Source organism: Euphorbia lathyris, chromosome 3, assembly GCF_963576675.1.
Source record: "Euphorbia lathyris chromosome 3, ddEupLath1.1, whole genome shotgun sequence".
In the NCBI taxonomy this organism is placed as follows: Eukaryota; Viridiplantae; Streptophyta; class Magnoliopsida; order Malpighiales; family Euphorbiaceae; genus Euphorbia; species Euphorbia lathyris.
In genome coordinates, this window is record NC_088912.1 from 31,939,725 (window position 1) to 32,011,813 (window position 72,089).

The 72,089-nt window shown below is 38.4% G+C and overlaps 2 protein-coding genes across 2 annotated transcripts; one reads left to right on the top strand and one right to left on the bottom strand.

The window, feature by feature from the left end:
* Positions 1 to 7,583: 7,583 nt before the first annotated feature.
* LOC136222472 (heat shock cognate 70 kDa protein 2-like) lies at positions 7,584 to 10,188 on the bottom strand. The gene is made up of 2 exons (XM_066010250.1): positions 9,839 to 10,188; positions 7,584 to 9,500 (listed from the first exon to the last, which is right to left on the bottom strand). The coding sequence occupies exons 1-2, from the start codon at positions 10,050 to 10,052 to the stop codon at positions 7,771 to 7,773; spliced, it is 1,944 nt and encodes a 647-aa protein (XP_065866322.1). The 5' UTR covers positions 10,053 to 10,188; the 3' UTR covers positions 7,584 to 7,770.
* Positions 10,189 to 46,101: 35,913 nt separating this feature from the next.
* On the top strand, positions 46,102 to 52,138 carry LOC136222943 (inner membrane protein PPF-1, chloroplastic). Its single transcript, XM_066010639.1, has 12 exons — positions 46,102 to 46,564; positions 46,647 to 46,757; positions 46,888 to 46,962; positions 47,082 to 47,142; positions 47,512 to 47,585; positions 47,709 to 47,813; positions 48,483 to 48,590; positions 48,681 to 48,784; positions 49,427 to 49,576; positions 49,663 to 49,789; positions 50,871 to 51,007; positions 51,652 to 52,138. The coding sequence occupies exons 1-11, from the start codon at positions 46,229 to 46,231 to the stop codon at positions 50,976 to 50,978; spliced, it is 1,359 nt and encodes a 452-aa protein (XP_065866711.1). The 5' UTR covers positions 46,102 to 46,228; the 3' UTR covers positions 50,979 to 51,007; positions 51,652 to 52,138.
* The last annotated feature ends 19,951 nt before the right edge of the window (positions 52,139 to 72,089 follow it).

Here is a 72,089-nt window from a genome sequence, read left to right on the forward strand (position 1 = left end):
GTTAGGTTGTTGTTGCTTAGTCAATAAAATCCCTAGTTTTAAGAGATGTATTTCTATTGAAATTGTTTTAATTGTTTCCATGTGTTTAGACTTCTTCACACACGTGGTTGCTTATCCCTTATTAGAGTTTATTATCGTAAATGTGATATAAATTAGTTGTTATTTTGTTGTTTGGTAGATTTAATAAGACCGGTCGCTCTCCTCCCTTTTTTGTCTCATATTTAGTTCTTAGTTCTTAACATTAGTATCATTACTCCATCACATGACCTGATTAAAGGTTGAAGCATCAGTTTTTACACGTATGATGGTAGAAAGTTCATTTGTGCAACCAACGGTCCCATATTTTGATGGACATTATGATCATTGGGTCATGACATGCTCATGGAAAACTTACTAAGTTCAAAGGAGTATTGGGCTTAATAGAGTTTGGAATTCCGTTCAATCTTAAACATGATCATCAATAATGATTCAGCAGCACAGAGCATATGGGATTCTATGAAACAAAAATATCAAGAATCAACTCGAATCACGTGGTGCACAATTGCAAGCAGTTCGAAAAGAATTTGAAATTCTCCACATGAAGGAAGGAAAATCAATAAACGAGTATTTTGCACAAACTCTTACCATAACCAATAAGATGAAAGCAAGTTGAGAAAAAAAAAGATGGTGAAAATATTTTGAGATACATGACTCTAAAATTTAATTATGTTATATGTTTCGTTAAGGAGTCTAAAGATATTGACAGCTTAGCCATTGATGAGTTACAAAGTAGCTTGCTCGTGTATGATCAATGTATGAGCACTCTTGTTGAAGAAGAAAATGATATGCACTTTGAGAACATTCATGAGGAATGGTAAGAATATCTATGCAAGCATGGATTTTTCCGACCCTAATAATTAAATTAAATTGCCTTTGCTTCGCATGTGTGGAAAGAAAGAATATCTCGGTGAGCACGGAATTTTCCGACCCTAATAATTAAATTAAATTGCTTTTGCTGAGCATGTTGCAGGTGGACCTCGTGTCCCGTCGCACGGGATCATGTACCGAAATACGAACTTCTTTCTATAAATTTTAGAGTTTTTGTATCGAAACACGAACTTCTTTCTATAAATTTTAGAGTTTTTAGAGGTGGTCGATCTGCTACTTGCATGAGTGAGCATGCCACATCGCTAAGTGTGCTCGATAAATTGAATTGAACTTTCAGCAAGGGAAAAGAAAAAGAGGAAATTGAATTGAACTTTCACCAAGGGAAAAGAAAAAGAGGAAATTACAGGAGTTGAAAAGTGAGAAGAATAGAAAAGGTGACAAGAAATTACCTAAAACATTCACTAAAAAGTTAGAAGAAATGACCTACCAACCGTTAGGGTCTAAAAACGCCACGTTTGATGAAGAGTAACATATCATTTTGCCAACTACATGAGAAATATGAGATAGAATTTGTTCAGACATGATTATTTTCCTCTTTAAGAATTTGTTCAGACAACCGTTAGTTTTTCTGTGTTCAGACAATATTACTTTCCTTTTAAGAATTTGTTCTAACTTTCTTTCCTCTCAGAATTTGTTGATACAGGTTGAAAACGATAAATGAAGGTTTCAAATCGTAAACCAACAAAGAGTTTCTTCTCTAGCTAAACTAGAAGGAGTGAATCCCAATAACAAGGTATAAACTTTCGTTCTCAAAGAGAATAATGTTTGATTGATAAAAGTTAGTTTATCCTTACAAAAATGGGGGTTTAAATACTTCCCCTAAAGATAAGAGAAAGGACAAGGACTACCCCTACTATGGTTACAATAAGGCTAACACGCAAAGGGAAAAATAGGTAATACGCCCCGACAATCAGTACAATGGTACAGGTACGGATTGTCAGGGTTGTTAGGTGAATTACTTCGGAAGGAAGTAAACAGAGATCCGCCCAGGGGTAAATGTTGATTCGCCTCTTTGCGTACACCTAGATCCGCCCCGTTCGTTTATCCTGGGGATCCGCCCTCCTAGGTACAACCTCCGTGGGTCCGATGTCTGGGGATCCGCCAGAGCGCTTGTGATCCGCGATCCCAGTTAAGATGTCCGCATCATTCTATCCTTCCTTAAAAGAGTTCGGCACTGATTTGTCTGTGTTGAACTCCAAAGGACCATCCGGCTTCCATGGACTAAGGTCACGGATGTTGAACGCTGGTGAGATTTTACCAAGCTAATGCGGCAATGCTATATGATAGGCATTGGCATTGACCTTCTTGGTGACCTTGTATGGTCCGTATTTCCTAGGCCGAAGCTTGCTGCTTGTGGCGTTGGCGAGTCTTTCTTTGCCCAAATAGACCATAACCTCATCCCCAACCTCAAACTGTAGGTCCCTGCGGTGCTCATCCGCCTTAGCCTTTAACTTCTGATTTCTCTCCTCGAGAGTTGCTCTCACCTCGTGGTGCATCTGTACAAACTCTTTGGCCAGCTGAGTGGCAGTCACATTTCCTTTAGGAAGAGGGGCTATATCAAGGACGTGGTTCGGGGTCTTCGTGTATACCACCTCAAATGGGGATCTCCCGGTTCCCGAATGTACAGAGCCGTTGTAGGCGAACTCAGCTTGGGCTAAAACCACATCCCACATCCTGAGCTTATCCTTACATTTGCTGCGCAGTAAGTTTCCCAAAGTTCTATTGACCACCTCTGTCTGTCCGTCTGTTTGAGGGTGGGCGGTGGTACTGAACTTCAGAGACGTATCAAACAGAGCCCAAAGCGTCCGCCAGAAGTGACTGAGGAACTTCGTATCACGATCCGAGACAATGCTCTTAGGTACGCCATGTAGCCTGACAATCTCTTTGAAGAACAGCTTAGCAGTCGCTGAGGCATCATTAGTTTTACGACATGGTATGAAGTGGGCCATCTTTGAAAATCGATCAACCACAACAAAGATGGAATCCATGCCCCTCTAAGTTCTGGGTAACCCTAGGACGAAGTCCATGGACAGATCCTCCCATATGGTCTCTGGCACAGGCAAAGGTAACTGCAATCCAGCATTTGTAGTGCGTCCCTTGGCAGTTTGGCAAATATAGCATCGTTCTACTAAGTAGGCAACATCTCTCCTCATCTTAGGCCAGAAATAACGGGAACTCACTACTTCATATGTCTTGTCTCGCCCAAAATGTCCTCCAAGGGATCCGCCATGTAGATCACGAATAACCTTCTCGCGGATGGAAGTGCAGGGTAAGCAAAGTTGGTTGCCCCTCATGAGATACTCATCCATCAGGTGATACGCCCCATCCCCATGCTGGTGTTGACACTTCTCCCAGATATTGTCGAAGTCAGGATCCGCCAAGTATTCTCCTCTGATGTGTTCAAAACAATCGGTCTCCAGACTGACTGTTTTTATTAGTGCTACCCTTCGGCTCAAGGCGTCCGCCACTTTGTTCTGTTTTCCAGCCTTATGGATAAGCTTATAGGGGAACTTATCTATGAAGGCGGACCACCGGGCATGCATGGAGCTTCGAAGATGCTTCTGACTTCCCAGGTACTTGAGAGCTTGGTGGTCAGTGTAGAGGATGAATTCTTTCCCTACCAAATAATGTTCCCACACTTTCAACGCCCTCACTACGACATAGAACTCTTGATCGTATGTGGCCCACTTTTGTCGTGCCTCATAGAGCTTCTCACTGAAATATGCAATGGGCCTTTTTTCTTGCATCAAGACTCCACCAATCCCAACTCCGCTGGCATCACACTCAACTTCGAACAGTTTATCAAAATTAGGATACGCCAGCACGGGCGTTGTACTTAGTTTTTCCTTGACCAGGGCGAAGCTCTTCTCTTGGGCATCCGCCCACTCGAACCCCTTTCTCTTCTTCAAACATTCCGTCAATGGGGCCACTATGGAACTGAAGTTCTTGATGAATCGGCGATAAAATGTGGCTAGCCCATGAAAACTCCTGATATCCCCCACATTCCTCGGAGTGGGCCATTCTCGGATGTCCCTTACCTTCTCCCCATCAACTTGAACTCCATCGCCACTAACCACGAACTCCAACTTGAAAACCAGGCTTTCCATGACGAAATCACACTTCTTAGTGTTGGCGTATAACTGGTGTTTCCTTAACAGGTCAAACACTATCCGTAAATGCTCCACGTGCTCCATCAAGGTCTCGCTATGAATCAGGATGTCATCAAAATACACGACTACAAATTTTCCAATCACCGGACGAAGCACCTGATTCATCAGCCTCATGAAAGTACTGGGGGCGTTAGTCATCCCGAATGGCATAACTAACCACTCATACAATCCATCTCTGGTCTTGAAGGCAGTCTTCCACTCATCCTCAGATCGAATTCGTATCTGATGATAACCGCTCCTGAGATCAATCTTGGAGAAAACTCGGGATCCGCAAAGCTGATCTAGCATATCCTCCAGCCTTGGAATAGGGAACTTATACTTGATAGTGATCTTGTTGATAGCCCTGCTATCCACACACATCCTCCAAGATCCATCCTTCTTGGGCGTAAGTAGGGCTGGGACGACGCATGGACTCATACTTTCTCTAACGTATCCCATTTCAATGAGCTCTTCCACTTTCTGCCTCATGATGTCATTTTCCTTTGGGCTCATTCGATAATGGGGAAGGCTTGGCAAACTAGCCCCGGGCACAAGATCAATATGATGCTGGATGTCCCTCAAAGGTGGCAACCCACTCGGCAGTTCGTCAGGGAACAGATCTTGATATTCGCCAAGTAGGCGGGTCACTTCATTCGGCATCTCCCTTTCGTCACTTTGGGCGGATTCGTGATTTGCCTTAACCATTACCACATACACCGTTTGGCTCTCTTCACACTCATTGACAAATGATTTGTGTGTAGGGCAGACTACCAAGGTAGACTTCTCGTCGGCCTTTGGCTCTCTCATTATTGGCGTAAGGACGAACTTCACCCCATTCTTCACAAATCTGTAAGTGTTCTCTCTTCCTGCGTGGATGGCGTCGTTATCAAACTGCCAGGGTCGGCCCAACAATAGGTGGCAGGCATCCATATCGACCACATCACAACAGACTTCATCACTGTAATCACCAATCACAATAGGTACCCTGCATCTCTAGGTCACCCTAAGCTCACCCACGTTTTTTATCCATCCCACTCTATAAGGGTCGGGATGCGCCTCCGCCAACAATCCGAACTTCTGAACGGCGTTGCTGCTCACAATGTTCTCTTGGCTCCCACTATCTATTATCACATTGCATCGCCCACCTTTCACAAGACAGCGGGTCCTGAATAGTCGGTGCCTCTGATCTCCCTCTACCCGGCTAGAGACTAACAAACGTCGTACCACATGAACGGCGTATCTCTCTTCATCCGCCTCATCATCATCTTCTCCCAAGGGTTCACAGAATACTTCATCCCCTTCGTCATAGTCATCTTCATACCTCTCCACCATGTTGGCGCTCTTCCTCCTAGGACACTCGTTGGATCTATGGCCTGGTTCATTGCACCGAAAACATTTGAAAGGCACTGGCCTCGCATACGGATTGTTGCTCTTAGGTGGTATAGGTGCTTCCTTGTATGGCCTAGTATCTCCGACAGATCCCCTTCCCACACTGTTAACCTTGGCCCCACTGGCACTCGCCACCTGCTTACCTTTGTCATAAGACCTCACGTGATCTCTTCCTCCAGGCGTATACTCAGTAGTGGCGGATCTCCTGGATCTCCCGGTTAGTTGAGATTCAGCCTTGAGGGCTAAATTCCTGGCATCTTGTACCCGAACCACCATATGTGTGTCAATACGATCCTGGATGTTGTATCTCAACCCTTCTAAATACCTATAGGTCTTTTGGCTTTCAGTTTCTGACAAGTTGGCCCTTGCCGAAAGCCTCAAGAACTCGGAGGTATACTCATGAACACTTCGGGTCCCTTGAGAGCATCCCCTGTAGGAGCTGTAGATATACTGCTCATAATCCGGCAGTAGGAACCGCTCCCTCAACATCGCCTTCATCCGTAGCCAAGATCGAATCGGATCTCTGCCCCCTCTTCTTCTCTCTTCCCTCATCTGATCCCACCAAAATGATGCGCCACCCTTCAAGCGATACGCCACCAGCCTTACTTTCCTCTCATCAGGAATCCCAGCATACTCAAAGAAACGTTCCACTTCCGATAACCAGTCTAAGAATCCCTCTATATCTAGTTCGCCTCCAAAAGACGGTAAGTCTATTTTTAGCTTAAAGGCATCATCTCTATCAAAGTTTCCTAGACCTGGACATACTCTAGCAACCTCCACACGTCGGTTGTCAACAGGCCCAACATCCCTCATAGTTCTAACGGTATCATCATTCCCGATACCCTCAAAGTCATCACTATCACTATCAGCGTTATGCACAAGGACAAAGTAGGGTCTTCTTACCTCAGGGTCCCTAGGACCCATTTGTGGAAGTTGTGGTTCAAGGATTCCTTCCTTTCTCTGGGTTGATCCTCCCGCGGTTAGTCGGATTAACGCCAGAACCTCCAGCTTGAAGTTTTCTAGGGATGTGGCTAGCTCTAGGAACCGTTGGTCGGTTTGCCACTGCCGCTCATGGCTGGCCTAGATCTGCTCCACGAGGTGCTCCCTCAGCTCCTCATACCTCCGGTCACTGGTTTCCATGGAATCTTGCGGTTGTCGAGGTTGAACCATTGCCAAAAGAAGTTTCGGGTCAGGAAACGATCGACTCTGATACCAACTGATACAGATTGAAAACGATAAATGAAGGTTTTAATCGTAAACCAACAAAGAGTTTCTTCTCTAGCTAAACTAGAAGGAGTGAATCCCAATAACAAGGTATAAACCTTCGTTCTCAAAGAGAATAATGTTTGATTGATAAAAGTTAGTTTATCCTTACAAAAATGGGGGTTTAAATACTTCCCCTAAAGATAAGAGAAAAGACAAGGACTACCCCTACTAGGATTACAATAAGGCTAACATGCAAAGGGCAAAATAGGTAATACGCCCCGACAATCAATACAATGGTACAGATACGGATTGTCAGGGTTGTTAGGTGAATTACTTCGGAAGGAAGTAAACAGAGATCCGCCCAGGGGTAAATGTTGATTCGCCTCTTTGCGTACATCTAGATCCGCCCCGTTCGTTTGCCCTGGGATCCGCCCTCCTAGGTACAACCTCCGTGGGTCCGATGTCTGGGAATCCGCCAGAGCGCCTGTGATCCGCGGTCCCAGTTAAGATGTCCGCATCATTTGTTCTTATAATCTTCTTTCAGAATTAATTTGTTCAGCTTGTTCTTATAATCTTCTTTCCTCTCATAATTTGTTCTCAGAGATTGTTCTTTTAAAGGCTATTTATTGTTGCTGTGTTGCTTAATAGATTCAATAAGATCATCTTTAAACTGGTCTTCATTTTCAGTTCTTAACACTTCCTATTTTTTATTTTCACACCATCAATCCTTTTCGCCTCACCAGCTTTCTTTTTGTTTCATCCTCGCCCCTGTGTGCAAGTCCACAAAGGGATCTTGTCAAATATGGATCCATCTTTACCGCTGATATGCTTTGGCAATTCAGTAAAATCCATCTTTACCGCTGATATGCTTTGACAACAATTCAGTAAAATCAATGTAACTGAAGTAACAAATTTAACGAAAAAAAAGGAGAATTTTACATAGAAATAACTTAATTTTACATAGAAAGTTTAGCTACATAGTTTGTTATTATTTCTACGTATCTTGAAGCATATAGCAAGACAAAAGTAAAGGGCCACTCGCACACCAAAAAAAAAAAAAGGCAAAAACTAATTTAGTTTGAAGTATCCACTACATGGCTTAATCCACCTCCTCAATCTTGGGCCCGCCACCGGTTCCTGCACCGGCTGAAGGACCATCCTCATCCATGCCTCCACCCATATCACCGCCCTGGTACATCTTAGCAATGATTGGGTTGCAGATGTTTTCAAGCTCTTTCATCTTATGTTCAAACTCTTCCGCCTCCGCTAGCTGGTTCCCATCAAGCCAATGGATAGTTTCATCAATTGCATCTTCAATCTTCTTCTTATCTGCCCCAGAAAGCTTCCCACCAATCTTCTCATCCTTAATTGTATTTCTCATGTTGTAAGCATAGTTCTCAAGCGCGTTCTTCGCTTCAATTTTCTTCTTATGTTCCTCATCCTCCGCCTTAAACTTCTCTGCCTCCTGCACCAATTTCTCAATCTCCTCTTTCGAGAGCCTGCCCTTGTCATTAGTGATTGTAATCTTGTTCTTCTGTCCAGTAGTTTTGTCCTCGGCAGAGACATTGAGGATTCCGTTAGCATCAATGTCAAAGCAGACATTGATTTGGGGAACACCTCTCGGTGCAGGGGGGATTCCAGATAGCTCAAACTTCCCCAGCAAATTGTTATCCCTTGTTCTGGTTCTCTCACCTTCATACACCTGAATTAACACACCAGGCTGATTATCTGAGTAGGTGGAGAAAACTTGCTCCTTTTTGGTGGGGATGGTAGTGTTTCTCGGAATCAGAACAGTCATGACTCCACCAGCTGTCTCTAATCCAAGAGACAGAGGAGTCACATCAAGCAATAGAAGGTCCTGGACCCTCTCATTACCCTCTCCAGTTAGGATTGCAGCTTGAACTGCAGCACCATATGCAACAGCTTCATCAGGGTTGATGCTCTTGCATAGCTCTTTACCGTTGAAGAAATCCTGCAACAATTGTTGAACTTTTGGAATCCTTGTAGACCCGCCAACAAGGACCACATCATGAACTGTACTCTTATCCATTTTCGCATCCCTCAAACACTTCTCCACTGGCTCCATACACTTTCTGAACAAATCCATGTTCAGCTCTTCAAATCTAGCTCGTGTAATTGTTGAGTAAAAATCAATTCCCTCGTATAAAGAATCGATTTCTATAGTTGTTTGAGAAGTAGATGAGAGAGTCCTCTTTGCTCTCTCACAAGCAGTTCTCAATCTTCTCAATGCTCTGGGGTTTCCACTAATATCCTTCTTGTTCTTCCTCTTAAATTCCTGCACAAAGTGATTCACCATCCTATTATCAAAATCTTCACCTCCTAAATGCGTATCACCTGCTGTGGCTTTCACTTCAAAAATCCCCTCTTCAATGGTGAGCAGAGAGACATCGAAAGTTCCACCGCCAAGATCAAAGATGAGAACATTCTTTTCACCGGCACTTGTGGCTTTCTTGTCAAGTCCATAAGCTATAGCAGCAGCTGTGGGCTCGTTGATGATACGCATAACATTAAGGCCAGCAATTACACCGGCATCCTTTGTGGCCTGACGCTGTGAATCATTGAAGTAAGCAGGAACTGTAACGACAGCGTTGTTGATACTGCTACCGAGGAATGCTTCAGCAATCTCCCTCATCTTCACCAGGACCATTGAGGAGATTTCCTCAGCAGCGAATTGCTTCTCTTCTCCCTTGTAGTTTACAACTATCATCGGCTTGTCACCAGGGCCAGGGATGACCTTGAAGGGCCATAGTTTCATATCGCTTTGCACTGATGGATCGCTGTATCGCCTTCCAATCAATCTCTTAGCATCTGCATAAAGGAAATCAACAAATACAGTGAATAAAAATTCCAAATTCAGAACGGATTGCACAAATTTTAGGCTCTAATAACATCAATTCCCAACGATTATATTCCATTCAAAAATCAAACCCTAACCTACACTAGCATAAAATTTAAAACCTCATCAGCCACATAAAGAGCAATTCCGTAATCATAAAAACGAACATGATGTACATCTAAAATATTAATTCTCGGGGAAAGAACTAACTAATTCAAAAGCAGTACCATAAAAAAAAGGAAGAAAGCAATAACGATTTATAAAATTAACAATAGAGAATTGAACAAGCAATTCAAAATCGATAGCTTACCGAAAACAGTATTGGTGGGATTCATGGCGACCTGGTTCTTGGCGGCATCACCGATCAAACGTTCAGTATCAGTAAAAGCAACATAAGACGGTGTGGTTCTATTCCCCTGATCATTGGCTATGATCTCAACACGATCATGCTGCCAAACTCCGACACAAGAATAAGTAGTGCCAAGATCAATTCCAATAGCAGGACCTTCTCCTTTACCAGCCATAGCTACTTAGAAACAAGAAAATTCTCTACAAAGATTAAGACTAAACGAAGGAAGATTACACGGCGCGCAGAAATTTCAGTCTGTGTATCTGTTGAATTGTTGGATGGATTGAAGAGGTGGAGGTGCTGGGTATTTAAAAAAGAGGGAGTGTTCTCTCGAAGTTTCTGCGGTGGACTTTGAACCGTTAGATTGAGGTGTTAAAGGGCCAGGATGGTTTTGGTTTCAGTAGCGTTTAATAATTTCTCCCGCTTTTTCTTTGACGTGGAGGTTCGAGAGAGTTCGGGATTTACTACTGGTAATATCACAAGTCGGTCAGTACATATGGGTGACCTGTGATTTTTTGGCGCGAGTGGTGAGTTTTGTTACGAAAGATGCCAAACCCCACGAGAAAATTTGGGGGAATTCTAGAATGAACTGGGTCGGTCCATTACAAGTTACAACATCAAATTCTAACCACCGATTAACATATTATTAAAAGGTGTACATATTTCACTTATATTTATCAAAATGTTATAAATAATTACTATCAAGGTTAATTATCATTAATAAATGTCTACCGTATTAAATGCATAGCCACCAAATTAAATGCATGTACATCAACAACTAAACATGTATTAAATATATACATGTTATGCTTAAAAATAAGTGTAATTAGGACCACTCATTTTATAAGTCTATTACTATAAATAGATTTATACCCCCATTTGTAAGATACACCAAGATTAAGCTTTTACTATGTTATTATAATCTTTCTCTCAATCTAAGTTCTTCATTATATTATTATTAATCTCCATATATATTTACATATATTTATTAATCTATATATAAGTGTGGTTATAATCACACTATAATTTCGGTAATTTTATAACACGTTATTAGCACGAGTTTGCTCTATTAAAGAATTTCGACACAAATTTGTTCTTCCAATAATCTCAAGTAAGTGCTATTAATTTTATTTATTACATATTATTTTTTTTTGTTCTAACAAAATTGTTTGTATCATATTTTAGACATGTCAAACCTTACAAATGTTGAATTTATGGTACTTGACATCTCGGGGAATAATTATCTTACGTGGGTGCTAGATGCTGAAATTCATTTGGAGGCCAAGGGTCTTGGTAATACTATCAAAGAGAAAAATAATACTGATATGCAGAGCTGTGCAAAAGCAATGATTTTTCTCCGTCATCATCTTGATGAAGGATTGAAGTCAGAATATTTGACAATAAAAGACCCATATGTCTTATGGAAAAATTTAAAAGAAATGTATGACCACCAGAAGTTGGTCATGTTACCAAAGGCTCGTTCTGCCTGGGCAACAATAAGGTTGCAGGATTTTAAATCAGTATCAGAATATAATTCTACACTTTTTAGAATCACATCAAAATTAACATTGGGTGGAGATGTTGTTATAGATGAACTTATGTTCGAGAAAACTTTCTCTACTTTTCATGCATCTAATGTGATTCTGCAGCAACAATACAGAGAGAGGGGCTTTAAAAAATATTCTGATTTAATTTTTTGCCTACTAGTAGCGGAACAAAATAACGAGCTCTTAATGCAAAATCACGAGTCTCGTCCTACTGGATCGACCACATTCCCAGAAGTGAATGCAACTTTATACAATAATGAAAATAACCATGGACGTGGTCGTGGCCGTGGTCGCGGTCGTGGACGAGGTCGCGGATATGGTCGTGGTTATAATTATGGTGGTTATAATAATAAAAATACAAATTCCCACCAGAAGTGGAAAAATCAAATTGAAAAATTTGACAAAAGGAATAACCAGGGCAAGAGTTCAAATGAGAATCCAAATTGGAATGAAACTACGTGCTATCGTTGTGGCATGACTGGTCATTGGTCACGTACCTGTCCTACGGCAAAACATTTGGTTTTACTTTATCAAGCATCAATGAAGAAGCAAGGCAACAATATTGAAACTAATTGTGTCTTTGATAAAGATACCCTAATGGATATTTCTCATTTGGATATGACAGATTTCCTCCTTTCTGCACCCACCGAACCCATCGCACCCACTGAAGATGAAAATTAATGTCATGTATTTATTTGTAATTTTATTTTATTAATGTATTTTATTTTTATGTAATTTTCATTTTGAATAAATAATAATATGTCCTTGTTTTCTTCAATGAAGAAGATGAATACTTCCCCAGTATTAATTAACTTCAAGATAAATGAAGCAAATATATGCATTGTGGATAGTGCCACTACACATACTATTCTTAAAGATGCAAAATATTTTTCTTCATTAAGAAAGGGAGAAGCAGTTGTTACTATAATATCTGGTAACACAAAATTAATTGAAGGCTCCGGAAGAGCCAGTATAATCCTACCAAGAGGAACAAAGTTTATTATAAATAATGCATTATTTTCCCCAAAATCTCACAGAAATTTGCTAAGTTTCAAAGATATTCGCAGAAATGGATATCATATTGAAACTGTAAGTGAAGGAAATCAAGAATGTCTTTATCTTACGAATATAACTTCAGGAAAGAAATGTATGATGGAAAAATTTTAATACTTTATCCTCTGGTTTATATTTCACATTCATTAATGTGATTGAAGCAAATCTTACAGTAAACCAGACGTTTACAGATTCAAATACTTATAAGATTTGGCATGATAGACTGGGTCATCCTGGTTCTATAATGATGAGAAAAATTATAGAAAATGCACATGGGCATCCATTGAAGAGCCAGAAGATTCTTCAAAGCAATGAGTATTTTTGCGCTGCTTGTTCGCAAGGCAAATTAATTATAAGGCCCTCGAAGGGTAAGATTGGAATTGAATCACCGACATTTTTAGAACGCCTTCAAGGCGATATATGTGGACCAATTCATCCACCATGTGGACCATTTAGGTACTTTATGGTTCTAATTGATGCTTCTACTCGATGGTCACATGTATGTTTATTATCATCACGCAATATAGCTTTTGCGAGATTACTTGCTCAAATCATTAGATCAAGAGCACAATTTCCTGATTATCGAATTAAGACAATTCGTCTTGATAATGCCGGTGAATTCACATCTCAAACATTTAATGATTATTGTATGTCACTTGGGATACGTGTTGAACATCATGTAGCTTATGTTCATACACAAAATGGTCTAACAGAATCATTTATTAAACGTCTGCAATTAATCTCTAGACCATTACTCATGCGAACTAATCTTCTTACATCTGTGTGGGGATATGCAATTTTACATGCAGCATCACTTATATCTATTAGACCGACAAGTTATCATGAGTATTCCCCATTACAATTAGCTTTTGGTCATGAGCCTGATATTTCTCATTTGGGAATTTTTGGATGTGCAGTATATGTTCCTATTGCTCCACCACATCGCACTAAAATGGGTCCTCAAAGGAGATTAGGAATTTATGTTGGTTATGAATCTCTCTCAATAATTAAATATCTTGAGCCATTAACGGGAGATATGTTTACTGCATGTTTTGCAGATTGTCATTTTGATGAATCCACATTCCCTAAATTAGGGGGAGAAAATAAAGATGTGGAAAAGGCAATAACATGGAAAGCTTCATCACTCTCTCACATGGATCCTAAAACAAAGGATTGTGAACAAGAAGTTCAGAAAATAATTCATCTTCAAAATTTAGCAAATCAGTTGCCAGATGCACTTGCGGATCCAAAACGAGTAACAAAATCGCATATACCAGCAGCTAATGCACCAATTCGTATTGAAATTCCTGAAGAAAAACATGATAATCATTCTCAAGCACGCCTGAAGCGTGGACGACCTATTGGTTCAAAGGATAAAAATCCGAGAAAAAGAAAATCGGTCAATGATAAGAATGAATCTATTGAAGATGAAAATACTAACATAGACACACGTCCTGAAGAAGTGCAAACCCCTGAAATAGTGCAAACACCTGAAGTTGCACAAACACCTGGAGTTGTTACAAATGAAGAGATCTTAATAAATTATGTTAGTTCTGAAAAGAGATGTGATAGAAAGGAAATAGTTGTGGATCATATTTTTGCATATAATGTGGCAATGAACATTATAGATGACAATATGGATCATGAACCATAATCTGTTCAAGAATGTCAAAGTAGAAATGATTGGAAAAAATGGAAAGATGCAATCCAAGTAGAATTGAATTCTCTCAACAAACGCGAGGTTTTTGGACTAGTAGTCCAAACACCGAAAGGTGTTAAACCCATAGGATATAAATGGGTATTTGTTAGAAAGAGAAATGAGAAAAATGAAGTTACAATATATAAAGCAAGACTTGTTGCACAAGGTTTTTCCCAAAGACCTGGAATTGATTATGAGGAGACATATTCTCCTGTTGTGGATGCAATAACTTTCCGATATCTCATTGGCTTGGCAGTACAAGAAAGATTGAGCATGCGCTTAATGGATGTAGTTACATCTTATCTATATGGCTCACTTGATAATGATATCTATATGAAAATCCCTGAAGGATTTAAGCTGCAAGAAAAATGTGAAAACCGAGAACTTTATTCGATAAAGTTATAGAGGTCCTTGTATGGACTGAAACAATCTGGGCGCATGTGGTATAATCGTCTTAGTGAATATCTGTTGAAAGAGGGTTATAAGAATGATCAAATTTGTCCATGTGTTTTCATAAAAAGATCGGGAACTTGATTTTCCATCATTTCTATTTATGTAGATGATTTGAATATTATTGGAACTCCTGAAGAGATTTCAAAAGCAGTGGATTATCTGAAAAATGAATTTGAGATGAAAGACCTTGGAAAGACAAAATTTTGTCTTGGCTTACAAATTGATCACCTAGAAAAGGGGATTTTTCTTCACCAATCCACTTACACAGAAAAAGATCCTTAAAAGATTTTACATGGACAAAGCACATCCATTGAGTAGTCCAATGGTTGTTCGATCACTTGATGTAATCAAAGATCTTTTCCGACCTCGGGAAGATAAGGAAGAGATTCTTGGTCCTGAAGTACCATATCTTGGTGCAATAGGTGCACTAATGTATCTTGCTAACAATACGAGGCCCGATATTGCTTTTTCTGTCAATTTGTTATCTAGGTACAGCTCTGCACCTACACGAAGGCATTGGAATGGAATTAAGCATATATTCCGTTATCTTCAGGGAACTATTGATTTGGGTTTATTTTATGCATATGAAACTAAACCTAAATTAGTAGGCTATGCGGATGCGGGTTACTTATCTGATCCACACAAAACTCGATCACAAACATACTATTTATTCACATGTGGAAGTATAGCTATATCTTGGCGCTCTACGAAGCAAACTATTACAACTACTTCCTCAAATCATGCTGAGTTAATAGCTATTCATGAAGCAAGTGAGAATGTGTTTGGCTAAGATCATTAACCAAGCATATTCGAGAGTCATGTGGTAGATCATCAGATCAAGGAACACCGACTACAATATATGAAGATAATGAAGCTTGCATTGCTCAACTGAAGGAAGGTTACATTAAAGGAGACAGAATAAAGCACATTTCACCAAAAAATTTCTTTACACATGATCTTCAAAAGAATGGTGAAATCAGTGTTCAACAAATTCGATCAAGTAACAATCTGACAGATCTGTTCACAAAGGCATTACCTTCTACAACTTTTAAGAAGTTGGTTTACGGTATTGGAATGCGCCGTCTCAGAGATCTTCAGTAATACTGCGAATAGGGGGAGTAAACATTGTACTCTTTTTCCCTTGACCAATAGTTTTTTCCCACTGAGTTTTACTTGGTAAGGTTTTTAATGAGGCAGTGCCCTATTCGCATGGATGGACATCCAAAGGGGAGTGTTATAAATAATTATCATTACGGTTAATTATCATTAATGGATGTCCACCATATTAAATGCATAGCTACCAAATTAAATGCATGTACACCAACAACTAAACATGTATTAAATATACACATGTTATGCTTAAAGATAAGTGTAATTAGGACCACTCATTTTGTAAGTCTACTACTATAAATAGGTTTATACCCCCACTAGTTTTTGGCCCGTGCGATGCACGGATTCATCTTAATATATAAATATTAATAAAAATACAATCTAATAATTACAATTAATGACATAAATGTGTTATATAAATTAAATATTATTATTTGATTTTCACATTTACTTTAAATAATATTTTTATAGATAAATATAATAATAAAATAAAAACTAATATATTATATATTATATTATATTTTTTATCAGTAAAAAAGGAGGAAGTGACACCTCAGTTCCATCGTTACTGTTTTATATTATATATAGATATGTAGAGAATTAGAGAGATTTTAGGGATTAATTTAAATTTTGTAGTACTCTTAGATATATAGGATAAAATAATCTTTTTATAGATAAATATACATAATAAAATTAAAATTAATATAATAAATTTTTTATCACTAAAAAGGGAGGAAGTGACACCTCAGTTCCATCGTTACTGTTTTATATTATATATAGATGTGTAGAGAATTAGAGAGATTTTAGGGATTAATTTAAATTCTGTAGAACTCTTAGATATAGTATGGATAAAATAATCTTTTTTTATAGATAAATATAATAATAGAATTAAAATTAATATATTATATTATATATTATATTTTTTATCAGTAAAAAATGAGGAAGTTACACCTCAGTTCTATCGTTACTGTTTTATATTATATATAGATGTGTAGAGAATTAGAGAGATTTTAGGGATTAATTTAAATTCTGTAGAACTCTTAGATATAGTACGGATACAATAATCTTTTTATAGATAAATATATATAATTAAATTAAATTTAATATATTAAATTTTTTATCACTAAAAAAGAAGGAAGTGACACCTCAGTTCCATCGTTACTGTTTTATATTATATCTAGATCACTAAAAAAGGAGGAAGTGACACCTCAGTTCCATCGTTACTGTTTTATATTATATAATAATATAGATGTGTAGAGAATTAGAGAGATTTTAGGGATTAATTTAAATTCTGTAGAACTCTTAGATATAGTACGGATACAATAATCTTTTTATAGATAAATATATATAATAAAATTAAATTTAATATATTAAATTTTTTATCACTAAAAAAGGAGGAAGTGACACCTCAGTTCCATCGTTACTGTTTTATATTATATATAGATGTGTAGAGAATTAGAGAGATTTTAGGAATTAATTTAAATTCTCTAGAACTCTTAGATATAGTACGAATAAAATAATCTTTTTATAGATAAATATATATAATAAAATTAAAATTAATATATTAAATTTTTTATCACTAAAAAAGGAGGAAGTAACACCCCAGTTCCATCGTTACTGTTTTATATTATATATAGATATAGATGTGTAGAGAATTAGAGAGATTTTAGGGATTAATTTAAATTCTGTAGAACTCTTAGATATAGTATGGATAAAATAATCTTTTTTATAGATAAATATAATAATAGAATTAAAATTAATATATTATATTATATATTATATTTTTTATCAGTAAAAAATGAGGAAGTTACACCTCAGTTCTATCGTTACTGTTTTATATTATATATAGAGTTGTAAGATACACCAAGATTAAGCTTTTATGTTATTATAATCTTTCTCTCAATCTAAGTTCTTCATTATATTATTATTAATCTCTATATATATTTACATATATTTATTAATCTATATATAAGTGTGGTTATAATCACATTATAATTTCGGTAATTTTATAACACAAAAAAAGTTTTTCTAACAATGACCTTTTTTTCTTCTTCTTTGTTTCTTGGCTTAATATCTACTCAGCTCCTCTAACTTGTTCATGTTTGTCATTTAATCTCCTATATTTATTTAGTGCCTAATCTTTCAATCCAAACTCAACAATTGTAATATATTTAGTGTTAATGGTAAGTACCCACGGATAGTGTCAACCCCAAACTTGTACTTATTTAATTTTGTAATTATCCATCGCATTATCTGTATATTTTTTACATCACATATCTGTCTCATTTAATTTACTGGTACCTGCGGTACCTTTATCCGTTAAGAATCAATACATAAAATAAAAGATATTACAAATTTAATAAAGTATAAATTTAATAAATCGTCCATAAATCAACAATCTAAATATTGAACAAATTGAACTTAATCAATAAAAATAAATTAGTTTAATGATATTACTCAATGGTTAAGAAACAAAATGTTGGAGTTTGAATCTCACATCTTACATCTAAAAAAAACAATAATATTTTTTTAAGGGTAAATTCCAAAAAAAAACCCTTGTGGTTTGTTAATACAAAAAAAAAAAGGACTGTGGTTTGCGCCGTTACCCGAAAAATGAAAAATGGCTTAACGGTGTTAAAGTGCTGACGTGGCACAAGGGTAAAATTGAAAATTCGATTTTTTTTCCCTCTCTCTCCCCTCTTCTTCTTCTCCTTCCTCCTCCTCCTTCCTTCTTCTCTCCTCTTCTTCCTTCTTCTCTCCTCTTCTCATTCTTCCTCATTCTTCTTTCTTCTTCTCCTTCCTCCTTCTTCTTCCTTCTTCTTCTCCTTCTTCTCTCTTCTTCTTCCTTCTTCTTCTTCTTCTTCTTCTTCTTCTTCTTCTTCCTTCTTCTCTCATCTTCTTCCTTCTTTTTCTTCTCTCCTCCTCCTTTTTTTTTCTTTTTTTTTAAGTTTCGAAATTTTCCAGATTTCTGGAAAATTTTCAGAAATCTGGAAATCGGAAATCAGAAATAAAAAAAAAGAATAGAAGAAAAAAAGAGGAAGAAGAAGGAGAAGGAGAGAAGAAGAAGAAGAAGAAGAAGAAGAAGGAAGAAGAAGGAGGAGAAGAGAGGAAAAAAAATAAAAATAAAAAAAAAATTCGAATTTCCAACCTTACCCCTTGCCACGTCAGCACTTTTAACACCGTTAAGCCATTTCCCGTTTTTCGGGTAACGGCGCAAACCACAGTCATTTTTTTGTATTAACAAACCACAAGAGTTTTTTTGGAAATCGGTCAAACCACAGGGTTTTTTTTTTGGAATTTACCCTTTTTTAATATATAAAAGAGTTCTGACGGGTAATGGGTACCCTGTGAGATATGCTCATACCCATCACGGCTAATGGGTTTGATCACATACTCATCCTATACCCTTTTATACAGAGTACATATAGTGTCGGATATCCACAGATACAGTACCTGTTGTCATCCATATACATACAAATCTCCTAATAATGTTGGTAACACCAACATATGCCAGGTCACTGCCATATAAGCAAAAATGAACTAAATGTATTACAATTTTTGAGTTTAAGAGTATGTTGTCTCTAAACGGTAAAGCAACAATGTGTGCAACTTCATATATACATTTCTTTACTACTATCATCTAGGGATGACAACGGATATTGTACCCGTGAGTACCCGACGCTATCTGACCATAATAAAACTATCCATACATTGTATAAAATGGTATGGGATGTATGAGATCAAATATTACATGTGACGGATATGAGAATACCCCTAGGGTACCCGCTATATATTTGACGAATAATGGGTAATATATAACTTATTACTTTGTTTATTTTATTCTCTTGAAGGTTGATAAAACCGACATAAAATGGAGGAAAAATGAAGATTATCAAAATGAAATATTTATTTTTAGTGTATTTTAATTTGTTGATAAGGAATTTTCACATGCACCTTAATGAGCAAGTGAATTTGATCATTCACCGTTAGATATAGGCTTATTAAATCTAAGCCTCGGGATACTTTGAATCTCCACTTTAGGATTCTAATAAGTCCAGATCTAACGGTGAATGAGCAAATTCTACATGTTCATTAAGGTACATGTGATCAAGACTGATTTATTGATAATTGGAGTGATTTAGAATTTTAGAATTTAGGATATTTGTTCAATTTTTAGATGGATGATTTATTAAATTTAGGGATAAGGTAGCAAAATAGGTCTATGGTTTTTGGGAAAGTATAAATTTAGGCTCCACGTACGAAATAGCACCAATATAGGTTTAACGTTTAAAAGAGGGTACCAATTTAGGCATCGATAACGGAATGAGACACGTCATTGATATTACTCTGTTAAGTTCTATCAATTGTACATGGAGGGAGAAATCAGAACTTAACGTAGTAATATCAATGACGTGTCCAATCCGTTATCGATGCCTAAATTGGTACCATTTTTTAAACGTTGGGCATATATTGGTGCTATTTTGTACGTTGAGCCTAAATTGATACTTTTCCAAAAACCATTATTTTGGTACTTTATCCCTTAAATTTATGCTTTGTTAAAGGTATCCACGAATTGAAACGGGTATAGAATGCAAAAAAGATACTTGTTAGGGTAATGGGACGAGTATTGGTAGTTAAAAAAATAAACAGGTAAGAGTTTAGAATTGCACTAGCCGTTGTTACCCTACCCATGTCATCATTATTTTATCGGTTTCCTTTCAGAGCATCTCCAATGCAAGGTGTTTGGAAGGGTGCTCGATGAAGTGGAGGGTGGTTGAAAGAGTGTATTGCTTTGGAGTAATAACGGTTGGTTAAATGATTATGGCAATGTTGCCAATTTTTGGCACCCCTTTGGCATAGTTACTTTTTTTTAATATAAAAAAAAAGATTTAGTTGCTTACTATTTGTGAAATTTTATAAAAATATTTATGATTAAAATAAATTCTATATAAAATAATGATTTGTGGGATCATAGTAGCAACTTTTAGAGTTGTTTAGTATTGAAGCTTTTTTAAAGAAATTGTCAAAAGGTGAATAAGAGAGAAGATAAAATAATATATTTTATAATAATGTGTTAAATTTTTGATAACTTTTAAGGGTACTTGCACTATAAATGCTTTTAGTCCTGTTAGCGATATTTTGCGAATATGCTAATTTCAACCTTGTCACGTGTGGTTAGGGTGTGGGCGTGCCAGAGAAATTATTTCTCAAAATATTAAAGACGATTAAGTTTATGGAATTGCGCGCCAAAACTTGAAATCTTAAACGAAGCGATTGGCGAGGGACGCAAGGATTGAAAAAGTCCCTCTTGGGTCTCTAGCGCCGTTATAGAAACTTTGCTAGATAAACTATTTTATTTAAGCTAATGCGGGTAAATTGAAGACGAGAATATAAAGGAATTTAAAGTGCGAAATTGACACAAGATTTGGTGAAAAATCGGTATTTTATTGATTGAATAAGCGTTTGAAACATGAAATTGGAAATGAATTACAATTGAAGTACTTCTATACTAAACATATAGCTAATTCAATTGAATTGGAAAAATAAATCAAATACGAGGAATTGAAATGCAATTAAAATAAAAATTGGAATTCAACAACAAACTCGGAGCCACAATAGCTATCTCGGATTGATGTTGAATTTTGGCGTCGGCGTGAGGTCCTTGGAGAGCTGTAATCGGTCGGGCCCGTACGGTATGTGCTTGGTGTAATGGCAAAACGTTGGTAGGCAAATGGGACAGATTTAGACCTTAACTTCGGGAGGTTCGTTTGGTTGCTTAAGAACGCGAAATTGGACGAGTAAATAGTGTAAATTGAACTTCAGAATGTCAGGAACAACTTCGTATAAGGGATCAAAGGCTAAAACAGACTTTAAATAGATGTAATTGAGGATTAAAAATGACTGGATGAATCTGGAAAAATCTGGGCAGAATAGCTAAAAGAATTTGGGCTGGAAAGATCAGCTTGTAACTATAGTTCTGGGTACGGAATTGGGAAATTAAACCCACTAGATTGAAATTCAGGACGTTAGGAACAACTTTGTCGAAGGGATCGAAGGCAAAACATAACGTTAAATGGACGGAATTTGGCTTTGAAAACGGTTGGACGAATCTGGAAAATTAATTTGAAAACAGAGCTTTGGCTAGGAATTGAGCAAATTAAAGGCTTTGAATGCTAACTTGAATTGGGAAACTTGAAAAGAAACTTGAATTAAGGCTAAAGGAAGCTTAAAAGAGGGATTGAAGCTAAGAAAAAATGAAGAACAAAAGGAAGAACTAGGAAGAACTTAAAGAACTTAGGAGCTAAGAACTTGAAACTAAGAACTAGAAAAGAGAGAGAGCAAAGGGACCTTTAGAGAGGGGTTTGTGTTTGTGTTGAGTGTGATTTTTAATGAAGGGGAGGGGGTCTATTTATAGTTTTTTAGAGTGACATTTTGGTAAATAGTCAGTGGTATTTTGGTAAATAGTCACTAACTAACTTAACTTCCTCCAACTACCAATGCCACATCATCCCACCACCTCAACTTCCATTAACTTCCATCGACCAATTCAAACTGCTGCCGAGAGAGAGTTGACGCCCCGCGTATGTCCGACTACGCCCTGCGTGTTGGCGGACACTAGGCCTAGTGCGTTTCATTGATGGTTTCCACGCGTGGCGTCTCTGGTGTCGCGTCCCGCATGAAGGAATACGCCCTGCGTATTGGTGGATACGCCCCGCGTATTCAAGCCTCTGATCTTGGAATGCTCTGCGAATGCGTCTTACGCACGGCGTATTGACAGATACGTCCCGCGTGAGAAATTACGCCCCGCGTAAGGTGAAGGACGCGCTGCGTGTTTGCGTTTTGACGTTGATTTCTCCGGACGCCTTGTTTACGCGCTGCGTATTGGTGGATACGCCCCGCGTGGTGCCGGATTTTCTCACGGGTTGAAGCTTAGCTTACACGTGTATTATTTCTAGAAAATATAAACTATATCCTAAAAACATAACCTAAGCATTTATATACATAAAAAATAATTATTTTATTTTTTGGGCCAACAATTGCCCCCCTCTTTTGTGCATAAATGAATTAGTAATAATAAAATTTATGTACAAAAGAAGTTTTATTAAATATTTTTCTTTTTAAAGATAATAGATAAAAGAATCCTGCAGGATTTTAGAATTTTGAATTCCTTGGAACTCTCTATCTTAAACCATCTACAACTCTTCTTTTTTCTTTTTCTTTTTTTGTTATCTTTGTTTCTGCCATTTTCTTTTTTCCAAGCTCAAGAACACTCAGAATCAAGCTCTCAGTTTCTCAAGCATGGGTATGTAATCTATTTTTTCTTCTTTCTTTCTTTTTTTGATTTTTTTTTTTTGCTTTTTTATGAGAAAATAGATTGAATTGGAATAAAAAACATAAGGATTTTAGAATTATTACATGGAGATGGAATTGTATTGCTGAAATTTGCATCTGTCTGTCACAGCTGCGACCTCATATTCTGACACTATTCGCGCTGATTCTCGCCTAGGCATAACCCTTGGCTTGCAGGAGGTAATTTTCGTAATTTCATGATCATGTATTTGAAGGTAGCATCCCTAGGCTTTGATTGCTTGTGTCTGCCTTTCGTTTTCAGGACAGTGTCTTTACAATTAGTCCTGTTGCTATGAATAGCTCGCCTTTGCCCCCTTATCCCATGAGTAGCGCTACCGAATTAGCCCTTCATAGAGAAACTTATCAATTCCTTGCAAATAAGAAAGGTCTGGTATTCCCTCGTTGCTACACTGGGTGGAACGATCTTGTGGATCGCTTAGAACTGAGGTATGCAAGTGTTTGGGATCAGGTTGGCATCAGGGATTTCGTCCGTTTGACTCGTCATGAAATTACTCCTTGTGTGAATGTGCTTGAAGGAGTTTTGAATTATTGGTCACCGTCATGCAACTCATTGATTCTCCCACTGGGTCCGATGTCTATCACTTTACGTGATGTGGTTGCTTTGACGGGGTTGCCTATCATTGGAGAGGAAGTCCCAAGTTGTGTAGATACCCATGCATTCCCTGGAGTGCAAGCCATCTTATCTAAAGAGGCTGGGACGTATGCCAAGATAATTAAGAAGAAATTGGATAAGGCGGAGTTGGATGATGAGGACCATGTGCATTTCCTGTGGATGATGCTTAGCAATTACATTTTTGAGCCGTTGGGTCTTAGGCCTACCGCTGAAATATTGATTATTGCTAAGGCTTTGGCTTCAGGCCATCGTTTAGCTCTTGGCACCATGTTGCTAGCTTCGACCTTTCACCGTCTGGCTCTTACGGTTGAGGGCAGACCATTTGTAAAACCTCGGGGTGGCTTGTGGTTGTTACAACTGTGGGTCTTCGTCTACTTCCCTTATTTGGCTACTGTTTCATCAGTGGGGGTTTCGGATCATCTTGGTGTAGACCTTTGCTACAGCTCTTCGAGTTTGGCTGTTGGTGTGGTCGTGAGATTTCTTCGTACTTTAGTGCCATCTCCTCACAATGAGCTGTTTCTCTTTTGGAATAAGAGTAATTCATGTCTACCATCCTGGGCGCTTTCTTACTTGTCTGCTGCCCCCCATGAAGGTACTGAGTGGTGGATGACGGTGTGTGCAACACGTCGGTTACACCATGGGGTGAACCGAACTAGAACCTCAAGGTCATCGAATCCTGGTCTGACTTTGTATGCACCTTGCCTTTAGGCACGTCAATTAGGATTTTTTCAAGCTATTCCAGACCACTCACATTTCCTACCTCTTCTCAGCGGCACGGAGCTAGTGACGAAGATATAGCCGCTGCGGTTCTGGACGCGGGATATGATCAGGGACCACTTTTGCTTGGGTCGGATCGACCTTCGTTTGATGCTTGGTGGGATACCGTTTTTCAGCAGTGCGTTCCACCCGTTGGTAAGCTCTTTTTTTTATTTTGTATGTATATTTTGTATACATATACACTTATTCATTTTGTTTTTGTTTTTTTTTTTTTTAGATTCGAGCGGTAGCTCGGGGAAGGATAACAATCTGACTCTTCTGGTCCCGAATGCTCTTGAGACAAATGAAACGAGCAAAGGCAAAGGAAAGGCAATCATGTTGGATGGGGAAGGGCCGGTACCTACCACAGCAGGCCCTTCGGTGAGACCAGGAGAGAGAATTGATTCTGACGAAGACCTGTACTTTGGTTTTGAGGATGGAGCGCTGGATCAACTGGATCAACTAGGGGCACGTTGGAACGTGACTTCTTCGATTAGAACCCTATCTCTTGATGATAGCTCAGCTGAGGCGGACATGACTCCATTGCAACTTCCAGCACGAACACATCTTCCTTCTGCCTCTTCTTTAAACTGATTGATTACTGCACCATTATCTCGGGTTTGTATGATTTGTGACTCCGTTATTTTATGAACTATGCGTGGGATTCTTGAGTCATATTGATTGCTTGAAATATCCTTTGTGAAAATGACAGGAATCAGCTCTAGTGCGTCCTCCATTGGTTCCTGTTGGCCTTAAAGCTGATAATCCTTTTGCCGGTTTGGATTTTTCATTTTTAAAAGGACCGCCTAACACCGTAGCTGACTCATCCCTGCCTATCGACGATTCTTTGAGTGATGCTCGTGCCAATCTCAGTAAGCTTGTCGCCTCTCCTCTTGACTCTTGGACTCCGACCCGTGTTGAAAGAGCTATGATTGATTTTGACCTCATGATGGGTGTGTGTGCTCATCCCTTCAAGACTGAGCCGTTAAAATCCCCCAAGAACCACGTATTATTTTGCTATCAGTCCTATGTTACTGAGAAAAATGTGGCAGCAGGTCTCGCAGCTCGAGTTAGATCGAATATGGCAGAGTTAGAGGCCTACAGCAAGAAGTTTAATGCTTTTGTTGATGTTGAAGAAGCGGATAGGCAACGGTTAGTCAAAATTGCAGCTGTAGAGGAGCGGCTTTCAGCATTGGAGAAGGAGGTGGCTGAGGCTCGAGCGTTTAAGGAGGATATGGTTAGAGCTAGCTCCGGGTTTAGGGCTTGTTTCCCATGGATGGAGGAAGAGCTGGGACGTGAGAAAGATCGATTGGCCAATCATTACGATGAAATGTTGGCATGGCACCGGCAGAGTGAGCAACACAAAGAGGCTGCCTCCAAACTTTGCGAATCTTGGGCAAAATACCCAAAGCCTGACTTTTGTTTGTTTCCGTGAGGCATGTTCATGGGTTGCCCGTACTTTCCATCTTTGTTTTGATTCTTTCATTCATTTGTGTAGAATGAATGGGCATTGTTTTGTGAGTTGATTGCCATTTGAACATTTGCTAAGTCCTCCATATATTCTTTTTTGGTTATGGCATATTTATTCTTTTATTGACGACCCTTTATAGTACTTGAAAAGACAATGTACGAATGACCAGAAAAATTGTAAATGCCCAGAAAAAGAGTGCTTACGCCCTGCGTGTACCTGGTCACGCCCCGCATATTCATGTTCCTGGCTCTGGTGTGTATAGTCGTTGATGACTATGCGTGGCGTCTTTGGTGTTACGCCCCGCGTAGTCGAGCCCCTGGAGTGTATCTTCTATGTATGTCTTCGTACACGTCCTGCGTGTTTGGCATACGCCCCGTGTATAGGAGTACACGCCCCGCGTATGCATGCTCCTAGATCTGTCTTTTATACATGATTGGTTTACACCGCGCGTGAAGTAAGCACGCCCCGCGTATTTGTGTTCCTGACCCTGAAGCGTCTTATTGATGCGTTTCACGCGTGGCGTCTTTGGTGTCACGCCTTGCGTAGGGAGGTATGCCCCGCGTACTTTCGAATACGCCCCGCGTATTGGTGCTTCTGAACTTGAAATGTTTTATCGGTGTATTTCACGCGTGGCATCTTTGGTGTCACGCCCCGCGTAGTCGAGCCTCTTCTACGTCTTGCGGGCTGGTTGCTACATCAATTACGTCCCACATACTTTGGAAATATTTCTTCAAGTATTTGCCGTTGATGTATCTCATGTGTGGTTCTCCGCCCAAGCTCTTTAACCAATACGCGTTCCCGGGAAGCACTTTATGGATTTGGAATGGTCCTTCCCAGTTGGGCGACCACTTTCCAAGCTCACGGTCTTTCGTCCCAATTGGTAGGATTAACTTCCACACTAGTTCGCCTTCTCTGAAGCTTTTCTTTTTGACTTTCCTGTTGTACACGTCTTCCACTTTCTTCTTTTGGATTATCATACAATCGAGCGCTTTCTGCCTTTCGTAGTCCAAATCTTCTAGTTCCATGGTCATGGCTTGTACGTAATTGTCTAGCTCCAAGTCATTCTGACGCATTACTCGTAATGAAGGCACGATGACTGCTAATGGTATTACTGCATCATGACCAAATGTTAGAAAAAATGGACTAACTCCGGTCGCTCGTGTCTTAGACGTTCGCATGGCCCACAGTGTTTCTGAGAGAACTTTGTGCCATTCTCTAGGATTGTCTTCTAGCATCTTTTCCAAGATTTGGATCAGGATCTTGTTGGACGCCTCAGCTTGACCATTCGCTTGTGCATAAAATAGGGTAGAGTGAATCAACTTAATCCCGTACTCTTCTACGAACTCGTTCATATCTTCACCTGTGAACATGGTCCCCTGATCCGTGGTGATGGATTCTGGGATTCCGAATCTATGAATCAAGTTCTCTTTGATGAACCGTATCACTTGTGTTTGGCCGACTTGTTTCATTGGTGCTGCTTCCACCCATTTGGAAAAGTAATCTGTGGCAACTATGATGAAACAATGACCTTTTGATGAAGCTGGGAATATTTTCCCTATTAGATCAATTGCCCACCCTCTAAATGGCCACGGCTTCACTACTGAGTGTAATTCTTCTGACGGGACTCGTTGGATTTGGCCATACAATTGACACTTCTTGCAACCCTTCGCATATGTGATGCAATCGCGTAGGATCGTTGGCCAGAAGTATCCATGGCGATTGATAAGCCATCGCATTCTTCTTCCGGATTGGTGAGCTCCGCATATGCCTTCATGGACTTGCTTCATGACTTCCATTGCTTTTGGGAAGCCGAGACATTTGAGTAGCATTCCGTCGTAGCTCTTGCGGTATAAATCACATGCCATCAACATGTAATTTCGAGATTGAATGCTCAATGAATATTTTACTTTTTTGGATGGGTCGTTGAGGTAGTCGGTAAAGGGTTTCCTCCAATCCTGAGCTAAGTTGATGTCGATGTCGAACGATTCAAACTGGACACCTCTGTCTGCCACGGATGGATGACCTTGTCTTCTAATGATGACGACCTTGTACGCTGTTTCTTTGGAGATCTTCATTCCAGAAGTGATTTGGGCTAACTCGTCGGCTTCCCAATTGTCATTTCTTGGAATATGCTCCAAACTAACCTCATCAAACATTTCCAGAAGTTGAATTGCAAACGCGAAATAAGGTAGCAAGGATAAACTTGAGCATTTATATTCTCCTGTTAGGTGCCGTATGACCAACTGTGAATCGCCGAAAATTTTGACCTCTTTCGCTCCTAGGTCTCTCAAGATTTCTAAGCCGATGATTAGAGCTTCATACTCAGCCTGGTTGTTCGTGCACTCAAAATCCAAGTTTACCGCTAATATTGTCTTAGTTCCGGATGGGGCTGTGATGATTACTCCTGCTCCGTTGGAACTGTCTGTGCTTGAACCATCGAACTTCAACTGCCACGGTTCTTTGTGCGTGAGATAAATTGGAAGTTCAGTTTCCTCAGGATATTGAAAGTTGGTTGGGTGGTCGGCCACAAAATCTGCAATTGCTTTCCCTTTTATCGAGGATTGCGGGAGGTATACCAAAGTGAACTCGACCAATGCTAGTGACCATTTTCCTATTCTTCCTGAGAGGATATGCTGGTTTAGCATGTATTTGATCAAGTCGGTGCTAGCGATCACATAAACTCTCGCTTTGAGCAAGTAATGCCTCAACTTTATGCAAGCGAAGTAAAGGGCCAAGCATGTCTTCTCGACTGGGCTGTATCTTGTCTCCGTCGATAGCAAGGTTCGACTTAGATAGTAGATGGCTTGTTCATGACGGTTTGCATTGTCTTGGGCGAGCAAGCATCCAATTGACTCGTCGGTTGCTGATATATAGAGTTTGAGTGGAGTATCCTCCCTTGGTGGCATCAACACAGGTGGATTACTCAAGTAGGTTTTGATCTCTTCGAATGCCGTTTGATGCTTGTCGTCCCACTTGAAGCTTTCTTCGTCTTTGAGTCTTAACAGATCTGAGAATGCTCTGGACTTTCCAGCCAAGTTTGATATGAATCATCTCAAGTAGTTTACTTGGCCCAAGAACCGTTGCAACTCCTTCTTGTTCTTCGGAGTATGAGCTTCTTTGATTGCTTTCGCCTTATTGTCGTCAATCTCGATCCCTCTTTGATGGACCAAAAATCCGAGGAAGTTTCCTGCTTTGACCCCGAAGGCGCACTTTAGAGGATTGAGTTTCAAATTGTATTTACGCATCCGCTCGAAACTCTTCCTCAAATGGCCGACGTGTTCTGCCTCTCGCTTGGATTTGATAACGATGTCGTCCACGTATACCTCCATAGAGGTGCTGAGTAAATCGTGAAAGATGGCATTCATTGCTCTTTGGTATGTGGCACCGGCATTCTTTAAACCGAATGGCATGACGACCCATTCAAATGTGCCGATTGACCCTGGGCATCGAAACGCAGTTTTTGCAATGTCTTCTTCGGCGATGGGAATTTGGTTATACCCCGCATAGCAATCGCAAAGAGATATTAATTCATTTTTGGACACAGCGTCTACTAGCATATCGGCGATAGGCATCACATAGATGTCTTTTGGCGTAGCTAGATTTAGATCGCGGAAATCTACGCATACGCGTAATTTACCGTTCTTTTTTACTACGGGCACGACATTCGATAGCCACACCGCGTATTTTGCCGGTCTAATGAACTTGGCTTTGAACAGCTTTTCTATTTCTTCCTTCACCTTACCTTCAACCTCTTTTCTCATCCTTCTTGTTGGTTTCTTGAAGGGTTTGAACTCCGGTTTGATTGGCAACCTATGTTCCACCACGTCTTTACTTAATCCTGGCATTTCGTCGTAATTCCAAGCGAAACAGTCTTTGAACTCTCGTAGAAAAACGATGATAGCTTCTTTTAACGTTGGGCGTAGCAGGCTGCTGATAAATGTAACCTGCGGTTCCTCTTCTGTCCCTAGGTTCACTTCGTCCAAAGGATCGACTGCCATGGAACCTTCATCTTCTAACTTCGGGTTCGCCCTTTTCAGATCTTGTAACTGGATTTCTTCTCCCTGAGGATCTAGTTCTGCTACTCCTTCGAGTGCTTCGATTTCTGAGACCCTCATGTTGTTCTCCTGGTATAGTTTCTCCGCTAGTTGTTGTGCATTCAGTTTTGATATAGCGGCTGAAGCCACAGCTTCTTTTCCGGATGTTGTCTTGATCATGGAATTTCTTCAATTATTGGTTCATCACGGACTGGCCTTCGGCGGGGCACGATTGCCGTTGGCCTTATGATGTTCTTGATTTCTTCGCCACATGATTGCTCTTTGTACTTGGATCTCACTCGGATTGGGCCTATAGATTCCTCGTATAGTCTCGCCTCGACCACATCTGAGTAGGTTTCGAATGGCTTCTCGTTTGCCCGGATGACTTCCACCTCGTCTCCCTTCCAAAATAGAAGAAGTTGGTGCAAAGACGACGGGATGCATGAGTTGGAGTGAATCCAATCTCTCCCTAACAGTGCCTGATAACTCGCGGTTGAATTTACCACGAAGAAAGCGGCCATGGCGGTATAAGAGCCAACGGTGAGTTCCAATGGTAGGACGCCGTATGTCTTTGCAATTTCTCCCGTGAAGGCCGAAACTGACACCTCTAATGAGATTATGTCTTCCTCTGATTTCCCTAAGGCTAGGACCATCTTCATTGGCATGATGTTAACAGCTGATCCATTGTCGATGAGCACCCTGGAAATTGGTTTGCCATCCATATGAGCCTTGATGTATAGAGGTTTGATATGGTGAGTCATCCTCGGAGTGGGTTTGTCAAAGTAAACCCTCTTCATGCCCACTTCACCTGATTCTTTTGGTGTACTGTCTTCTTGTTCCTTGTACTTAGGCTTGGGGATTTCCTTCTTAATGCCGTCGCTTCTAAAGTCTGAAGGTAAGATTAAAGAGGTAGCTGCACAATCTATCCGTATGATGAAATCTCCAACCCGGATCTGGAGGTTCTTCTCTTGGTTTTTTCCTCCTCTTTTTGCATCGTTGGAGTTGACGCTGGATGACTCCTTTTGACTATTTCTCTTTTCTGCCTCTCTCTTCCTTAATCTTCTCTTTGCATTCCTGGAGAGAGGCCTTGGGAATTTCTTGTGGCAATTTAATTGCCATTGATTGAGGGGTGACGTGCTCGCAGGTGTCACGAAACGTGGCCGTTGTTGTTGCACGTCTCTTTTCTTCGCGTTTTGTGACTGCTTTGAGCTGTTCTCCGACTTAGATGGCATCGCTTTTGGTATCCATACTTGTCGGGTTTTCACGTCGCCCTGTTGCTTTCCTTTGCCCCCCCACACTAGTGAAGTGGCATTGACCATGTTGGCTACTGGGAATGGGTCCTCGTCGATCAGCATGCTTTCTTTCTTTTCCGAGAATTGGAGTATCCCGCGGTTAATCCTATCCTGCACGGCATTTCTAAAACCAAAACATGCTTGAGTGTTGTGGCTCCAGTTGTCACGATACTTATAGTAGTCTCGTCCGCGTATTTCCTCTTTGGATGGGATCACATGTCTAGGAGGCAGCGTGATGAATTGTTCCTTTAGCAGGTAGTCGAAGATCTCTTCTGTCTTCGAGACGTCAAACGTATATTGGGTGGTTGGGATCCTCTTGACCACCTCCGGTGCTTTGGGATTCTTTAACAACATAGGACACGTTCGAGACCCGGTGTTTGTTAAGTCGGCAATGGCTACCTCATGCGTTTGTACCTCCCCTTGGTAGCTTCCCACAGAGTTCTTCTTGCGTCGATGATCTTCCCTCATCAACTCCTCGTACTCGGAAACCTTGGCCACCAACTCGTAGTAATCGCGGAAATCTATCCCCTGAAACTTCTTCCGGTTTTCGAATTCCAACCCACGTTGGGCAATCTTCACGAACTCGACCTCGGGGATGTTGATTCGACAACGATGTCGCATCTTTTTGAATCGGTTGATAAAATTTTCAACCGGTTCTCCATGCCGCTGTGTCATTCGGGACAGCTCCGCAACACAGACCTCGGGCTCTGTCCGATAAAACTGGTTGTGGAACAGTCTTTCCATTTGCTGCCACCCAAGAATGGATCCGGATGGTAAGGTGGTGTACCAAGAGAAAGCTGGTCCCGTTAGTGAACCTGGGAATAACCGCAAGCGTAACATGTCGAAGTTCGTGTCCATGCTTAAACCACTGCACTGAAAGGTGAAGCGTGCCACATGCTCTATGGTGGATTGCCCTTCTTCCCCTGAAAATAAAGTGAAATCAGGCACTCTAAAATTGTGGGGAAATGGGTATAACTGATCATAGTGTCGTGGATAGGGTTTCTGGAATTCGGGTCGGTGTACTTCCCTCACGGCTGGCCCATAGATCTCTTGGACGATGTTTCTTATGCGTTGGGCCTCTCCCAAGTTGTTGGCGGTGGTGGGCTCCATGCGTGTATTCGTCGTCCGTTGTGGGTGAAAGTTGGCTTGTCTCACATTGCCCCCCACATTACGAGCATAGCTTTCCTCGTAATGTTCGGCATGGTTGTTAGGTCCTGTATGAGACCTAAATTGTTGTTGAGGTGGCGGGACTTGAGTAGGTTCTGGGCTGATCCTGTCACCGCGCTCATTGAACCTGAGATTCTCTTCTCGAGCTGGTGGCGGGGTATACCTTTCCCCAGCTCCTGATGTCAGTGTTTTCTTCCCGCAATCTCCCGGTCCTTGAGATGTCGACCTTTGTGTGAACAACTCGGCGCACTTTTCCGGGATTTTACTAATCTCTCCGGTTAAATCAACGATCCTTTCCTCGAGAGCCGATCCCTTATTGGAATTGTTTGCCACCTCGTTGTTGGCTTGCATTGCCTTGCATATGTCCTCATGACTTTCCTTCATGGATTGTGAAAATCCGCGTAGGAATTGGTCGATTTGGTTTTCTAGTTTCGTAAAAAAGGGTGTTAGGTCGAATGAGGGTGACCTTGAGGTGGTTGTTGGTTTGCACCTCCGCTATTGTTCGCGGTTTCCACCGCACAACCCTCAGGCATGGCGGGTTTGTTGCTCTGGTCCCGGTTCTGATTTTGACTCTCTTCGGAGTCCGATGGGATGGGATCTTTCCCCGTGTTCTTCCTAGGAGGCATTCTTCATGAATACTTATAGGAAAAAATGATGAAATCAAATTAGTAATCTAATATTGAACAAAGAAAGAACAAGAAAATAATTAAATAGTTATTAATGGGATAAAAGCAAAGCATGAAAAATAAGCGATAAAAAAAATGAGCGTGAAGAATATATACGTGGTATGAAAAACAAGTCTTAAAAAAAAATTTTGGCAGAAGCCTAAAACATTGGTCCCACTGGGCGTGCCAAAAATTGTTAGCGTTAGCTAATAAATTTTGGTAAGGTAAAGTGGGGCGAGAAAAAAAAATGAGCCGTGTTTATATAAAAAGGGTATTGAAATTTTTGGCAAAGCTTAAATAAAGGTCCCACTGGGCGTGCCAAAAATTGTTAGCTTTAGCTAATAAATTTTGGTAAGTGAAGTGGGGCGAAAAAACAAGTGAAAAACAGAGTGTTGTGAAAAATTTGGACGTGTTAGAAAAAAAGGTGTTGGAATTTTTGGCAAGAGCCTAAAACAAAGGTCCCACTGGGCGTGCCAAAAATTGTTAGCGATATTTTGCGAATATGCTAATTTCAACCTTGTCACGTGTGGTTAGGGTGCGGGCGTGCCAGAGAAATTATTTCTCAAAATATTAAAGACGATTAAGTTTATGGAATTGCGCGCCAAAACTTAAAATCTTAAACGAAGCGATTGGCGAAGGACGCAAGGATTGAAAAAGTCCCTCTTGGGTCTCTAGCGCCGTTATAGAAACTTTGCTAGATAAACTATTTTATTTAAGCTAATGCGGGTAAATTGAAGACGAGAAGATAAAGAAATTTAAAGTGCGAAATTGACACAAGATTTGGTGAAAATTCGGTATTTTATTGATTGAATAAGCGTTTGAAACATGAAATTGGAAATGAATTACAATTGAAGTACTTCTATACTAAACATATAGCTAATTCAATTGAATTGGAAAAATAAATCAAATACGAGGAATTGAAATGCAATTAAAATAAAAATTGGAATTCAACAACAAACTCGGAGCCACAATAGCTATCTCGGATTGATGTTGAATTTTGGCGTCGGCGTGAGGTCCTTGGAGAGCTGTAATCGGTCGGGCCCGTACGGTATGTGCTTGGTGTAATGGCAAAACGTTGGTAGGCAAATGGGGCAGATTTAGACCTTAACTTCGGGAGGTTCGTTTGGGTGCTTAAGAACGCGAAATTGGACGAGTAAATAGTGTAAATTGAACTTCAGAATGTCAGGAACAACTTCGTATAAGGGATCAAAGGCTAAAACAGAATTTAAATAGACGTAATTGAGGATTAAAAATGACTGGATGAATTTGGAAAAATTTGGGCAGAATAGCTAAAAGAATTTGGGCTGGAAAGATCAGCTTGTAACTATAGTTTCTGGGTACGGAATTGGGAAATTAAACCCACTAGATTGAAATTCATGACGTTAGGAACAACTTTGTCGAAGGGATCGAAGGCAAAAAATAACGTTAAATGGACGGAATTTGGCTTTGAAAACGGTTGGACGAATCTGGAAAATTAATTTGAAAACAGAGCTTTGGCTAGGAATTGAGCAAATTAAAGGCTTGGAATGCTAACTTGAATTGGGAAACTTGAAAAGAAACTTGAATTAAGGCTAAAGGAAGCTTAAAAGAGGGATTGAAGCTAAGAAAAAATGAAGAACAAAAGGAAGAACTAGGAAGAACTTAAAGAACTTAGGAGCTAAGAACTTGAAACTAAGAACTAGAAAAGAGAGAGCAAAGGGACCTTTAGAGAGGGGTTTGTGTTTGTGTTGAGTGTGATTTTTAATGAAGGGGAAGGGGTCTATTTATAGTTTTTTAGAGTGGCATTTTGGTAAATAGTCAGTGGTATTTTGGTAAATAGTCACTAACTAACTTAACTAATTCCTTAACTTCCTCCAACTACCAATGCCACATCATCCCACTACCTCAACTTCCATTAACTTCCATTGACCAATTCCAACTGCTGCCGAGAGAGAGTTGACGCCCCGCGTATGTCCGACTACGCCCTGCGTGTTGGCGGACACTAGGCCTAGTGCGTTTCATTGATGGTTTCCACGCGTGGCGTCTCTGGTGTCGCGTTCCGCGTGAAGGAATACGCCCTGCGTATTAGTGGATACGCCCCGCGTATTCAAGCCTCTGATCTTGGAATGCTCTGCGAATGCGTCTTACGCACGGCGTATTGACAGATACGTCCCGCGTGAGAAATTATGCCCCGTGTAAGGTGAAGGACGCGCTGCGTGTTTGCGTTTTGACGTTGATTTCTCCGGACGCCTTGTTTACGCGCTGCGTATTGGTGGATACGCCCCGCGTGGTGCCGGATTTTCTCACGGGTTGAAGCTTAGCTTACACGTGTATTATTTCTAGAAAATATAAACTATATCCTAAAAACATAACCTAAGCATTTATATACATAAAAAATAATTATTTTATTTTTTGGGCCAACAAGTCCCATGTAATGTTTTTCTTTCCCCAAGTCCAACTTAAAATCTTGATTATTTTTATTTTATTGGGTTAAACTATCTAACTTTTTATTTCAAATATATTACTTTTTTTAATTAATTTTTAATTAGATAATTAGTATTGGTGATGACTAAAGTTTGGGTAATTATTTCAAAAGGTTATAGAAATTTAATTTGTCTCAATAAAATCGTTTAAGTTTCCTTTTGTCCCAATAAAATTATTTTGAACGTTTTTGAGTCATCTAGTCATCTATTTGCTGAAATAACTGACATGCTCAACGTCACGTCAGCGTCACCTAACATATTAAAAAAATATAACTACACATTGTAATTGATAATTGAGATCTTCTTATCAAAATAAAAATAACAATAATGATAAATGAAAAATTGAGGAAGAATGTACTGCTATGGTTTTGAACTTAAAATTGGTGGTTTGAAATTTACATACATTTTATTATATTCTGGGAATTGTTTCAATGTAGAAATTAATTTTAGTTGAAGTTTTGTGTTTCTTTTAATTCTATAAATAACATCCTAGAGAATTACATATTGAGGAAAATAGAAAATCACTGAAAATAAAAGATTGTTATATTGTGAGAGAGAAAAAATACAATGTCATAAAGAAAAATATAACTTCTTGAGTGTTAAATCTTAATATAAAATATATGATTAAACTTTAACTATCAATTTGAGTTTTTAATTCAATTCATTTTATGATATGGTATCAGAATCTTTTGGACTAAAAGATCGAGGGTTCGAATCTTATACTGGAATATTGCTTCAATAAAGTAGATATAAATTAACTAAATATTTGTCACTAAAAACACTTTTTCAAATTAGCTATTATATTTTATATTATAATAGATATATAACAGGTTTTTTAACCAATTTATAATAGATTTCAAGCCAACATGGTTTTTTTTTTTGAATCAAAGAATGTTTTATTAAGAATAATCAAGAGAAAGAATATCGGTTAGGAACGGAGGTGGGCATTCCCACACTCCACACACAGACTTAGAAACTACAGCCCTTGCTAACATGTGAGCTGCAGAATTCGCTGAGCGTTTGACAAAAATAATTGAGACATTAACTAGATCTCGCAAAAGAAAAGAACAATCTGAAATAACATCACATAAATAGGATAATTGAAAGGTAGGCTTGTTTATCGCTTGAACCACAGATAGACAGTTTGATCTGATCTCCACATTTCTGTAATTTTCCTGTTTCAGCCAAGAGAGAGCCTCCCTAACCGCCATTGCTTCAGCCAGGATTGGTTCGTATAGCCCATCAAAAGCCGCATGTTTTGCAAAAGTGCAGCGTCCTGCCGAGTCACGTAACAAGAAGCCGTATGAGCAATAACCATCTTCGGAGAAGACCCCTGCATCTACTTCGCAGGCCAGAAAGTTCATATCTGGGCGCTACCATCTGGTTTGAACGCTCGAATTGTCATGAGCTTGTCTCGGACTGCAGTTTTATGCATCCGACCAACTCCCGAAGTCAATTTTGGCCTATTCCGACACACGGATTCCTCCATCGAACCTAGACTCCCATATAGCTTTGTTTTGGTTCCTCCAAAGTGCCCAAAGAACACTAATAAACTCAGGAAGCTGTGAGGTTCCCGTCCCCGCCAACTCTTGTAACAACCAATCCATGACATTTGCTACCTGATACATCCTATCATCGCCAAAAAAATTCCTCCACGTTGATGTTGCCACTGTGCATCTAAGAAACGCATGAGTCTCATCTTCGTCTGGGTTCCTGCATATAGGACAGAAATTCGCTAAGGTGTTGTGACGCCTTGCTAGATTTGACATTGTCGGCAAACAGCAGGACAACAATCTCCATAGGAAATTTTTAAGCTTCGGGGCTAGTTTTAAATTCCACACAGCTTTCCAATTGATCATGTTTTGTTCATTCAACCCTGCCTCCTCGCGGATGTAAACCCGATAACCACTCCGTACTGAATACATACCATTCCTTTCCAAACTCCAGAACCAGCCATCTTCCCTGTTCAGGTTCCTACGCGAAATTGAGAGGATTAGCTGCTGGTCTCTCGGTGTAAAGCTGCTCGTAATCACCTCTGTGTTCCAACTCCCATCACTTTGTAATAGTGACCTAACAGAGTCATCTCCAATAGTCATTCTAGACGAGCTCTCCGGGAAGGGCGAATCCACACTAGGCAGCCAGGGGTCGGTCCACAAGTGGTATTTACGCCGTTTCCAATCTTCTTTCGCGGACCTAGGACCAAAGTTTCTCGGCCCTTCACAATAATACGCCACGTGTAAGACGGGTTATTACCAACTTCAACCGAAAGAAATTGGGAGGAAGGGAAGTATTTGGCCTTTAGAACCCGAGCAACTAGTGAGTCCGGAAATTGGACCAGCCGCCACCCTTGTTTTGCTAGAAGAGCCAAATTGAAGCCCCTGATGTCCCGGAATCCCATTCCGCCCTGAGCTTTAGCGGTACACAATTGACTCCATCTGATCTAGAATATGCCTCAGCCGTTACTATTAGCGTTTTTCCACCAAAAATGACTAAGTAAACTATTGACATCCTTACAGAACTGGTCTGACATTAGGAATATACTCATTATGAAAGTGGGAATTGATTGTAGGACCGCTTTGATCAGTATTTCCTTCCCTGCACAGGATAGGAACTTTTCCTTCCAGTTTGTGATTCTCAGGCGGATTCTGTCTTTTAGATAGCCGAAAGTTTGTGTTCTGCTCCTGCCCACCTCAACTGGAGCCCCGAGGTAGAGCCCATGGCTATTCACTTCTTTAACCCCTAACACGCCGATTACCTGATTGCGGTCTGCACTAGATGTGTTTTTGCTGAACAACACTGCCGATTTCTGGAAATTCACCTGCTGTCCAGATGCAAGCTCGTAGGCTCTCAAGCACTCTTGAATCTTCAACGCTTCTCTACTATTAGCCCTGAAAAATAGTAAGCAGTCGTCAGCGAAGAAAAGGTGTGAGACGCACGGTGCCGTGCGCGCCACTTTACAGCCATGGATGCTTCCCGCCCTCTCTTTTTCAGATAATAGGATAGATAGCCCCTCAGCACAGATGATAAATAAGAACGGGGATAGCGGGTCTCCCTGACGTAAACCTCTCGTGGGGGTAATAGGCCCTAGCTCCTTACCTCCGTGTGTAATTGTATATTTAACTGACACCACACCCATCATCAGCCACTCCACTCAATTACTCAGAAAACCAAATGATAGGATCATTGCACGCAAAAAATCCCATTCGACTCGATCGTAAGCCTTGCTCATATCGAGTTTCAGCGCTGACAGGCCGTGTTTCCCGTGTCTTAAGCTTTTCAATTTGTGAATGGCTTCATAGGCAATAATAATATTATATGTGATAAGTCTGCCTGGGAGGAATGCGCTCTGGCTGTCCGAAATAACTAACGGAAGGACCCATTTAAGCCGACCGGTAAGCATCTTAGAGACAATTTTAAAGAGCACGTTGCACAATGAGATAGGTCGTAAATCAGTAACTGCTTCCACCTCTTTTTTCTTTGGGATAAGCACAATCAAGGTATCATTCAGATTGGGAGGAATGCTAGAGGACTTGAGCATATCAAGACAAGCGATCGTCACATCTGAACCAACGATGGCCCAGAAATGCTGAAAAAAGAACGGGTTAAATCCGTCAGGCCCGGGGCTTTTATCCGGGTGCATGGAGAAGCATGCTGATTTGACCTCTTCTCCATCAAACGGTTGCATGAGCAAAGCTTTGTCCTCTTCTGATAGTCTGGCTGAGACTTTTGACACATTATCAACCCCCTGGCTGCCTGATCTAGAAAAGATATCTCGAAAATAGTCTGTCAGGACTTCCTCAAGTCCACTACCCCATGTCCGCCACACCCCGTGCAAGTCTTTTAGGGCCGTGATAGTATTGTTGCGTCTCCTAGAGGACGCGTGAGCGTGGAAATATTTGGAATTGGAATCCCCGTCCCGCAACCATAGAAGTTTCACCCTTTGACCCCAGAAGTCTGCCTGTTGTTTAAAGATTTTGTTATACCTGTCAGAAAGTTGCCGAAATAAGGCCACACTGTATGCGTCGGTACCTCCTCTGATCTTATCCAAATCTCGTCGTAAACCATTTAGGCTTCTGCTAAAATTGGAGTCCAGGTCCGCGCTCCATCTGCCCAGCGCCTCAGAACAGCTAGTAAAACGCTCAGAAATGCCTCCTGAACCTGAATCTCCCCATGCTTGTTGGACAACTGACCCGCACCCCTCTTCCGATTGCCAAAATTTTTCAAATCTGAACCTCTTTATCACTGGACTGCGGATCCAAGCTTTCGTTTCAAGAAGAATTGCGGAGTGATTAGAGCCGATAGTGACTATATTTTGAAGAACAACTGAATGAAATAATGATTTCCATTCAGAATTAACTAAAGCCCTGTCAAGTCTTTCTTCGATCCATCCGACCTGCCCTCGCCTGGCTTCCCAAGTAAATTTATGGCCTTTCATTGCTATGCTGGAGAGATCACAATCTTCAGTAGCTAACTGAAATCCCTCCATAAGCCAATTAGGTTGACGAAGACCACCTCTCTTTTCCGAATGACACAGAATATCGTTGAAGTCCCCGATGCAGCACCAGGGTTCGTTTTCTTGCCCCCTCAGAGACCTAAGTAAATCCCATGGTTCCCTTCGCTTATGATGATCAGGGAAACCGTAAAAGCCTGTTAACCTCCATTGGGGTAAGGGGAGAACTGAGACAACTGAATCAATGTGATTTGGAGAAGATGACCGGATTGTCACTACTGCTGGACTCCTCCACATGAGAGCCAGTCCGCCCCCGTGCCCTTGCCGTTCCACAACTGCAAAACCTTCAAAACCTAGTTTCTTTCCAATTTCCACCACTTTCTCTTCCTTGGCCATTGTTTCAATTAGAAATAAAAATAATGGCCTGTAGGCCCGCACCAGGTCCCGAAGGACCCCCACTGTCCGGGGATTGGCCAAGCCCCGGCAGTTCCAACTTAAAGTACTCATTGGCCCTGGCGGGCCTGGAAACCAGGTCCCGCTTCTCCTCCAAGTTTAGACTGTCCGGTACAGTTTTTGTCTACTTCCATCTCGTTATCTTTTGTTCGCTATCTTTTTGGATCCAAAATAAGAACATCCTCCCCTGTCTCTTTTAATGCAGGTTTGTCTAACTGTGGCTGTCTGTTCTCTACCATTTGTAAATTATCCCCATCCTCTTGGAGCCCTGTCTCTATCGGATCCCTGAGCCATTCCCTGCCAATCTAAATCCCGACCCTTCGATTAACAGCTCACAGACTGCTGTCATACAATCTCTTTGTAGACTGTTCTTCTGGATTGTCGAATAGTAGTTCGCAGAATTTGTCGGCATGACTCAGGATACCACAATAAAAGCAAAATTGGGGCAATATTTCATAACGAAACGCCACCCAAATCCAATCTCCTCCGCTGCGTTTTAGCTTTTGACCTTTGCGGAGAGAGTTGCGAACATTGATAGTTTCCTTGATTCTCAAGTAACTTCGGCGAGGGCCTGTGAAGTTCTTCGGATCAATTTCGATAAAATTCCCAATTTGGTTGCCGATGGCTTGGCAAATAGCCTCAGTCTGAAAACCTATAGGTAAATCTGTAACCTGAACCCATATGATAATGTCGTGAAGGTCAACCATTGCTAGCTGTTCCCAAGCATGTAGTTGTCTGACGATTAGAGGGTTTTGATTAAATGTCCACGGGCCGTCGTTCAAGACACGAGCCATGTCCAGTTCATGGTAGAACTGGAAGAGATACATCCCTTCCACTTCTGTTTCTGTGATTGTTACTCCCTTGACTGGTCGCCAGATAGCCGCCAAGGTGTTTTTCATGGGCTCAAAGTGGGTGGATTTAACTGTGAGGAATCGTCCAATTACAAAGAGAAATTTTAGCTCAGGCGGCAGTAGCGCGTCCGTACCTATAATCAAGCCATCGACATCATCGTCTGTTAGGCTTAGTTTGCCTTAGGCTGTAGCCAGACCTTTTCCTTTGTTCATCACGAGGGATGGGGGGAGGCGATGGCGGCTGGCCGGAAAAGGAAGGAATATAAGAGTTAGGTTAGGGTAAAACTGTTCAGAAGAACATACGGGAGCACTCCATAGAGGAGAGACTAATAGTCAACATGGTTTGAACAGGTTAGAAATGGAATAGATAATCCTAGCGTATTTCTGTTTCCTATGAAAAAACTTTTAGCTTATTTTTACATTTGGTTGATTTTTTTTTAATAAAATAAGTATTGTGAAATTTGGATTGGAGTTGGTAGAATAAGGATTCTTTAATTTAATCTAAAAATATTATTCGATAACCAATATTTTCTTCAATTAAAAAATTTATCACTCATACTTATTGACTATTTGTTTCATTTTTCATTTGAAAAATACAAAAAGCAATAAAAACATGAAAAGAGGTAAAAACGAATAAAACGTGAAAACGGTGAAAATACGAAAAACGAAAACAGTGAATATGTGAAAAACGAAAAAAACATGAAAACAGTGAAAATTCAGAAAACGAAAAAAAAAACGTGAAAAACACAAAAAAAAAAAATAGTAAAAATGAGAAACTTTAATTTTAAAGCTTTTCATATTTCCATATTCGTTTTGCACACCAAAATTTTTGGAAACTTGTACAAAACATTTAGAATCATGTTTTTGTAATTTAAAAAAAATTGAGAACTTGTTTTTAGCATGTCTACATAGATAATGCCTTGAAAAGATCAAAATGTAATAGAATTTGTAATGTTTATTGTTTAATTAAGGTTAAGTTTGTTTCAATTGTTATTTTTACTTGAATCAGTCAATGATTTTGTAAACATTTACCTGAATTACTATTGTTTCATGTTTAAATGGTTTGGTTTTACATTTTGATTTGTGTAATATGTTTGTTTCTAGTTCTTGCTACAAATTGCATTAGTTGAAAATTTAATTTATCTCATTCAAAACTTATAAAATGTAGTTTTCTTATTTCCGTTTTGATCGTTTTTCATATTTTTATTGATTTTACCTTTTTACATTTTTTTCGTTTTTTGTTTTACACATTTTTAGCATTTTTTCTTAAATAAAATATATTGAATATTTAAGAAATTGATGGTAATAATTAAAAGGCAAAAAGCCCGTGAACTTTATTTGTTTTAAGGATAAAGCCTCTAATCAATTATTTTTTTACATTGAGTCATTGATCATTGATTTTGTTATAGATCCGGTCCTTATTTAATTTTTTCATCGAGTTTGGACGACGAGAGCCTTTGAAGGATTCAGCATATTGACGTACACATTTTCAATAGCTTTCTCGACTAGGTGAGAGAAAGTAAAAAATAAAAATATAGAAATTGATTTCCACTAGGTTCTTTTAAGCTGGAAATCGAGCTTGGAAGAACCTGCTAGAAATGAATTTTAGTATTAGGGGAGAAGATCGATTTGGTGATTCTAATGTTGGAAATTATGAAATAAGAGAGGAGAAGATAGAGTTTGGAAGAACCTATTGGAAATTAATTTCTGTAATTTATTTTTGCTTTTTACTCTAAAGTTATCCTAGAGAATAAACTCTTATTTTTATTTGTCCAAGTTAATAGACCGAATTGCCCTAACGATACATATTGTCCAAACTCAACGAAAAAGTTAAATAAGGGTCAAATCCATAACACAATCAATGATTAAGGATTCAATATAGAAAAATAATTGATTAAGGGTTTAATCCTTAAAACAGGTAAACTACAAGGCCTTAATTATATTTTTTATCTAATTAAAATTTTAAAACAAATAAGAAATTGTACTTACAGTAAGTTTTTCATTTAAACTACAAAACGAGTTATTTTATGTTATCACATTCTATGAATTAAACATAAGGATAGTTACATGGAAAAAATATAGGGCTGGCTCTGGACTATGAATTGAAGAGTACCCGCCCATGATCCATAATAATAAGGAGTCAAAAAAATATATTTTTATATTGTATATATAAAAAAAAGATTAATACATAACATTAAAATTGATTGGTTCAATTGGTATAAAGAATTAAGGAATTGTTTTATGATATTAATTTAAGGTTCAAACCTCATTCTCCTCATTTTATTATTATCAAATATTTTTTACCTCCCCATCCCATGTTATCACTATTAAATATATTTTTCCTTTCCATCCCATTTTATTACTATCAAATATTTATTTTCTCTCATAAATTGTTAATATCATTTTCATATTTTCTTAAATCAAAATTATTAATTTATATATTCAATAAGAAAAATAACCATTTAATCTTTTACAAAAAAAAATATTGTTATCTAATTTCAATTTTTTTTTCTTGATATATTTAATAAATCAAATTTATCAATTTATATATTCAATAAGAAAAATAACCATTTAATTTTTTACAAAAAAAAAATTATTATTATCCAATTTCAATATTTTTTCTTAAAATTATATATTCAATAAGAAAACTAACCATTTAATTTTTTCCAAAAAAATTATTATTATCCAGTTTCAACTTTTTTTTTCTTAAATTTAAATGTCAATATCTTTATACTCAATATGAAAAATAATATACTATTTCTTTTAATTTTACATGACATAAATACTTGTTATTTTAGTACATAAATAATTGTAGTTAGTATATTAGTTACTAGTGCACTACTAATTGTAGTTAGTATATTAGTTTTCATATAGAAAATATTGCAATCTTAAATAACATTTACGAGTTGGTGCAATTTCAAGTCTAGTTGATTAAAAATAAGTTTTTTTCATTAACATAAAATGTGTAACTTCAAACCATATTAAGTGACCAGAACGGTGGAGTTTAGAGCGAAGATAGAACAAAAAAATTACACATAAAAAGCCTCATTTTTTTCTACTAAACTTGAAACTGTACCAATTGATAAACGTTAGACTTAAAATTACACTATTTTGTGCATGAATGTTAATTGCTCTCTCCTAATAACCATATGATTAAATTTGTACATTATTCATTTTAATAATAATCAGGGCCGATCCTGAGGTTTTAGAGGTCCATGGGCGAGTTACTAATTAGGGCCCTAATAAATAAGTACAAGTAAGAATAAAATAGAAAAATCAATTGTATAAAAGAATATTACTTAAAAATGATATTTTTTTTGTTACATTTAACAAACAACCTAATAAAAACATTTCATATGAAAAAAACATTTTATATTCCTTTAAGTACCCAATTTCTTATACAAAATGATGTCTATGAGCATTTCTAAATGTAAAATTTTCAAATTTAATAGATTATAAAATATTTCTAATAGATTTTATGCTCTTCATGACACAAAGTATGATAACAGAAAAATGAAAAATCAAATCTGAAAATCATCTCACTTAACGGGCTTTAGCGGCTAAGTTCTTGAAATTGGAAGATTTTGATGCGTTTCTCCCAAATTATCTCTGAAGACCAAGTAAATCAGAATCTGGTAGAGTTTTACAAAGACGGAAGAGATAAATTAGAAATTTTTTTAGGAATAATGGGTGAGAGAGATAATTATGGAAAGATTCTGAGATAAATTAGGGAATTGATGTCCAATATTTTTATTAAGAAATTTGGAAAGAATGTGAGACAAATTAGAGAATTTGGAAACACTACTTAGTAACTGATGCTCATGTTTTTAATCAAATATAATTTCTTTTTTAATTTAATCTAATGCCAAGATTTTTAATTTGGAAAGTATCTTATAACAACGTTTTTAATCGAAGTATATTTTCTTTTTGTATTTAATCAAGTATAGTTTAAAAAGCCTACAATAGTACCATACATTACTATAATTGGGCCCCTTTGCTCTATGGCCCTGGGCAAGCGCCCCTCCTGCCCATGCTCAGGAACGGGCCTGATAATAATAAAAATCATCTAGCTTAAAAAAAAGTAGAATGTTTATATGAAAGGTCTAAATTTATCATATCGTCCCGAACCTAAAAGGTCAGGAACGCTCCTGAAAATACCTATTTTTTTTTCTTAAAAATACCTATTTTATTGTATTCCATTCTAAAATCAAAACATTTTTCAATAAAATAATCCTAATCGGTGTTTTCATTTTGATATTTTTAGGGCCCGTTTGATTGCTACTTTTCAGGTTCCTGTTTGTCTTTTCATTTCAAAATGGAGAGTTTTAGGTGTTTCGTTAGTGATCTCCTTTTTGCCTTTTAAATTTGAAAAACAGCATTAGGTGTTTGGTTAGTGACCTCCTGTTTGCCTTTCACACCTGAAAAGCAGGTTTTTACAAAAGCAGGGAATCTCTGCTGTTTGGAAAAACAGTTTTTTCAAAAAGCAAATAGCAAACCGTAACAACAAATGGCAACAACAAACAGCAAACCGTAACAGCAAACAGCAACATCAAACAGTAGGTAAAACAAACGGGGCCTTAGTTTGCTAATAGTTAACATTATTTTAGTTTCTAATCCGGTGTTCGCACCATGACTTCACTAAATCCAGAGAACTGAAATGACCAAATAATCCTGTCCAGCTGACGTGGATGTCTCCCATTGGCAGTAGGCCAGCCACAAAAACCCGCGCTCTAGATTTCTGCTGGTTAATCTTTTGCCCCGTCATTAAAACAAAAGGATAATTCGAATAAATATTTTTCTTGCTTCCTCCACTGCAAACCTCTCCTCATCTCTACCACTCCTTCTACCTCTCATGAAATTCTAGCCTTCGACTATTCTTCAGTCCTTCATTACCTCTGAATCCCATGGCGAAAACCCTAATTTCATCTCCGTCATTCATTGGCGCGCCACTTCCTTCATTTTCTCGCCATGGGCTACACACACTCCCTTACCGGAGAATCATATCCACAAGAGTCAAGTTCAGCTTAAATGAGATTCCTCCAATTAGTCATTTAGACTCCTCGATTGATTTCACTTCGATTATTAGTAGAGCCGAGGGTTTTCTCTATACTTTAGCTGATGCTGCTGTTGCCGTCGATTCGGCCTCTGGCGTTGATGTTTCTAGCTCAACTGATGCAACTGTACAAAAGAGTGGTGGTTGGTTCGGGTTTATCTCTGACGGTATGGAAGTTGTGCTCAAGGTGAGTTTTCTTGAGTTAAGGATGCAGTTTATCAGTTTGTACAAATATATGTTCATATATTTATTTGTTTGTTTGTGTTCAGATATTGAAGGATGGGCTTTCGGCTGTACATGTGCCTTACTCTTATGGTTTTGCAATTATATTGCTTACTGTTATTGTGAAACTTGCGACGTTTCCTTTGACCAAGCAGCAAGTCAGTTTTATTTTCATTCTTATAGTTTTTAGAACATCTGCACTTCAATTATTTGATCGAATTTAAATGGACATGAAAATTCGCATTGTTTGAAGGTTGAAACTTATTTTGTTTTTCTTCAAATTTTTAGGTAGAATCTACATTGGCTATGCAAAACCTTCAACCTAAGATCAAAGCCATTCAACAAAGATATGCAGGCAATCAGGTGCGGGACATTTGAAGTTGTGTATATTGAATTTTGAGGTTGAGCTCGGCACATGTCTTTTTTCCTTTCAATAAGTTCAGTTCTTTATAAGTAATTAGGTCCATTTATCCTTTATTTAGGAGAGAATACAACTTGAGACATCACGGCTGTATCGGCAGGCAGGGGTTAATCCATTAGCAGGTAACTTTGTTATCTGGATTTTAGCTTGTCATCAATCTTAATAGAAGACCAAGGCTGTTGATGTTGAGAAGTGGTCAAAATGAAATGTTTAGTAGATTACTATAGCATCTTCAGGTGCTCTTGTTTTTTGTATTTGGTGTAGTGGACTTTATTACTTGATTTATTCATTCCCATCCAAGATCTTCCTATTGTTACCTTTTTTATTCCTGATAACAGCTAGCTTATGTGTAGTGGTGAGTTTACATTAACTTTTGTGATTCAGTTCGGCCTTCAGTTCTTAAAAAGCACTTCATTTTATCAAATATAATTTATGTATACTATCTCGACATTGTCCTTTGTAGTGGAATGATTAAAAGCATCTTGTTCCAGGTTGTTTACCAACTTTGGCTACAATACCAGTCTGGATAGGTCTATATCAAGCTCTTTCAAATGTTGCAAATGAGGTAAAGCAGTTAATACTCATAATCTTTTAGGTGATGGTGGTAAATGCATGTTTTGTGTACTAATGTGATAAACGGATTGACTATTGCTGATAATTGTGATTCGACTTTTCTTGCCTGTTAAAGGGACTGTTCACAGAAGGTTTTTTGTGGATCCCTTCTTTGGGTGGACCGACCACAATTGCAGCTCGACAGAGTGGATCTGGCATTTCTTGGCTTTTTCCTTTTGTGGTAATAAAGCTTTAAATTTCCTAGATTATTATGACGTATTGAATTTTCTTTTAATATTATATTGGTTAAACATTTTAATTATCACATAATCATAATAATTATTCAAATATGATCATGAGTCTATGCAACTTCACTGCTTTAAATGAAGTGCATCTGTGGCGATGGAAATTTTATGCTCGTTACTTTCTGTCTTCAAATTCACCCAAATAGAATTGTTGTTGACTTTTGTTTATCCATTACTCTTTTGATATTATTTGTTAGAAAATATTTATACTTGATACCTGCAGTCTTGCATGAAACATTAATTGCCAATTCATTACAAGCAAAAGCTTGTGGACTTGAATTTAATTCCATGTATCAAGTTGTCTCATATGAATATTGAAATTTTGTTTATAAATGAATTCCGCATTTCATTTTCGTTTCAAGTGTGGGATAAGAGATGCAAGGGTCTAAGAAGTTTTGAGAGTCAACTTTATCCTTCTAATCTTTTCTGCCTGCTTGTTTTGGTTGCAGTTGTAGATGGATAAATATATCTTATATGTAGTCTGTGATTAACCACTAAATGGTAACATACCTATAGTTTATAATTGCTGAGGTGCTGCATGGCCGTATTGCTTCACTATGCTTGTGCATGAGATTTGGATGATCTAATGTACACCCATGATGTAGGATGGGCACCCACCATTGGGCTGGCACGACACTGCTGCTTACCTCGTTTTACCTGTCCTTCTAATCATTTCTCAATATGTGTCCATGGAGATCATGAAACCACCCCAGGTAGACAATAATGACATAAGTCTTGTGCTTTGCTTCAGTATCCATTATTCATCCCAATGATTATGACACTGCAATTTTTTTCTTTTACAGACAGATGATCCAACTCAAAAGAACACACTTCTTATCTTCAAGTTTCTTCCTCTCTTGATTGGTTACTTTTCCTTGTCTGTCCCATCAGGATTAACCATTTACTGGTTGGTTTCTCTTCAGAAGTTTCAATCCTATTTGCTGGTTATGCTTCATCAAATGCTTGTCAATTTTTTTCTTCAGTGGGGACAAATTTTGAAAAGCATGAAACTGTTAACGATCCATCAATTTTTAATCAACTGCTATCTTTATATACTCTGACTTCATACCCTGATATTTGTTACCATAGTTAGTACATTGGAATTTTTTTTTTTTTTGCTGTACTATTTACCACATTTAAACTTTCCATGTATACATCTGAAACATTATGCATAATGTGGATCGCAAAATGCCTTATTGCTTTGCTGGCATGTTTTTCTACTTGCATTCTTTTCTGTCCTCATTTCCAGTTATACTTGAATTAAGTCATTTAATCTGCATGTAAACTGGACTCCTTTGACTACTTCGTTGTATCCTTTGGTTTGCTTTTGAACTTTCTATTTGGTAGGTTCTTTTCACTCAAGGAGTTGAAACATACACTGGAGTTTTAAGACTTAAGTAGACTCATAAGACTGGTATCAGACACTTTGTGTCCTTATTAACTTATATGTGGTGGACATAGATATGTGCATGGGCGTTCTCTTCTTTTTTCTGACTAATCTGTTTAATACTAAAGTCGAAAATTGATCATTTAATCATTTGACTTTTAGGTTCATCAACAATGTACTCAGTACAGGCCAGCAAGTATGGTTGCGCAAGTTAGGTGGTGCAAAGCCTGTGGTTAATGAGAATGCAAGTGGAATCATCACTGCAGGACGTGCTAAACGATCAGCTTCACAGCCAGCACGAGCTGGTGATAGGTGGGCCATTAGTAATCTGCTCCACAGAATTCGTTCTCATTTCAGCTGTCTCAGAGGTGTCTAAGAAACAAAATTATGTTTGTCAGGTTCAGGCAATTCAAGGAAGAAGAGAAGATGAAAAAATTGGCCAAGGCACTACCAGATGAAGAGATTCAGACTCTGAATTCTGTATCTGTTTCAGATGAGGAGTCAGATGAAGAGACTACAGATAAGGTAAGTCCTAAATTCCAGTTGTTCAGAGTCATTGGATGCAATATAAAGATTGATTGTCTTGATTATAGTCCCTGAGTATCCCCTTTTTCACCAGTGGTTTCTAATGGGATGGCAACAGGAGAAAAATTATGTAATTCAAAGATCATATAACTGTTGTAGTTGTATTTCTGGAATTTAACCATGATTGCTATTGGATACAAAATCACTTTGTTGAGCATGCCATTTCATCCTGAGGATGTGTAAACAGATTATACTTTTCACTTGTTTTGGCTGTTCATACAGCTTCTTCAAACTACGAAAGGTTCTCTATGGGACCATAATTGGAAAGTTTTCTGCATGTCTCTTTTATAGTGCCAGAAGTAATTGCAATGTCCCTGCATGTATCTCACCCAAGATTCTGTATAGTACTATTTAGAAGAAGCAAATAAAGGGACTTGATCTATTTACAGATTTGGATTCATCCCTAGCAAGAACCTTGCTTTTATCTTTGTGCTGTGCTGTTGGTGGGTTCCACTGTTTCACAGTTCCAGTTATCCAGCCTCTGGAATGCTAAGCAGCAAGGATTAAAGAATTGAGTTGTATGACTGTCTACATACATGTGCTTTTTGAACCATAATCAGCTCTGGAACATTCTTCTTATGGAAAACAGAGCTGTCTTAAAAGTGAAGCCCACACAATTATCAAATTCATGATGAACCTGTTGGGTTGAATTAGGTTTCCCTATTTGTGGCCAAATAGAACAGGAGATGGTACAAGCAAAGGGACATATATACAGTAACGCCAAAGTTTTCTTGTAGTCATAGTAGAAGAATTCGATTTAGCAAGTACTCAGGGAGTCAAATCACACTGTTGCACTTTCATCTAATCAAAGATTGAACAACAGTCAACATAAACTATAAACAAGTTTTGAAGTTTGAAAAAAGAGTGTGGTAGGCAAGACATACATGACTTGAATTTTTGTATACACACACGCTTTCAATTACTGTAGTTCTTATCTTATTTATTTATGACTGGATAAGGAACTGTAAGATTTATTACAAGTGCAACTCTTTTGGTTAGAACTAATATAAAACATTGACAGGATGAGGTACTTCTAGAAGAAGCATATTCTTCTAGTTCAAGTAAACAAGTTCCAGATATTTCTCGGCCAAAGAGAAGTAAGCGGTCGAAGAGGAAGCGAGCTGTATAAACTTTATACTGATCTAATTGTTGTTTCCGGTGAGTCCTGCATATCTCAGAAAATGTACTTTAGTTGGTGTACAATGCCATTTTAATGTTGGCTCATTCATTTTATGATCCACTGCCAATAATGGAAATTATGCCATGAAGCATTGCATTTCATGGCATCAGCAGTTTGATTGAAACATTTAACTCAAATGCAGCATTAGTAAAACAGATTAAAAAAAGGTGGTTGAGGCATTTGAGTCATGGTTCAGTAATAATTTCTTCTAGAACTGGAAATCCTTTTTGGCATTTATATCGTGATAGTCTTCCATAGGATTCGTCATTTTATTTATTTATTATGCCTTCTCTTATGAATAACCCACAAAATAAGTTGGTTTGTCTCTGCACTTGCATAGAAGCGAAGAATGCTTATTGGTTGAAAATGCTCAAGAGTGATGGTTATTCTTAGGTGTTTCACTCCACTTCCCTCGCATTTTCTGAGAACCATATGGTGCTGAAATTACTTGCATGACATACATGTGCACATCTCCAGTAATAGGATGCAAGCCTAGCAATCAATCAATAGCTATAAAACTATAACCTGGCTTCTTTTTTCTATTGGAATATATGTATTATATGGCCTTACTCCAAAAAAGAAAAAGGAAATTTGAGATAATAAGCATGCATTTTCTTTGCAGAATATTGGTATCAGATGTACGAATCTTCAGATAAATTTCATGTTTGCACAATCACAACAACTCAGGTATCACGGTTTCCACCTAAATGAATACATCTGATCTACTTTAAGGAAGTAATATAGGCCTGTCTACACGGTATCCTGAAGAAGTACATTTGTTGATTCACTGCTTAGTTGGTGGATTGTGGTTTCCTGTCGGGTTGGGTCCAGATGGAGATTTATGAACCTTGTTTCCAGCAACCTGTATTTATATCATTGAAGAGAAGAATGCATAGGTTTAAACCATTTTGTACAATGATGATTAGAAATGTGTTATCTAAAGGACTGAATTCCTTACCCGGAATGGCTCAATGTTTGCCTTGCGTGATCTTGAGCTTGGATGTAAAGGCTTGAGTTTGAAATGAGCTACATTAGCAAAAGAAAATTAAGTTCCACTGTTAGAACTCTGTGATGGTCTTACATGAATTGTTTTTTCTTTTCTTACCCAATTTTTTAGGATGCCTTGTGATCATGAGGTCAATAACATCTTAGTTAGCTAAAGAATAATAAGAATGCAATCAGAGAAGAAAAGAAAAGAGAGAATTATGTGGCTTGCCTGATTCAATAGCTTGAACCCTGGTATGAAGAGGAAAGTGGTGTAGGGAAGCCTGAAGCAACAGCCATATTAGGAGAAGATGAATGAGAGTCTGCTGCCTAATCATCTTGGGCATGAGATGGTTTCAGTTCAGACTAAGTGAATGATAAACTTTATTATGGTGGCTTATACAAGTATGAAGTGTTTTTATCTGATACGTGTTTGATAATCATAGCAAAACTTGAATAAAATGTTAGAACATTTTCATTAAAGTTGCTTTGGAATCCTATGCCATTATATTGGTAAGTTGTTAAGATTATGAATCTGGCATTTTCCTCATTATGAGTTGACTTCTTCTGAGTTATGATTGCATCCATGATAAATTTTGGAAGTAGTTGCTAATTGCTATTATTTTCTTCTTGAGTGCTCGAGTTATGCTTTTGACTTGGCATTACTTTAGGAACAGGGACCCACCAATCCAAACATTGAGCTGCAATTTAGTATCGGGTATTGATGATTCACATGTTATGCTGTTTTGTGCCCTTTTGACATGTTCTTTTGATTACAAGAGCAGCAAACTTTTTATGGCACTGTTTCTAAATGTTTGTTCCTTATGGGAGGGAAGAATGGTTTCCTCTAATAAAGAGTGGAAACTGGTGATTTTTTGTCTTACAGTAATTAGAGATGTCTTTATAGCTGTCAGATGCCAAGTCAATCTTATTATTTTGTTTTGCAAAAACGATAAATATTCGAATCTTATTCTTTTTGGTAGGCAAAGGAAAGAAAAAACAAAACAAAAACCAAAAACATTAACCCGGGATTAGCCTGGGAAAGCTAACCCCAACGCAATCATCAGAAAGCAAGGATAAAAGGAAGTCTGGGGGAGATGAGAAGGTAGAAACACCAAGCATCCTCCCTTGGCCCTCAGGAGCAAGGCGTTCAGCAACCATGTTCTGCTCCCTGAAGATATGCCCAAAGTTGATGGAATCGAAGGAAGAACGTAACTTTTTGATTCCTTTAACTAAATTTTGACTGCCCCAAAGAAAAAGCCTTATTTTCAGAGATAATTTTAATTGCTTCTAGGTTGTCAGATTCCACAAAAAGTCTTTTTAAACCCAGATTCTTAGCGAGCCTAAGCCTCGAGAATATTCCCCAGAGATCGGCAGTGAAGGAAGAGCCAATTCCTAGGTTCTGAGCAAAGCCAGACACTCAGGCACCTCCAGCGTCTCTCAAGACCCCTCCAGCCGCAATCCTACCATCTGACAGACAAGAGCCATCAGTATTTAGCTTCACAGTCCCTTCCCTGGGTCTGCTCCAACCTAATAAATGAACCTCCTTCCTCTGGCTAGTATTAGGTAAACCCTCCTCCTTAAAACTCTTAATAATAGTATTAATTTTTTTTAGAGAAAAAAGCAAGTAGATTAGGCAAGATAACTGCTCCTTCTCCAAAAATATCAGCATTCCTCCATTGCCAAAGCTGGTGACAAACAACAACAAAGAGAATAGCAACATGCTCCAGCTCAGGAAGAAGCAGACCTTTAACTCCATTTATAAACCAATCCTGATCAGGATAGGCCAAGAACTTAGGAAGCAAATGGCCTGGAATAATTTCCTTCCACACCTTTTTGCTCTTCTCACAATCTCTAAGAGTATGGCAGGTCGTTTCAGCCTGAGCTTTGCATCTACTGCAAGTATCAGCCTCCACGTGATGACGTCTTTTTCTTTCCACGTTCGTGAGCAACCTGTCTTTAGCCCCAAGCCACAGGAAACTCCTAATGTGATAGGGAACTTTCAGGGCCCAAATGCTCTTCTAAGCGACTGAAGGAGGAGAATCCAAGTTGATATAGAATGCCTCAAACGCAGATTTATAAGAATAGGCCCCGTTATTTGTAAGGGACCAACAATGAATATCACCATCCTCCTCCTCACAACTCACTTTAACTCCCCGAATCCTCAGGAGCGTTTCCAGATTTAGGTATGCCTCAAAATTAGACCAAATCCAATTTCCCTTAGAGTCCACCACATCAGCAATACTCCAATTACGAATCTCCAGAGGCAGTGGAGAAGTACACATCTCTAATAAAGGCTTCATCCCCAGCCAGGTGTCGTTCCAAAAACTAATAGATCTGCCATTACCCATCGACCAACCAATCCCGGCGCAGAACTCTGAGAAAACAACATTAACCCCTTTCCATAAAAAGGAACAACAAAGAACTCTCTCTTTTGGTCCCTCAAACACCTTGTCCTTTCTGTATTTTCCACACAATAACTGAACCCAAAGAGCCGACGGGGATTGCCACATTCTCCAAAGAAGCTTCATCAACAAAACTTTATTATTGTCTCTAGCCTGTCTATTCCATAAACCTCCCCTACTCTTGGTTTGGCACACTTCCTTCCAAGGAACCAGGTGAACTTTATTTCCTTCTTCCGAGTTCCCCCACAGGAACCGACGATTGATCTTATCAAGGCCATTAAGAACAGGATCTGGCAGCTTACAAGCTTGCATTAAGTGATTAGGAGCAGCATAGTTCACTGATTGGGTCAACGTAAGTCGGCCCGCTAGAGAAAGGGAATTAGCTTTCCAATTTGCGCACTTCTTATTAGTTCTATCAAAGCTCTCTTTAAAAGAAGCCTTTGAAACCCTATCACTATGGAGAGGAACCCCCAGATAGTTACCAAAAGCTTTAGTAAGAGGGATACCTGAAATCTTACTCAAATTCTTACAGACTCTTTGGTCCATGTTATTAGAGCACAACATCCTAGACTTCTGGATGTTAAGCTTTTGACCAGAAGCAGAACAAAAGTTAGTAAGGATATCCATAATCACACTAATTTGCTCCTCACTTCCATCCACAAAGATCATCACATCATCAGCAAAGAACAAATGAGTGATAGAAGGGCAGAATTTATTAATGGAAACCGGATGAAGCCTCCCAGTATTAACAACATCTTGGATAAGATGGGTAAGTCTCTCCATGGCGATAACAAATAAGAATGGACTCATAGGATCCCCTTGACGAATACCCCTTGACGGAGTAAACTTCTCAGACATATCCCCATTAATCAACACTTGAAAGACATGAGAAGAGATGCAAACCTCAATTAACTTTATCCACTTATCAGGAATCCCAGCTTTCTCAAAACTATCCAGAAGAAAACTCCAGTTAATCCGATCATAAGCTTTTTCCAGATCCAGCTTCAGAGTCACAATACCTCGCTTACCCTTCTTGACCTTCATCGAATGAACCATCTCCTGAGCAATAACAATGTTGTCCATCATCTGTCTTCCCGGAACAAAACTTCCTTGATTCTGGCTAATAATCTCAGGGAGAATATGCCGAAGTCTATTAGCCACGATTTTGGTTACCACTTTATAAATCACATTACAAAGACTAATAGCTCTCATCTGTAAGAAAGAAGAAGGCTTCTCCACTTTAGGAATCAGGACCAGAAGAGTTTTATTCACAAGCCTAATGTCCTCAGAGCCTTCAAAAACCCCTTTAATAAAACTGTAAACACCCTCCTTAACAGTCTCCCAATGCTTATGATAAAAGCCAGCCGGGAGCCCATCAACCCCATGAGCTTTAGAAGCACTTATGCTAAACACCGCCTGGCTAATCTTTTTAAGATCAGTAGGTTGAAAAGCTTCAATAACCTTATCCTCACAAACCGTCGGGAAAGTAGAAACAGCCAGAGCACAATCCAAGTCTACCGGCTCCTCTTTAAATAAATCTTTGTAAAAATTGAGAGCCATCAGACGGATTTCCTCATCCTCATAAATCCAGTTACCATCCGGATCTTTCATAGCATCAATCTGATTCTTCTGCCTTCTGATAACCGTAGAAAGATGGAAGAACCTTGTACTGCGATCTCCATCCTTAATCCAGGTTTTCCTAGATTTCTGAAACCAGAGTAACTCCTCTTGCTTCAGCACAGCTTCCAACTCATTCTGGAGGGATCTAAGGAGACAACTCAGACTATGATCAAACCTGCTCTCCAAGATACGTTGGATGCCTTCCATCCTTCTCAGAATTTTCTGTTTCCTTCTGATAATATGGCCAAAAATGTTCTTGTTCCAGCTCACCACATTACTTCTAAACCCCTTTGCCGCCAGTAAGACATTAGAATGAGGTTTCCAATTATCATGCACAAAGTTTTTAAAATCAGGGTGGGATTCCTAAGCTACCAGATACCTAAAAGGTCTATCCCCTCTCGGACGAGGAGCTCCCACCAACCTGACCAGGATAGGGCAATGATCAGAATAACGGAAGGGGAGATTTAACACGGCTGCATCCGGATAACTGCACTGAGCCATAATATTAGCATAGACTTTGTCCAAACGAACAAATGTACTATTACGCTTCCAAGTAAACTTGTGGCCTGCAACACCAAGGTCAGTTAGGCCACACAAATCCATATCCATTTTGTGATTAAGACACCTATTAATATAGTGCTTCCCTCCCCCTCTTTGATCACTCATAACTGCAATATCATGAAAATCACCGGCAACAAACCAGGCCTCCGCCATATTTGTACTAAAAGAAAACAAAGCCTCCTAAAGACGTTTGCGGTTGGCAAGAATCGGATCCGCATACACAATAGTGAGAAAGAGGGGTTTATTACCAGGGAAGGTAACTTTACTATGAATAAATTGTTTATCAATTTTGACAATATCAATCTGTACCAGATTAGGCTTCCAAAAAAAGCCAAATACCACCAGCTCGACCACAAGCCTCAAACCTGACACACTTCCAGCTTCTAAATAACTTGACCACCTCATCTGCTTTAGCTCCACTGATCTTAGTTTCCAATAGAGCAAAACACGATGGGTTAAGATGTTTAATCAAATCCTTAACATGTATACGGGTCGCCTTGCTTGCCGCTCCTCTAATATTCCAAACAAACAAATCCATTAACAGAGGACAGCAAACACAGGCCCAGCCAAACTAAACCAGATATTTGTTAGGGGCTCCTGCGAGCCTAGAAGAGGTACCTGCAGACCCCCTTTTCTCCATGAACCCTGAAGAAGTTTGGCTAGTCTTATGACTACCCTTAAGCTTCTTCATTTTCATCTTATTAAGCCCCATGGTTTTGCCATTCCTAACCTCATTACTGAGTTTAGAAAGACTAACCTCTTTATTTAACTCTGAGGCTTGAGGAACTTGATCCTGAGGACAATTCAGGGAGACTTCTTTAGAATCAAAAAGAGGGTTGACAGTCTCCACATTCTTCTCAGCTGGATCAGCAGGTTCCAAATTCGGCATCTCTAACTTTGATAGATCATCAGTAGGCTCAGAGTCTTGATCTCCATCCACGGGAAGAACCCCAAATCTAGAACCACAACATACCTCCAATGGGATATTGGAAGCCACACCTTTGTTAGAACTAGACAAGTCTTTGCTACCACAGTCAACCAGGGGCTGGACCTGAACATTTTTAATGTCAGGGGGACGATTATGGTCAACAGGAGCACGTGTCCTTCTTCTTCCAGAGCGCTTAGCAACCATCCAGGGCCCGAAACTCCTCCCATCCCCTTGGATGCCATCCTCCCTAGTTATGATAGCATCATCAACAACCTCCTTGCCCTTCCACTTCTTAGGACAACCCTCATGAGTATGACCATATATCCCACATTCATAGCAGATATTATGGATCCCTTCATACTCAATGAAATATACCGTATGCTGTAAACAATATTTAGAAAGAAGGGGTTTAGCTAGGTCAATATCAATACAAACCCTAGAAAACTTGCCTCTTTCAGCACCAATAGTAGTTTTGTCCACATGGTGGACTTTACCAACAAGACCAGCAATTTTCTTTAGAAACGTTTCATTATAGTACTCAATTGGGAGACCCGGGAATCTAACCCAAGTCAATATCCTATTCACCGAACAATCTCCAGGGTTAAAATTGAGGACCCCATGCCTTATGGCCAGAACATGATTCGATATAATATATGGGGGCCCCTTGATAAAAGCTTGATAATCCTCAGCCTGTGTGAATTTAATCACATAGTAATCATTTTCTAAGTCAGTTATAGTGACTTTTCCTTTTTTAGCCCACTGTGCTCGGATTCTCTGAGCAAAATAATTAAAACCAATTTTATTCCCCAGAATAGTCACTATCAGAGACCATTTCCATTTAGATCGCAATGACCGTTTGTCCGCCGATATCAAACGAATCACCGGACAAAGCGGATCGTCTTGTTCCTCATCCTCCACATCTGAATCTGATAGAAATTCCTCTAAGTCCTCATCCTCCAAACCATCGTGAAGGGAAGGGTCCTCCTCCACCACACCCATAACGGTATCCTTCCAAGATAATTTGGTAAATCCTAGGCACAACGAGGAATTAAAAGCCTCCGAAAGGCCATCCACGCCATCCTTATGGCCGTTATCCAAAAAACCCGCAATTTTCGCCCCCTTCTCTAAACCACACGGGTCCCCGGCCACATTCCCGATCTGTCCGACCACTCTGGCCCCGCCCTTACTCCCTCCCCTGCTCCATCCGCTCCTCCATCAGCCTTAGAAAAGCCCGCCCCAACAGCAACGCTCTCCCCCCTTTACCGCCAGCGACAATCCGTTCACCACAGACCCTCCGCCCATCAAAGCAAAACGCTCATCGGTGACCGCCGACTCCGCCCTAATCGGACCGTCGGCCGATCGTGGAGACACAGATCGGCGGCACCCGATCTCCCCCAAATTCCTTTCAACAAAACCAGATCCGTGCGCCCCATCGTCTATCCGTGCCGACACCGCCAGCGTCGACCCTGCCCCCGACCGAGATCGGTCTCGCTCCCTCAAACGGTCCCGTTCCTTCATCACCAGAAAAGCGACGGAAGCAAAATCGCACACGAGAGAGAGAGAGAGAGAGTCGCTAAATAAAATTAATAAATATTCGAATCTTATTGTTTGCTTGCTTTATTCTAATCAACCATTTTCAATGTCCTAAAAGGAAGATTTTAGGGTACTCTCCAAATAAGAACTCGTTACCATAACCTATTGGTTTTGTTCTGCACTGCCTTTCCATATCTGATTATTGAGAAGCATGTACGAGGGAGTCCTTCCCTTCCCTCTAGTAATTAGTTAGAGCATCTCCAAGAGACTCTTAGTGAGCTCTCTAAAAATAATATAAATAATTGACTCTTAATGATTTAAGAGTGACTAAGATATATCATCTCCAACAATGCTCCTTATATTCACTCCTTATTTATTATTTTATTATTAAGATTATTCTTTATTGTTACATTACCAATAGTGTGAGGAGAGAGACACATCAATAATAAATTATTAATATAAAATAAAGTTAGGAGAAACTAAGAGGTGGAGAGATGCTCTCTATTAATAGAGAGGATGGAGAGGCTGTTGGAGATAAATTTTCATTCTCCCTCCTCAAATTTTAACTTAAGAGCCAACTTAAGAGGCTGTTGGAGATGCTCTTAGATCTAAACTAGTTAAGATTTTCATTTCTTTTCTATGTGGACGAGAATGGTTAATTTCCTTTTATCTTCTTATAATCTATTTCAAGTGGTTCACTTTGAGAATCAATTCTCATTCATCACTTGTCCGTTTTGAGTTTATAGATATCGTTAAAAAGATTTCATGGCATAAAATACGTTGACATATTTCAAGTTATTCTAAATTTCATTTATCCGTTATATATTCAAGTCTCAAGTTGACAAAAAAAATAACAAACCAAAAGTTGTTTATAATTTATTTTGGATATATATAATTTATAAAAATAATTTTAAATTAATTATATATATTTAATATATATAAATACTATTTGTTTATTTATTACGTCATTCGGTTCAACCAGTGACGAATATAGGATTGTTCGGTTGGGTGGGCTGATTTTACACGTGGTGTGTAAAAAAAATATATGCTAAATCGAATTTGTTCAAAAAAAAAATCGTATACATACGTGTTATAATCTGAGTGGTTAAGAACCAATTTTTAAGTACCAATGTAAAATTTCTTAAAATCAAGCTACATTGTGTTTTAAATTCTTAACATGTACAAAAAAAATTGTCTAATAGAAAAAAATCTGGTTTAGGGAGGGCCTAATCGGCAAAAAAAAATAGAAATTTGGATTTAAGAAAGGGACAAAAAAAATTAGAAATTTAGATTTAACGCAGGTTAAAAGAAAAATTAGAATTTTGGATTTAGAGATGGTCTAATAGGACCTGGGCCAATTTTTGGGGTGCTAATTCAGCACCCGATCTAAATTTCTTGGAGACAGAGGAGCCAGAACCACTACAGTCTCAAATTTTGTAGAGACAAGGGGACCCGAAACTAGTCATGGTCATGGTGGTTCTGGCGGCCGGAGAGGCTCGGGCCTCCTTATATCCGCTCTTGGGTTTGACCAATTTGAACCATCTGGTCCGACTAAATAACTCGTGATCCAATTATAAATCTGGTTTGATGTTATGTCCGGTTCTGATAAGTTGGAAAGCCACAAATTTAATAATAATAAAAAAAAAAAAGCCTTGAACCAAGCAACACTGTTTATTTTTTCATTGCCTTAACCAAAATGAAGCGGTTTTGTTGTAGGGTAATTAAGAACAAATAAAGGGTTAAGGTGCAAAAATATCCATAACATTTTGGGTCAGGTGTAATTTTACTCCTAACGTCTAAAATGGTGTAATTTTACCTCTAACATTTGTAGCTAAAAGCAATTTTACCCCTAACATTGATAATTTGAGTCAATTTCAGACAATATTATAAAACACGGATATTTTTATTTCTTATTTTGTACCAATTGCATATCAATTCGTTCTAAAAAAAGAATTTCATGTTTTTTTGTAATTTAATAATAGAATTGCAGATTGATATTTATAAATTCGATGAATTTATTGAATTTTTTTATCTAATTCGTACAAAAGACGGTATTTTTTTTTATTTTTTTCACAACCCAACATATGTTTGTGATTTTTTACTGATAAAATGACGCACGTGTGAAGTGTAGATGACAAGATTTATCACCGAGCAGATAGTTTGATGAATTATTTCTTAAATTGACTCAAATTATCAACATTTGGGATAAAATTGCTCTTACCTACAAACGTTAGGGGTAAAATTATACCATTTTAAACGTTAAGGGTAAAATTATTCTTGACCTAACGTTAATGGTATTTTTACACCTTAATCCAAAAATGAAAGAAGACTTTTTCGCTAGCCATGGCTGGTGGGCTTCTAATCATGGCCAACAAAAGGACGGAGCCCGCTAGCCAAACCCTTTCAAGGGTTTTTCAACGGGCTGAAGATCGACTGATCTTATGTGGCTCTGCCCTTATGTTCATGAGAATTTTGAATTAGATTATTATGCATTACTATAAGTTGTTATAGCATCTCTAGTGATCAACAACTATTTTCTTCAAATTTTGTGGATAATTGTATCGTGTTTGGATATATTTTAAAAAGATTATTGATTTTTATGTTGTTTCAATAGTCCTTTCATCTTTCATTTTTATTTCAATAATGTCATTATAGTCAAATCACACATAAAAAAAATCACCGGAATATTGACATGATAGTCACATTGAAAACGGTTGACTTTTATGTATATGCAACATTCATGTAACAATAAAAAGAATTACAATTTTATTTACTTAAACCAACTGTTTGAAATTAGACATGTTCATGAGCTCGTTGATCCGTTCAAGCCCGTCTCTCATAATTGAGTTTGGACATGTATATTTGAAAATTTGACCGCAGCCCGAACCCGCTCAAACCCACACATATGTGTTGGACTTGGGATTTGTCTTAACAACCGAACTCAATCCAGCTCAACATGTCCTTATATTGTATACGTTTTATATATGTTTATTTGCAATGTTATCAGGCTCGGACCGGACTGGCCGGTCCGACCGGTTCGACCGGGAACCGATCAGGAAACCGGTTCGAGCCTGTCCGGTTATTTCAATATTGAAATAACCAGAGAGACCCGGGGTTGACCCGGGACCCGGCAGTCAGCCCGGGACCCGGTGTGACCCCGGGTCTCTTAAAAAAAAATTTCCAGCGTTGAAACATAGGCAGGCTGGGTATTTTTAGAATTTGAATTTTAAAGGGCGGGCTGGGCGAATTAATTAGGGCGGGATCTACCAAAAAAACACTTAAATAAGACCCCATCCATATCATTCTCTATTTTGTCTGACTTAAAAACACTTATCATGTTTAAAAAAAAAAAAAAAAAAAAAAAAAAAAAAAACACTTATCATGCAAATAATAACTCCTCCTGAAAGTATACAAATTACTTATTATATGAAAAGATATTACTACATATTTAAACCTTAATGAATATTTTTAATTTCAATAATTTTCATTCATTGTGTTAATTAATTCGACCCAGCCCTTTATTTTTTAATTTCATTTATTCTGAATTTAATTTATTTATTATATATTTAAGACTCAAATTAAAAAAAAAATAACAAACCAAAATTGTTTATAATTTATTTTGAATATATATAATATATAAAAATAATTTTAAATTAATTATATATATTTAATGTATATAAATATTATTTATTTATTTATTACGTCATCCGGTTCGACCAATCCGAGCCATCCGGTCCGACCAAGTGACCCGTGACCCAGTCATCAATCCGGTTTGATGTCCGGTCTGGTTCTGATAACATTGTTTATTTGGCTTTTATTACTTTGTTAAATATATTTTTTACATACATTTTTCTTCGTTGAGTTTTATTGAATTAATTAATTAAAATTTTAATTTGTTGTGTTTTTTTGTTCATATTTATAGTTTAATATAATTATTAATTAACTTTTTTAATATAAGTATTTGGCGGACTGAACTGGATTTGGGAATTAGTTTTCTTATGTTGATTAAGTCCGGCCCGAATCTGATTTGAATATAATGCAGGCTGGGTTGGGTTTGGACAATATAGTTTAGTATAGACCGGATCAAGCATGGCCTGACCCAATACATGAACAGATCTACTTAAACCTATCAGATGATCCTATAAAAAAAAACTGTCAGATAATAAAAAAATATATAAATTTTATATTTTTATTGTCACATGGCACACATGTGGTTGCCATATTATACGTATAAGAAATATTTTTGGGTTAAGGTGCAAAACTACTCTAATTCGTACAAAAGACGGTATTTTTATTTTATTTTTTTCACATCCCAACATATATTTGTGATTTGTTACTGATAAAATAACGCACGCGTGAAGTGTAGATGACAATATTCATTACCGAGCAGACAGTTTGATGAATTATTTCTCAAATTTATTTAAATTATCAACATTACCGGTAAAATTGCTCTTGGCTACAAACGTTAGGGAGTAAAATTGCACCATTTTAGACGTTAAGAGTAAAATTGCTCTTAACCCAAAACGTTAAGAATATTTTTGCACCTTAACCCAATATTTTTTCTAACGTGATTGTCATGTTACTATTTCATATATCTGCTGAATTGAAGAAATTTCAATTTTATTAAAACAAAACCAAGTTGGGTATATTTTTTCTAAATAAACTTTAAACTTCAGTGAGCTCTAATGCAATTTATTCCTCTAACTTTCAATCTGCTGAAATCAGATATTGGTAAACAATTATGAGCATAATGTGCACAATTGGAGATGGTGTTTTTTTTAATGTGAATTTTGAAAAGACATGGGTGAAGCTCAGTAGCACATGTCTATTGCAGACATAGGCTATGGCCTTTTAGTGATAATCTCTTAGTGTGGGTCCTATGAATTTAAATTAGCCCATCTCATGAAAAGCAACACTACAAAAATATAGACAATTGTTTCTTTTGAGAGTTTATAAAGGAAAGGGTAAGGTATGCCTATAAAAATACACTAGTGTTCAAATTAAATAAATTTATTCATTCACTGTACATCTAGGCTTTTTAAATTTAAATTTTAGATGTTTTGATTATCCGGTCTAAAATTCTAACCAGCGTAAATTTAATAATAAATAATCAAATGCTACATAATTATTAAGGTACATACGGTCAAAATCGAATAATAATGTAAAAATTAGTTTTCTGGCGTAAATGATTGCATGGTTATTGATGATAAATTAATTTGTTAAGAACTGTAAATTTTATAAGATAAAGCATAAATTTATCCAATTATTTAAAAAAAAATGTAGATTTATTCCTAACATATAAAATGATATTTAACTGTCAGATCGGAATTTCCAAACATTAATTATATTAAAAATATTTAGGTGTCGTTTGCTTACTGAATAGAATAGAATAATATTACCAAAGAATATAATATATATTTTTTATAAATATAGTTAATCACACAAAAATTGTGAAACTGTCTATAATATTTATTGTGTTACTAATATAATTACAAACAACTTATTAAAATGTATTAAATTGCTATAATTTATTGATAAACTTATTTAGAATGTTTAATATGACAATAAAATAACTATCAACCCAAACCATTTCGTACTTTATGAATAAATCTGCATTTACCCAACAACATCAATGAATCATTTCACCTTATCACAATATAATACTCCGCATTATGGAGTTTCTTTGTTGGTGTTACTTAAAAATCCTTTTACCCTTCTCATAAGGATATACATTAATTCTACCACCACATGTAATTAAAAATAATAAAATAAATATAAAAATATATTATGGTTATAATTTAAATAGGTTTGGATAAATGCTTACTTTATAATCCATCAACCAAACTTCTCGGACACCTAAAATTTGATAACTTTTCGCTATTTCCAAAGATGGAGAAAGTTATGGGAGAAGACATGTCTATCACATAATTTATTATTATATACGTGGATTAATGAGACATTCTCTTTTTTAATAGTAACTGTTGAAACTACATAGTCTAGTTAAAAGAGACCTCATGATCAGATGGTCCTACCTGTTGAAACACATTTCCACAAGATTTTGATTTGACAAAATCATTTAAGTTTAATTCATGATTAAGAGACAATTAAATTTAAGTGCTTTGATTTAATTGTACTAATCCGTTTGTTCAATATTGAGTATAAATATACATGCAAAAAGAAACAAAGAGTAAGACAGGACAAAGTCAGCATGAGAACTCAACACAAGCAGAGTGAAGAGCAACTCAGCATAAGAGAAGATAAGTCATCTTCAGAATAAAGCTGAACAAAGAAGCTTAGTGAAACGAAGCTCAGCATAGAAGAAGTTTGCTCCAAGTAATAGATTCTACAGAACGAAGCTGACTATGAAAACTGAGTATAAAAAAGAACTCAGTATGAAACTTGGTGAAAATCGAAGACAGTGATTATCGAAGTGAAGCTAAGTAATCTACAGGACAGCATAATTGATCCGTTAGCTAAAAGACAAATTCGACAACTGTCTGCACCAATAGTAGAAGTCTTGAATTACGCAAAAGCCCAATTCCAAGATGCATGGGTCAACTGTTCTATGCTACAAGACAAACTGCCGCAAGAAAACAAAGTCTGTAGGAAGAAGACAAATCTGACATCTGAAGAATTCAGAAGACAGGATTGGCCTGCACATCTGAAGCTGACCAGAAGTTTGTCCCCCCAAAAGAGCCGTTTTGGACTCAACGGACAAATCAAATTCAAATGATTTGTTCCTCACATTTCAACTATAAAAGGGACAAGGATATCATTTGGAAGATTGCCGATTTACATAAAGTTACAAGTGAGAAAGATACAAATTCAAAGCACTCAAAACAAAAGAGAAAGCTTACACCAAATCTTCCATTCTCTGTGTAAATGCTAGATTGATTGTTTGTAATCATCTAAAGTGTTCTTTATCTTAAAAGGAACAAGTGTGTGATCAATTGTAATATTGAGAGTGTGCGTGCTGAGTACTTGGTATTTAGTACTTAGTGATAGAGAATCTAAGTGCTGGGTTGTAGCACTTAGTAGGAGTTGAGTAGACGAATAGAGGAATGTACTCTTGCATATTCAACTGCCTGTAATCGGTTTGTGCTCTACCCTTAAAGAGCTCAGTATTGGATTCTGAAAGCTCGGAGGATTCTGGGGACTGGACGTAGGCGGAGAGGCCGAACTAGGATAAGTGATACTGAGTAATTTCTAACTCTCTCAAATATATATATATATGTGCTTATGTTGGTTGTAATATTTACTCATCATATACACTATTAAAAGCTGACACTGAGTAAATTGGAGTGCTGAGTTGGAAGCTGACCACACAAGTGTCAATTCCCAACTCACTAGTAAAACAGTCTTAGTCAGCATCTGACTAAAGCTGTCTTACATTAAGTTCGGCCAAGCTGATCAAAGGCTGAGTCAATAAACTCACCAAAATTATTAAGTCAGCAAGATTAATTAGCGAAAAATTTATATTAGTTCCTAACCCCCCCCCCTTTGGAACTAATCACACAGGACCAACAAGTGGTATCAGAGCCTAAGCTCACTACTGAAAGATATAACTATCTCGAGTGGATCCCCATAAATGGCTGAGAACAGCACTCGTTTCCTTCTAGGGAACCAAACAACACAGATACTCCCTGAGGGATTATCTATTAGTCGGCCTCCCCTATTCTTTGGATCCAACTATACATTCTGGAAGAATGGGATGAAGAACTTTATCCAAGCCACAAACATGAGTGCATGGCTTGAAATAGTTCAAGGCCCATACGTGCCATATAAAACTATTAACAATGAGAAAGTTGTTAAGAGTGAAACTGAGTGGTTAGAAGATGACCTTAGAAAACTTCAAAATAATGCTTCGGCTATCAATATGCTTCACTGTGCTTTAGATGCTGCAGAATATAATAAAATATCAGGTTGTGAGTCAGCACAGGAGATATGGAAAAAGCTCGAGGTGACCTATGAAGGCACAAGCAAAGTCAAAGAGTCAAAGGTGAATCAACACATGAGATTATATGAGCTGTTCGAAATGAACGACAACGAGGACATCTCCAGTATGAATGCTAGATTCACTAACATTATAAATGAGCTAAAAAGACTCGGCAGGAACTTCACCGAAGAAGAGCAAGTGAAGAAAATCTTGAGAAGCTTACCCAAGAGCTGGCAAGCTAAGAAAACTGCAGTAGAAGAAGCTCGGGACCTGACTACATACAAGTATGAAGAGCTAATCGGATCTCTGCTGACTCATGAGATCTCAATGCAAAACTTTGAAGCTAAAGAGAAAGAAAAGTCAGACGATGAGGAGATGGCCATGTTTACACGAAAAATGAAGAAGCTGTTTAGGAAGAATGAGAAGAACAGCAGAAGGCCATTCAGAAAAAATGACAGATACAAAGCTGAGTCCAATGACAAATACAAGAAGGACAGCTCCAAGCCTGTCACATGTTTTGAGTGCCACCAAACTGGGCACATCAAGTCAAGCTGCCCAAACCTCAATAGAGATAAGAAGGGAAACAAGAAAGCAATGGTAGCAACATGGAGTGACAGTGATGAGTCAACATCATCTGAAGCTGATGCAAATGAAACGGCAAACATATGCTTCATGGCCGATGATGCTGACCACTCTCAATCTGAGCAAGCTGACCTCTCTGATGAAACTGACCAGGAGGTACACAACAATGAGGTAACATCCTTACTTTTGCTTAGAAATGAGATGGTAAATGCCCTGAGTGATTTATATGCACTAACTAAAAAGTGCAATAAGAAAGTGAAGGCACTCAGCAGGCGGTGTGATGAGATTGAAGAGGTCAAGCTGAGTGACCTCCGATATCTTCTCCAAGATAACTCAACTTTGCATAGCAACATGGAAATTATGCAAAAGTTTGTCTCGGAGGTCCAATCAGATTCAAAGAAACTGAAAAAGGACATCACTACCTTACAAAGCCAAATAAGAGGCTCAAATAAAAATAAACCCCATGCTGAGTACTCAAGTACTAGTCAGCATAAACAGTTCACACAGTGTGACTGTTGCGGGAAAAAGGGACACACAAGAGAAGGGTGTTGGTACAATAAGCGGACTGTCCAATCTGACTTCTGCGGAAAGAGAGGACATACCACAAAGGTATGTTGGCATGCTCAGCACAATAATGCTGACCACCCCCAGAGGGTAATTCATTGTGACTTCTGTGGCAAAAGTGGCCACACTATCAAAGTATGTCGTCACAAATTAAAATATGACTTTGCACCTGTTTATGCTAACAAACGAGGACCCAAAAAGAATTGGGTACCTAAAGATGAATAGTCTAAAATGCAGGTGAGCCTGAGATGCGTGGAGAAATCAAAACTGTGGTATATAGACAGCGCATGCTCGAGGCACATGACTGGTGATGAAACTCAGTTCATCACACTAGAGCTTAAACGAGGTGGAAGTGTAAGCTTTGGAGACAATAAGAAGGGTAAGATAGTCGGCTCAGGTACTATCGGAGGTAACCCAACTATTGAGTCAGTCTCTTTAGTTAAAGGTCTCAAATACAATCTGCTGAGTGTAGCTCAGCTTTGCAAGAGCGGCAGAAAGGTTGTATTTGATGATACTAAGTGTCAAATACTCGAGGGAAAAACAAACGAATTGATTTTAACTGCCCCTCGTGTAGACAATGTATACATGCTGAGTTTAGAAAAACAAATTTCTAAAAATATATGCTTAGTGTCTAAAGAGGATAACTCCTGGCTATGGCATAGAAGACTTGGTCATGTAAGCATGGATCTTCTTGCCAAATTAGCTAGAAAGCAACTAGTTGAAGGATTACCCAAACTTAAATTTGAAAAAGATCAATTATGTAAAGCTTGTCAGCAAGGCAAACAAACTAAGAAGTCATTTCAAAGTAAAAATATTGTCTCAACCAAGAGACCATTGGAATTACTACACTTGGATCTTTTCGGACCTATCCAGGCACTCAGCTTGGGTGGTAAGAAATTTTCCTTAGTTATTGTAGATGATTTCTCTCGGTACACTTGGATCATCTTGCTGAGTAGCAAGGATGAAACATTTGAGATGTTTACCACATTGATTAAAAAGCTTGAAAATGACAAAGACCTAAGAGTAGCTTATATTAGAAGCGACAATGGTGGAGAATTCAAAAACCAACAATTTGATGAATTCTGTGAAACCAGTGGTATTGACCACAACTTCTCTGCTCCTAGAACACCTCAACAAAATGGGGTTGTTGAAAGGAAGAACAGAACAATTGTCAAAATAGCTAGGGCAATGCTGAGTGAAAATAGGATTCCAAAGTACTTCTGGGGTGAAGCTGTCCACACAGCATGCTACATTCTAAATAGGGCTTTAGTTAGACCTATTCTTAAGAAAACCTCATATGAACTTTGGAAAGGATGAAAGCCCAACATTGGCTACTTTCGTGCTTTTGGGTGTAAATGCTTTATACTCAACACAAAAGATAATCTTGCAAAGTTTGATGCCAAAGCTGATGAAGCGATCTTTTTAGGGTACTCAACTAACAACAAAGCATATAGGGTATATAATAAACGAACTCAGGTTGTAGAAGAGTCTGTCCATATTGAGTTCGATGAAGCTAACCCTGCAGGAAAGTCAACTCAGCTCACTGAAGATGAACCAAGCTCAGCTTCCGCTGATCAAAATGGAGCCTCTGAGTCATCAATACAAGGGCTGACCAAAGGTAAGCAAGAGAATGAAATAACCTTTGCTGACCAATCTATTCCTGCAGAGATTGTAGAAACACCTGTTCCAAACAACTCGACATTACCCAAAGAAATAAAAATTATAAGAGGACACTCGGAGAAGTCCATTCTTGATGCTGCTGACAACAAGCTGATGACAAGAGATCAGCTTAGGAAGTATCTCAGCAATGTTGCCTTCGTCTCAATGCATGAGCCAAAGAATTTTGCCGATGCTGAGCACGATGAATATTGGATCAATGCTATGCAATAAGAGCTTGATCAATTCACAATAAATGAGGTATGGGATTTAGTACCTAAACCTAGGAATCAAAAGACCATAGGAACTAAGTGGGTCTTTAGAAATAAATTAGATGAGCAAGGCAACGTAGTCAGAAATAAAGCCCGACTTGTAGCCCAAGGCTATAGTCAGCAAGAGGGCATTGACTATGGTGAAACCTTTGCACCTGTTGCCAGGTTAGAAGCTATACGAATATTGTGTGCCTATGCTAGTTTTATGAACTTTAAATTATATCAAATGGATGTTAAGAGTGCATTTCTTAATGGCTTTATAAACGAAGAGGTATATGTTAGTCAGCCTCCAGGGTTTGAAGATCCAAAATTTCCAAACCACGTCTATAAACTCAAAAAGGCCTTATACGGCCTAAAGCAAGATCCAAGAGCTTGGTATGAGAGGTTGACCAACTTCCTGCTGACCAGGAATTATGTCAGAGGCAAAGCTGACACAACCTTATTCATTAAGAAAAAGGGTAAAAATACCCTACTTGCACAAATTTACGTAGATGACATAATTTTTGGTGCTACTGAAGATTCTATGTGTAAAGAGTTTAGCAAACAGATGCAAACTGAGTTCGAAATGTCTATGATGGGCGAAATCAACTTCTTCCTTGGACTTCAAATCAAACAAGGTAAGAATGTCATCTTCATAAGTCAGTCTAAGTACGCCAAAGAAATGTCAAAGAAGTTTGATATGGAAGAATGTAAGCCCATATCAACCCCAATGGGTACTGACACGGTCATTTATGCTGACGAGAAAGGTAAGTCTGTAGACAGCAGGTTATATCGAGGTATGATAGGCTCTCTACTTTATCTTACTGCCAGTAGACCTGATATTCAGTACTCAGGATGTTATTGCACAAGATATCAAGCTGACCCCATGGAATCTCACTTAATAGCTGTAAAAAGAATTTTCAGATATCTGCAGAGCTCAGTTAATGCAGGTTTATGGTATCCAAATACAAGTGACTTCACACTGATTGGATATACTGATGCTGACTATGGATGAGACAAGCTAGAATGAAAAAGCACTTCAGGAGGATGTCAATTCCTAGGAAGCTGTCTAGTTTCGTGGTTTAGTAAAAAGCAGTCATCAGTAGCCTTGTCTACAACTGAAGCTGAGTACGTTGCTGCTGGAAGCTGTGTGGCCCAAGTCCTATGGATTAAGCAACAGCTTGAGGATTATGGCGTCAAAACAGAAACAATAGAAGTCAAATGTGACAACAAGAGTGCCATTGACTTATCTAAGAATCCAATCCAACACAGCAGGATGAAGCATGTCAGCATAAGACATCACTTCATCAGAGATCATGTACTCAAAAGTGAGATCAAGCTGACTTACGTTTCAACAAATGAACAGCTTGCGGATATCTTTACGAAGCCCTTAGCTCGTGAGCAATTTAACATACTAAGGAAAGCTATCGGTATGTCTAATCCTCTTCAATAAATTCTATGTGCTAAATTGAATGTTGAGTGATTGCCATGCTGAGTGATTTGTGAAAATTTAGTAACTGTTGCATGCTGAGTTAAGAATGACATGAAATCACCCTAAGCTGAGTAGACATACATGCTGAGTGATTCTTCCTAAGCTGAGTTACTAAAGTCCACACACAACTATCCTACGTAAAACTGACTACTCAGAAATCGCAAACGTTTGACATTCTTAATGCTGAGTAAAACACATTTAAAACATTAAATGCTGGCATGCGCATTAATGGCCACCTAGGATAACGTAAGCAATAATGAGAAATCCCATGCGCCGAATGTGTCATAAATGATAGAATCCCTATCGGTTGATAATCTCGAGGTTAAAACGGCTAGTTCAACGAATAGGATTCATTAGCACCTCTATAAAAAGTGGAAGTTTTCCCACTTATCACTCTTTACACACGAAAACCCTTGGCATTCGAATCTATCTCTCTGAATCCCAAAATCCTTTCAAAAATTCATAGCAATGACGAAATCCCAAAATCCTTCCGGTGGTGGTAACAACGACGACCACACCGATGAAAACCCTAAGTCTCCGCCTCAACT

Excerpts from the sequence above, each read along its gene's own strand:
- LOC136222472 (XM_066010250.1), bottom strand. The coding sequence starts at position 10,052 with ATGGCTGGTAAAGGAGAAGGTCCTGCTATTGGAATTGATCTTGGCACT. Across the intron at positions 9,501-9,838 it reads TCCCACCAATACTGTTTTCG|ATGCTAAGAGATTGATTGGA; the intron begins GTAAGCTATCGA and ends TCCTTTATGCAG.
- LOC136222943 (XM_066010639.1), top strand. The coding sequence starts at position 46,229 with ATGGCGAAAACCCTAATTTCATCTCCGTCATTCATTGGCGCGCCACTT. Across the intron at positions 47,814-48,482 it reads CTTGGCTTTTTCCTTTTGTG|GATGGGCACCCACCATTGGG; the intron begins GTAATAAAGCTT and ends CCCATGATGTAG. Across the intron at positions 49,790-50,870 it reads ATGAAGAGACTACAGATAAG|GATGAGGTACTTCTAGAAGA; the intron begins GTAAGTCCTAAA and ends AAACATTGACAG.